Source organism: Nelumbo nucifera, chromosome 7 (assembly GCF_055504915.1).
Source record: "Nelumbo nucifera cultivar China Antique chromosome 7, China Antique-T2T, whole genome shotgun sequence".
Lineage (NCBI taxonomy): Eukaryota > Viridiplantae > Streptophyta > Magnoliopsida > Proteales > Nelumbonaceae > Nelumbo > Nelumbo nucifera.
In genome coordinates this window covers 28,489,704-28,561,792 of record NC_142655.1, presented here as the reverse complement: position 1 = coordinate 28,561,792, position 72,089 = coordinate 28,489,704, and the positions used below count along the sequence as shown (strand labels likewise).

Below are 72,089 nucleotides of genomic sequence, written 5' to 3'. Positions count from 1 at the left end.
GATTATGTTTTAATGTCTGTTAATTTACCTATATGATAATTGCGTTGGATTAATTAATATAATAAACAAGGGTTATTATCTGAAGCACTCCATTTTTCTGATTTTCTCTTAAACTTACCCTGACTTTTCAGTTCCTCTAAAGACCCTCCTTTTCTCAATATCTCTGAAGCACTCCTCCATTTTGCCTTTTAACATTATTCTCAAGATTACAATGATGCCCCTCTATTCGACTAAGACCGCTACCAAGCCGAGCTGAGCTGAACTTTGGCATGTCTTGGATCAACTCGACTAAAATACTAATAGGCTCAAGTTTGAGCTTGAGTTCAACTTGAAGTATATTTTTCAGCTCGAGCTCAATTTGATTAAATATTCAATGAGCTTGAATTCGACTAGGAAGCTCGAAAATAAATATATTTATATATATTTTATATGTATGCCATTTTTATAATATTCTTTATAATATAATATATATGCTATTTTTATAGTATATAATATATATTTTTATGTATGTATGTGTTAATCAAGCCAAACTTGCAAGCTTTTGAGTTAAACTTTTTATTGGTTGAACTGGAACTTGATTAGAATCAAACTCAACTCGAGCCTAATCGAATTTAATCCCGGACTATTTAATTAGAGCTCGATTCGTTTACAACCCTATATTTAACTCCTCTTTAAACCAAATTTCCAAAAGCTAGGCTCATCATTTACTTAAGTTGAACACTGTTGGTGGACAAATTGAACTATTGGTGGGTTGTGATTTGTGAGACGAGTGAGCATGACTTAAGAGAGAGAAAAAAAAACAAAGGTTATTTTTATCACAAGAAAGTTAATAGGGTAGACTAGTTGGTCAAGGTTAATTATAAAAATGACACTTGTGGATCACTTCTGTTATGTATATTATAAACAAAAATGTCTGATAGGGGGTCTCTAGTGGTAGCAAAAAAAAGTCATGCTAAGTTTAAAAGAATGTTAGAAAAGTGAAGTGGAATTTTAGAAAATAACCCTATAAACAAAGATGGCTATCTTGACCCAAATCAGGCCACTTGTCAACTAGGCTATATTTAGGTTTTGTTTGCTCTATTAGCATTATAAGTTTTAGATTCAATGGGCTATGCTGGGTGGTTGCCACTCAATCTGAACCTGCTGAACCCAAAAAGCTTGGTTTAAAAAGGAAGTTGACTAAACTGATTGTTGCTTTATGAATGGATGTAGGTGGTGTTTGGGATCAATATAGTTTTCTACAAGGCATTTTTTGAGAAAACGGGTTATAGACATTTTTCAACGCCACATCAGCACATCATTGCTAACAACAGTAGAAAAATGGGAAAACATCAAAAAAGGCATCTTCATAGATCACCGCTTTCTTAATTTTCAAGACGTGATCTGAAAAAATGTTTTTCGGAAAAACCAATCAGACAGTAAACATTTTCTCAGACTGATATGGTGCTGTGGCACCATTTTCTGAACGACATCGATCCCAAACACCTACATATAAAATGAACTGAAGTTTGAATTGGCTTGGGTTTGTACATAGCATTTCAAAACCTGGCATAATTAATAATACCGCATCCAATGGGAACTGAATTAATTACTTGACCAGAAGCAATAGGGTAAAACTCAACTTAAATTAGATCTGCATATTTCTATCCTGAGCTACAAGATGCAGAAAGCTATGATCTGTTTGAAAAAACCCAACCAATCCCCTCTCGAGTTTGACCTAATGATTAATTAGTTCAATTTGAATTAGAAATTATATTCACTGATCGATCGGTATATATGCAAAGCTAGAGCTAAAAAGTGGACTAACATCAAGATGGAAGATCACTCAATCTCATCAGCTCAATTCAAAGAAAATATGTGCCTCGACTTTTAGGGAGCATTCTTTTTTTGAATTTTGAGTCCAAGGTTCAAAGTATCGGCCCGTATCAACCGATACGTATCATTCTGGGACCCTTTCGATACACCCCTATAGTGGGTGTATTAGGGGTCTGACCGGTTCAGGGGGTGGAGGAGCTCTAAACCGCCCCCTGAACCGGTTGCAAAAAGAAAAAAAAAAGCACCAAAAGTTGTATTGATTCGCCTGATACGCTGATATGGGCATATCGATATTTTGAACCTTGTTTGAGTCAGATTTATGTGGGGATCAGGGAAAGTTTATTTTCTTGGGTATCACTTACCCATCTCCTACATGGGTAAATAACTTTCCCACATGAGGGAAAGTTGCCAACATTTAAATGGGATAAAAACATTTCTTTTAATAATGGATTTTTATGGTTAAAATGACCATTGTCTTATTTACATAGAAAATAAAAGAACATGATGCACTTATATGGGTAAACTCATTTACCCAAATAAGTAACTTACCGAAAAGCGAACAAGACCTTAAGTAGAGGTGGAGCTGGGAATGGTAATGGGATAGGATTTGAAGCACCATGACCAAACCGACTCATCACGACTTCAAATGTAAGTAGAATTTCACAAAATTCCACTACAAATTTTTTTTTTGGGAGATATTTTGGAATGTCCACTATTGTATTCCGATAAAAAAAGGTGTCCATATAAGCATGCAAAAGTTGTACTAGTTAGGGTGAAAATCATGACTTATATATCACATTTTCTATAAATAATTTCAATCAACATTTTACTACAAATGAAAAAACGACCTATTTGTCTAATTAATCATAATTGACATAATTTTTTTTTTCATTTTTAAATGTTGAATATTTCTTTATTGAATGTTAAGATAGGTTTACCAAAACAATAATAATAATAATTCTCAATGGTAATTTATGACAAGAGAAATTATATTGTTTATATTTGAACATTGTATCATACAAATATTTCAAAAATATAGACAACCTCATTTCTTAATGAAATATATAATAGGTAACATTTTATGGTTAAATTTCAGTTGAGCTGTCTTCTATAATTAACAACTAAAAAAACCCTAAAATGTCTGATGCTGGTAACTCTTCAATTGAGCTGTCGGATGCTGGTTAGTATGGTAAAACCCTAAATGGGGTTTGCTTACAGAAACGAACCGGATTTCTCGACTGGTCCAAGAAGAACATCACAATTCACAATGAATTGAAATTATTATAATAATAATAATATGGTAATAGACAGGTCCTGCGGTAGATAGGGGGAGGTCATGTCATGACATGCTCCTGCTCCTAATATATGTCCATGGAGAGAGAGAGAGAGAGAGATTGCACTGGGCAGACTTGTATGGTAGTAGCAGAGAGCGCAGTAAGCAAAGACAGAGAGTAAGCTTTCTCCGCGACTCCTCCGGCTCAGCGCAAGGGGGGTCGTAGTTTCTTTCTTCCGTCCCCGCTGAGATACACAACACAACACACAGACCCACTCTCACTCGCCCCAACCACCCACCTTTAATTTGCTTCCCCAGCTTCTCCTTTCTTTCTTCTATATATTCTCTGTACTCTTCTTTGTACTCTTCCTCTTTCTCCCTCCCTTTTGCTCTCTTTTCTCCTGTTAAAATATTCTTAATTCTTACAGTTTTCTCTGCACCTTCTCGTATTCTCATCTCTTCATCACCATCTTTCTGTGCTTGTTACCTGCCGAACTTCAGTTCCTCATATTCTTTCGCTAGTAGATATTTCCTCCTCTCGTTTTCTGCTTTTGCTTTGTGCTTTCCGGTGAATCAGAACGAATTCCGGGCCAAAAGGCAGGAGAAATTTGCGTGACACTGAAAACTCCGAAAACCCAGCTCAAGAGTTAGCGACAAGAAAAAAGGAAAAATAAAAATAGAAAACGAGAGAGAGAGAGAGAGAGAGAAGACTTTGTTGAAGTGAAGGGACTGAATAGAGGGAGAGCTAGCCCTGAAAAGGAGAGTTGAAACTGGGGAAAAAGAGGAGCGAAAATCTAATCTGAGTCATCTGGTTTCGAACTTCGAAGAGTGAGGGAGAGAAGAAAGACTGGGAGGGGCTTGAGATTGGATATAAAAGAGAGAAAAAAAGGGCGTTTGACTGAAGAAACCGAGGCGATGAAGACTTTGAGTAGAGAGAGAAAGGACTAAACAGCGTCACAGATCTCATTTTCAACTTTTTAAGTGCTTTATTTTATTGAAATCCTCTGTTCTTCTCGTAGTTTATTCGTCCAGAGATCCCCAACTTCAACTTCACAGTGAATGAAGAAAACTTTATCAAATTCAAGCAAGATCTGCTTCGGAGAGAAGTGAAGAGCAACTAAATTCTTCTAGCTCTTACTTCACCTTCACGTGAACCCTTCCGAATACTAGGGGTACTACTCCCTCGAAACCCTAAAGGTCTTTCTCTTTCTCTATTGATTCTGCTGAAACCCAGAAATCTCGTCGTCGGTTGTTGTCTCCCGCCGGCGAGAAGGAGAAAGAAAGATCTTCTGATATCTCGAGAAGATCCGAATATCTGATATTTGATCCTCTTTTATCATTCGAATCTTTTGGTTTTGTTAACTCATGCATATTCTTTACCTTTCTTGTTTTGTTTTACAGCTGCGTCCTCCAGGCTTCCAACTTAGTACTCAGCGAAGCCGATCAATTTGAAAGAAGATTTTTTTTTTTCATTATTCAATCTCGATCCGGATCTCTGTAACCAAGCGGGCGGCCTTAAATTCCATTATTAAATCATAACATATATTCAAAAGGGAAAGAAGATCGAAGCTTATCCCTAACAGCTCTACGTAATCTTCTTTTGCTTTTGTTCCCTTATTTATAAAGATTTTTTTCCCAGCTTTGTTTGTTTGACGTGATTCAGTTTTCTAAATTAAAAAACTTGATTTTTTATTTCTGCAATTTCTTCTTCTCTAAAAGAACATTGACATTTAGTTATGTATATCTGATGCAGGAATTGCACCATTTCTCTGTACAAGTAGAAGAGCCTTGGTTGTGCTGCTTCACCGCCATTGTTGCCCGTCTACAGATTGTAACTCTCTCTCTCTCTCTCTCTCTCTCTCTCTCTCTCTCTCTCTCTCTCTCTTTCTCTCATAGTTAAACTTTCAATTTTTATAAAAAAGATACCCCAAAAGGGGGAGATGTTTCAGATTTGCAACCATGAAGAAGATGACAAAACGGGTTTTAATTTACAGAAAATGGCAGTCTTTTCTGCAGAAATTTCAACTTTTGTCACTTCCCGTCCTTAAACGAGGGTTTGTTCCTGTTTTCATGGTACTGCTAAAATTTGTAACCTTTTCTTTCTTTAAATTTCCACCTTGAAACAAAATAAGAAGGACAACACATCAAAAGATGTTAAATTCTGCCATTTTTTTCTGCTTTCATTCTCAGTGTTCATTTTAGTCTTTTGCTTTTGCATTTCAGTTAACAGTTGCACCTGCAACGCAAACCAGGAAAAGGAAGGAAGAGAAGAGCAACAAAGAAGGGAAGAAATTATTACACCCAAAAGAAAATATTTATAGAGCAGTTCAGTTATGGCATCGTCGTCAAGCTCTCCCTGTGCCGCGTGTAAATTTCTCCGGCGTAAGTGTCACCCAGAGTGTGTTTTCGCGCCGTACTTCCCGCCGGACCAGCCACAGAAGTTCGCAAACGTCCACAAGGTATTCGGTGCAAGCAATGTAACGAAGCTGCTCAACGAACTCCACCCTCACCAGCGCGAGGATGCCGTGAATTCCCTGGCTTACGAGGCGGACATGCGCCTCCGAGATCCCGTCTATGGCTGTGTGGGCGTAATTTCCCTCCTCCAGCACCAACTCCGGCAACTGCAGATGGACCTCAGTTGTGCCAAGTCCGAGCTCTCCAAGTACCAGAACGTCGGCATCACAAGCCATGGACTTATCGCGGCAGCAGCTGCCGCTGCTGCTGCCAGCACCCACAACCACCCCCAGATTGGGATTGGTCTTCTGGGTGGCAGCCGCGATCACCACCAATTCTTCACTAGGGATCAACAGCAAATGATCAGGGCTTTTGATGCTAACAGTGCCTACGACGCAAGCCTCGTCGCCATGAATGTTTCGGCCAGCCTTGGGCAGTTGGGTCAGTTCCAGCAGACAAGAGCTGCTGGTGGCGACGATCTTCGGAGCGTTGGACCTTCGTAGGTTACATCTTAATCGATCATATACTTGCCCAACTTCATCAAACAGGTAGGTTATCCTCCTGTTTTTCTGTTCAGAATCTTCCTCTGCTGCTTGAAAATCTTCTCCGTTTCTTTAGCTTTTGCTGTTTAATTAGGACTACTAGATTAGTTAAAGTATTGTTTAGATATCTTACACTGAAACAATTTGTAATAGTTATTAGTTAAAATTAACTCCGGCTAACTGTTAATCACACAAGAGCTTTTGCTTCTTTTAGAGGTGAAAAATTCTAGTATAAAATTAAAAATTAATAGATAGTAGTAAAATATTCATATTGGCCGGTACCCTCTTTTTAGCATCAATATAAGCTTTCTTGATATTTTGATTTACTAACCACGTTGCTTGTTGTCAACTTGTCATGCAGGTTTCGAAGGGAGAGAGAGAGAGAGAGAGAGAGAGAGGTTGTTCAGAGTCCATGAAAGAAGTTACTAGCCATTGATGTGCTAGTTTTTTATATACATATTTATGTTCTCTCCTTAATTTCTATTGTTCTTGCCTTCTTTTTTCCTACTGTGAACTACAGTAATAGTAACAAAGATTAGCTAGTAGGTCTCTGCCATTCAAAGAAGTTTTAATTTTCTTAATTTCTTTCCTTCTTGATTTTTCTTCTCCTTAATGGATTATTATCAACTTGAGGCTTAATTAGCTCGGCCTTAATTAGGATCCCAAATCGTCCGGATCCTTCAATCAATACATTTGGCTTGATAAAATTTTGGTCGACCATGTGTTTATGATATCGAGACACTTTGTACGTAGGTCCATCGAAGGACTGAATGTATGCAAAATGCCCTTGTTGCCCATATTAACATATATAGTTTGGTCACAAGGCTCAGTTTGGAAGGAGTACAAATACAAATTAGAAGGTTTTGCACTCTACATATTTGTATTTGTACTCCTTCCAAACTGAGCCTAAAGTCCAAATCCACCTCCTTGATTAACAATGTGCACTAAGATATTCTTCCTAATCTGCAAATCAATTGCTATCTAAGTATCATTCCCTATTGGTAAGAGAATCTACTCCCTGCCCTCTCCCTCAAAGGGAAAGAAGACTTTTTTTTTTATTATTAGCAAAGGAGAAAGGTAGATCTTTGTTTTTGGTAACTCATATAAAAAAGGATAGATCAATAGTGATATGAGGAAACCCTATTTTTAACAAATGCTACAGATCAGTTGTGAAAATCACAAAGACCCCATATTTGTAAAAAATAAGGATTTACTACTTTTAAGGGAATTTTGGTCCTAAAGAGTAGGCTTTTACTATTAACTAGGGCCATGCCCCATTTATGAAAAGAGGAAATGTCACCAGATCAATTTGGGCAATTAATGCACTGATCAAATGAAATAAACAATATGTTTTTTCTTTCTTTTAATTTTTATGGTCTAATAAGCTTCTAAAATATTCCTAGAAACATGTGAAAATCGTAAGCTTGAATATGATCTTGATGATGCCAGTTTTATATATCCATTGGTGCATGATTCCACAATCAAAGTGCCAAAAAAAAAAAAGAAGAAAAGAAAAGAAAAAAACTTAATTGGTAAAATAACTAATATTAATAATTTCCCAAAAAAATCTGTTTGAAAAGACAAAAACACCCTTGACATGGATAAATATTCTTATATCCCAACAAGTGTTCAATGAATAGGTCGAAGACAGATATTGTTTATGTATCCACATTCTGCCATTTTCCTCCCAGTTTCTCTCTAGATTGTATTAATTAAACTAATTAAGTTAGAAAAAGACACAATAGAGGAATTTTTTTTCTTACATAACTTCAGCTGATCATGGAAAGACGAAACCTACAGCAGATGAAGAAACTGTCCACCTTTTGATCTTTTGTAGTAAGACTTTTAATTTCCTGTATCATTTAACAAATTAAAGGGAAAATAACGAAAGATGTATTGATCTCATGGATAATAAGAAGTAAAGTGGATAAACACCAAGCTAATGATGGTAATTAAATTGCTGATTGAATAATGGAAAAGTTGCATCATGAATGCATCATAGATTCAATAGAATAACACAACTGATTCCTAAATCAATCTCATTTTTGAATCATAACGAATGGCGCCATGGATGCCAAAATCTCTCTCTCTCTCAACAATAATTCATCAGGAGAAAGATTTTGCAGTTATTCAATCTGGATAAAAAAATCTCTCACTAAAAACTAAAACAAGGACACATTCTTCTGAACTTGTATATTTATACAGTTATCAATCTGCAAAACTTAGTTTTCCTCCTATTAATTCCTACCCTTAACACCCCCTCTCTCCAAAACACATTCCATCACTTGATAGATCTCTGTGGCTTTCAAACTTTGTAGCATTTCCAGAAGGAGAAAACCCAACAAGACAAAAAAAGCAATAGTCTAGTGATGAGATGATGGGTGAAAATTAAAGGCAGGTAAACCCCCCCGAATCGTTATTCCCGCCATCCCATCCACCCCAACAAAAGGTGAAAGGCCGTTGCAGAGAAGAAACGTCACAGAGAGAGAGAGAGAGAGAGAGCATTAAACACCCTAGAATGCACAATCAGGGTCCAACGCCGATAGCAGAAGCACAGAAAAGATGGAGAGAAGAAATAAATACTTCTCTCATTTCTCATTCCAACGTAGTCAAAACCATGGCATGGCAATGATGACGTACTTGAGCAATGATGGCTCCATCCTTAAATGCATGCCATTGTCTTACTAACAAATGGGGCCAGATGTGGGTCATCCATCCATGGCTCATTCCAGAATGTACAAGGATGCACCATCTCACCGCTAGCTTCACAGTCTCTGAGATGATGATCATGTTGTTTTAATTCTTCTTACACCCTGTGGGGACTGGGGATGCAATAAGCAACTCACCAAGCAAGGCTCTTACTCTCTCTCATAAGGCAGCTATACGACAACTCTCATCTTACCGACAAAATGCAATTTCTTTTTCTCTTTTTTTCATCATCATTTCACTATAAAATTTCCATTTCCAGTCTCTTACTTACTGTTAATCTTTGAAAGCTTCTGTCATGTGGATATATAACTTGGGTTAGTCAAAGATTTAGTGCAGTTTCATCACTTTACATGTCAACAGAAATGAATGGATTAGCACTACACAACAACAGGATTTTCTATTGGCAAACTTCAAATCAACCCCATGTTCATTTGGAAACACAGAGGGAAAGGTTTATAATTATACCCATTTGATCTTGTATATATTATGGTTTGATATATATGCACCCATCACCTAAAATCATCAGCATCTAGGGTTTGATCAATATATGAACGGTCCAGATTCGTCAGGTCATCCATCCAACCCAGGTGGGAGGATTGGATTGTGATGTCACCTCCATCAACTATCAAGACTTGGAATAGCTGTTTTTTCCCCATATACGTAAACCCTAGCTGAGGGTTAGCCGGCCGGAGGGTGTACCGTTGTGGGTGCAGGGTGCCATGAAATGAAAGGGACGGTTGTAAAGGTAGGGGGATATCCCGACACAAGCACGCCTTACGGGGCAAATTTGTGAAGCAAAAGTAGCATTTATTTCGGGTGTCTCTGACCCCACAAGCCCTAAACAAACAAAATTAAAAGATGTGTGTATAATTCTTGAGTGGATATATTCAATGCTTGCATTTATTGGATAGTGCCAACACTATGAGACCTCTCCCTCTCTCTCTCTCTCTCTCTCTCTAACAAATTCATCAACAAGTAAAAAATAAAATCCCCACCTTCTTCACTCTTGACCTTTCTTCTATTCCTGTTTAATTTGAAGCTTTTACAGAGAAACAAGAACATCTCTTGCTTTTTCTTCTATACCCCCTTAAATACATGCCCTTTGTCTCCCTCTATGAATAACTCCACCAACCCTCCATTCAGTTTTCAATTCGGTTGACACCCAGCTCACATCTCAAACTGGGTTAATTGGGAAATGCGCTTATAAAGTGAAGAAAGTTGGGATTCACTGTTGCTCTTCAGCCAATTTGACTGTATCGATCATTGCTTCTGCAATTCTAACAAAAAATATATATGTAAGCTTGGAAGTCCACGATTCATCAACTTAGACCTCTCAAGGGGGTTGCAGTCATGAGTCTCTACCTCTTGAGTATCCTATAAAATTAGGTCAAGTAGGAGGAGTTTTAGGTATAATTATGATCATCTCTTGGGCAAGTTGGTACGAGCTGGGGTTACCTCCATTTGTGGTGTCTTGGGATCTGAGTCCCACCAGTGGTGTTGTTGGTTTTCTACTTCCCAGTAGCTGGATTGACTTGTCACGAAACAAAATGGATGGGGCGGGGGGATTCCAAAACCTGTTGGACTCATAAATGTACACCAGTCCTTAGTTTTGTACACCACTCTTTGGATCCTTGTAGCAAATTTATGTCAATTTGGTGAGCTCTAACGAGTGATAACTTACATTATTCTTATATGCAATGCACGCTTAGACAATAAACCTTTCAGTACCCACCTTGAATTTGGCCATAAATCAAATGATTTAGGCCATGTTTTGAAGTGCTTTAAAAAGTGTTTACTTGAAATAAGTGTTTATTTGGATTAGGATCATATCATTAAATATTTAATATTTATTGATGCTTGAGAAATAAGTTCGAAATAAGTATTTATTTTAAAAATAAGGATTTATTTTTTAAATCCAAATTGCTAATTTTTTTTTACAAAACAAATTGTTATTGTCTTTAAGTGCTTATACAATAAGTATTTATTCAAAATTTTCTTTCAAGATTATCCCTATTAGAATATTAAAATACCACTTATAAAATTATCCTAGTTGAATTTTATAAAAGTACTTTTGTAAAATTATTTTTACAAAAGTGACTTTATTAAGGTGCTTTCATAAAAGTACTTTCGCAAAAGTGCTTTCATAGAAATACTTTAACAAAAGTATTTTTGTTAAAGTAATTTAACAAAAGTATTTTCATAAGGGTATATTTGAAATTTTGAAAGAAAATGAATGACAAAATAGTCACAAACGCTTATTAGAGAAAAAAGACTACCAAATGCCCAATATAAAATAAGTATTTATTTTTTAAAATAAACACTTGAAAAAGTTGGGTGCCAAATACAAATAAGTGCTTATTCAAATAAGCACTTGTTTTTTATCACTTATTTTTAACATAAGCACTTCCAAACATGGCCTTAGGTTGTTAGTAGTTACGTTGTTGTTTTCAGGCCTATCACCCATTCAAGATAGGCCTGTCAATGATACCCAAAAATCCGAGGCCCGATCTGACTATCTTGGATTCAGATGATGTATATATGTAATTGGATTGGATTCGGATGTTATAATCAACATCCGATTAATAATCGGATTTTATTCAGATTTGACCCAATCTGATCCAATTAAAATCCAAATCTGATATAATATTTATTAATTTCAATATATAAGTTTAATATAATTATATTTAAAATTCTAAAAATATATTCTATATATTATATTATATGTGAATTATGTATATAATAAATTTAGTATGTTATATTTATATTAATTTATTATATATAAAGGTTAAAAATAAATAAATTTTAAATTTTCTAGTATTATAGAAATTTTATAGCGGAATATGATTAAATCTGAATCCGATCCGAATCTATTGGGATTCAGATTCGAATCCTAATCTTTTTAAATCCGATCGAATTTCAAATCAAATTCAGATATATACTATCATTAATCGGATCAAATGCAGATTTTGCTACATCCAATTCGATTACAACCCTAATTCATCAAGAAATTATTTTTTTTTCTTTGTTTTTTTTTTTTCTTCTAGGTTGAAGAATTCAAGAGAATGAGCAACAAGTTGAAGTTGGGATATGCATATATTATAGCAATCACATGTATATATGTACTTGCTGTCTACTTGTTAGATTGACTTTTTTAGAAAGAGGAAATCTAGATTTTGTGTATTAAGTTCATTCTTAAGCAAATTGGTGATGAGGTTTCTAAATAAGGATCAGTTCCATACTCCCTTATATCCATAAGTAGTTTTAATTTGGTCATGTCAAGATCAAGACTGTGGAATAATTAATGAATCCTTCGTTTTGTTTTACCAAAACTAAGCCATCTACAATATCTAGCAATATGAGTGGTCTGAGCACATCTCATTCTAAGGCAATTTCGTGATGTAAAAGCTCAGTGTTTTTTTTTGTCGGCCACATGTTAGGAGACCATGATGGGACCCATAGGTCTTGTTTCAACCAAAATATTGGCATATTGGATGCTAAACCTACTAGCTGAGTCAGTACAGAATTTGTGTACCCTAGAACCAAATGAAACCTTTGTAGAAATTGATCTTCAAATCCTTTCCCACAGCTTAGATTCCTATACATGCTTGAACATGGTTTTTAAAATCGGACTAGACTGAACGGTTGGGCCGGAAAAATTAGTAATTGGTTAGGTAATTGGTTTCATTTTTCCCCAAAACTATGATTTCTCAAAAAATTATTGACTTTGGTCAGCAAACCACTGATCCAGACAGTTAATCGTTTGAATCATTCGAACAGTTTTGACTGTTTTTTATTTTTTAAAATTTTTTATTCTTTTATCAGAACAGGTCGACCGTTTTCCATTCGACCTGACAACCAAACCCCTGACCGGTTCAGTCTTCGGGTTGGTTTTACAAACCATGTGCTTGAATGGAAGTTTTGGTTCATGCATCTTCAATTGTTTTGTTGTACATAGTACATGCGTCTGTGTGTATGTGAATGTGCATTTGTCCTAGACAAATATGTGTATCTCTCAATAACACATATATGAACAAAATAACACTATTTATAAAATTGGACCGAGCTGGTTGGTTGAACCGTGACATGAGCATCTGGCTGATTCAGTCTGACCTTGATTTTAGAAAACATGTTAGTTTCTGAATTTTTTAAAACCACTCAACTCAATAAGACTAAAATTTTACTTGACTTGCATTTTTCTTTTTACAAACCAAGAATAAAACTTAATTAACCTATAGATTATGTTATTTACTCGGTGAAAGACTTGTCCAAAAACAACAATCGCTGATAAGATTTTCAGGTTTATGAACAACAACTCTAAGTTGCTTCTGTCCTAAACAAATAAAACAAATTTCCCCTTGTTCAAAATCAAAAGAAACAAACAACACAAAGAACTTAAACAAAGAGTCAAGTTACATTTGTCCTATTAGTTACATCTGTCCTAAACAAGTCAAACAAATTTTCCCTCGTTCAAGACCAAGACAAACAAAACAAATTGATAGAACTTAATGAAGGTTGATCATCCAATGATCATATTGTCCCAAAAACCGCAGCAACTACAATTCGTAGAATCCTAATGCTGAAATTGCACAAATGAAAAAACTAGTTTTTCTCATTGGACCGATTAGATTATTGAACCATGAAAGATCAAATATTTTGGATCAAGATTGAGTGTATTATCTGATTTGATGTCCACAAGTGTTAAAATCGAAATGGTGTTCACACTCAAGATTGAATCTTCCCAGTATCACTATAATAAGTTGAAGACGATGCACTCCGACTTTTCTTATGTTCTTGAGTGATGTTTTTGACCCAAAAAAGATCCGAAATAGTTATAGAAACAAAGGACAATAGGTCTAGTTGAATGGGGTTCAAACCCTAGCAAAAAATTCTCACAATGGTAGGATCGAATTCAGCTAGTAAGGGACAATTTGTATGATTTGATCCCTTCTAATTCCTCTCTATTTATAGACTTTGGAGGAATGCAAGGGCCTTCTCTTAATCTATTTATAACTTCTAACTTATTTAGGATAAGATTAGAGAGAGTCAAACTTCCTTAGATCAACCATTAGGTTGAAATCCATCTAATTAGTTAAACAGCCGAATCCTAGTTTTACTAAATTTATCTATCACATAGTTTGACCGGGACTCTTATGTAAGACTCTTAATTATCCATTAATACTCTATTAATTTTGGAAAATGTTTATCCAATTAGGAGATTACAACTTGTATGAACCCACAACTTAATGGGAGAGTTGACATGTTACATGCTTTATATACAAGATAGTTAGGTCGACCACTTAAGTTTTAATTAGTTTCATAGGCTAATTCGACCATAATTATTATGGGATTTAGTGATCAGGCCCATTAACTGTTTATATACTTAAAATCACGTAGAGCCTTATCATCTTAAAGGCCAAAATTTATTAATTCAACCCATTATGTGATAATTAAGTCAATATAATCTAATTAATTACTTGCAATCAATCTCTTTGCTATAAACATTGACACCACATTAAGGGAAAGACTTTTACCCTCTTTATCTTTATTTATATGGTGTCCAGCTTCTAACACCATTAAATCCTTCATTGAGGATTCAGAGAATATCGCTATAGTGGATTCAAGACTCCAAAGAGAAAGTTGTATGATATACCTTCCTTAAATGTCTTAACATACCCAAATATTTGACCCTAGAAGGATCTCACGGGTTGGCATATAAAAAACAGACAAGTCTAATGTCTAATACTCAATTTGATATAAATATCAAACCTAGGGATTAAAAGCAACACCTAATTGTTCCACCTGTTAGAAAGTCTAGGAACATACTAGGTTTGGTCCAATTCAACCCGAGTAGTTGAGAGCCATTGTTCCACTACCTTCGATAGTGTGAGAATGACAACCTTGTTATGATAGACTTCCCAAGTGTATCCACTAGTTGTGAAGTTTTAGGTCCATATGATAACAATCATGTGGTCTTATACATAATACTTATATGAACTAAAGGTATTAAGTAGAACAACCCAATCGCACATGAAATAAATATTCTTTTATTCATAACAAAAATATGTACATTATAGTAGTTAGAGCTAAGGCCATACACACTGTCCAATCTGGCATAAGTTGTAGTCTTATGCTATATATCGACATGTTTCTCAAACACTTTTTGTATAAGTGGATTTGTTAATAGGTCTACCACATTCTCCATTGATGCTACTTTTTGAATCTCTCTAATAGCCCTCACATGTTATTTTTATTCATAACAAAATTATGTACAATACAGTAGTTAGAGCTTAGGGCATGTACACTGTTTAACAACTCCCAATTGCATGCAGATCTAATTTACTAGTGAGATCAAAACAAGATTGTAATTAGGGTTGTCAATGGACCAAATTCGGATTGGACCCTGCCCGGACCACAACCAATTGGACAGATTTGAATGGTCCGAAGTATTACATCGGACTGGACTGGTCCAAAATTTGATTGTCTAGTAAATTAGTGGACCGAAATGGACATAGTTCAAATACCCAATGGTCTGTTCAATTGTCCACTTAATCTTTTTCCCTCTCGCTCTCTTCAACAGCATAGCAAAGGGTTTATCACCGACAATGATTATGCATTCTCTCTCTCTGGTAGTTTTTTTATATATTTTTCTAATTTTTTATGTTATTCTGATATTTAATTCAATTTGGATTGGATTGGACCCAATCTAGTCCATTTGCATTTTATTTGGACCGGATTGGACTTGATTTGTTTGGATTTGGTCCAATCCATTTATAAATGGACCATTATTGGATTGGACTGGACTGGACCAAATCCAATCCAATTGACAGCCCTAATTGTAATGTTGGTTTTACAAATTTGAGTTCTTTTGCAATTGAACACAACTAATTTGTTTTACAGATTCATAATTTTGCAAATCTTGATTGCACTCCATAAGTTTGATTTATTTTTGCGAGTTCCTGATTTATGAATTTTAAAACAAATTTGACACCTGATAAAATATGGTTTGGTTTTGAGCTCATCATTTGTTACTGCCTTGGCAGAAAATATTTTCTAAGGATTTTAACAGAATCAAACCCTAAGAGTTTTAGATGGGTTAAACCCCAAGGTTTTTGAAAGGGAACAACCCCTAGTGGTTTTAACATCAACAAGAGGTAATCTGATAAGCAACTATATACTTCTTATGTGTTAAACTATCAAAAGCTGATACTTTGTAAAAAGCAATTTGATGCCATTTAAGCAAAAAGTATAATGCAATTCCATTTTTGTTGGTGTGTGAAGTCACTATATCTAGAATTCAAAATCGTTATATAAAGTGATTAATAGTTATAAGCATGTGATCTAGATGCAAAAGGTGTGACACTAGTGGCTTTGACACGAATATGTAAGTCTGTGAAGCATAAACATGTAGGGCAAAGGCCCAAAGTCATGTAAAGTGTGAATTTGACCTCACAAAGCTAGCAAAAGATGCATGTATACATGGAGTATATTAACTTATGCGCGTGAAACATGTAGGGGTGTCAATTAATCCAATCCAATGTGATTCCATTATAAATGGATCAGGTCTAATCCAATCCAATGAATATTTTAGACTAATTTGGGTTGGTCCAATTCAATGTCTGGACTGCCCAATCCATTCAAATTCATTTTGATTTAGATTAATTTCAAATCAAACTCGGTCCATTGATACATATATTCTTATGATCTTATCTTATATCAATGGACAAGATATTGGCTTAACCCACTAATCCAATATAAATTTGTTACGGACGGACCAATCCAATATGTCTTGTTGATCCACCCAATCCGTTCAAATTGATTTTGGACTGGATGGGGTCCAATCCAAAACCGGTCCATTGACACCCTTACACGCATGTATGAGTCTCTAGGTAAAAATCAGCAAATTAGTGTTAACTTGCAAAATTAGCATTAAAATGCAAATCATCAGAACATGTTACACATAAGTCATTAGTCGTGAGTATATGAACTTATGATTGTGAATCATGTAAGTATAATTATATGAGCTTATGAGTATATGAATTTATAAATCAAGAGTCATGTGTTACATAAGATGTTAGATACCAAGTAAGCAAGTTATTACAAGTTAAATAAAGAACAAAGAACAATTCTAAACAATGCAAAGAAATTGTATTTCTTGTATATATCGTCGACCAAGGAGTTTAGGGAAAGAGAGAAAAGAATAAGCAGTTGTCTATGTACGATATTTCTTAAATGGTTTACTTTCTATTTCAGTTATTTCCGAACTTGAGTGAGAACCTACATTAGTAACTTGCACTCTTGTAGAGTTATCATCTGTATCTCTTTCCTTTTTATTGGAAACTTGCTTTATTATAGAGTTACCATCTTTATATTAGAGCTTTGCTTTGTTACACTAAACAGCCTATAGCTTTCCTTAACGTTACAAATGTTACACTTGTGAACAATCACACTCTAGAAATAAAACATCATGAACATCACAATCATTGAACATTAAGCATTGTGTTTAGATGGAACTTACTTTTGAGAATATATCAGCATGCTTTGTTTGAGCATATATTAGCATTGAGTTGCTTTGAACTTTGCTTTTGATTACTTGTTTTCTGATATTTTGCTTGTATGATAGCCATAATTACCATTGACCCGACCCAAAGCCCCCCGAAGTTATACTGGTCCTTTTTGTATGATAGATAGGGTTATCATCAAGCCGAAGCTCATTAAAGTTATTAGTCAACCAGGATTACCATCAAGGCGAACCCCTCAAAATTATTGGTCTTTTGTAGAGTTCAAATCAGTTCCGCACAAGATTACCCCCACAACGTCCCACAGCACATCCCTGCCGTGTATTAGGAACATCTCCTGGTGATATTGTAGAAAACGAATTTGATCCCCCTTTTTGTATGCTCCTCGATGTGTAACAGAGATTAAAGCTACGTCAACAGAGTTCACAATAATTGTTTGTGTGATTATTATCAAGCCAAAGCCCCCCCTTGTGTTACCAGTTCTTTGATTGATATAAGGAAGTGGCAATGTGTAAATACTCATGGGCAATAACCATCACATTCTAAAAAGAAATATAGCATACATAGAAACTCATTAATCGTAAATTCTATGTTAGATCCAAAAACTTGTTGACATAGAAGACAAACCAGAAAGAAGAGATCAAGTGAAAACCTAATCGAATCTCGTTGCTCTGCACTAGTTATTCACCCCTAAAGGTCGAAGTAGAACTAGAGATTCTAGATGTAAGCTAGTAGATTTGGCACTTGTGGTCTGATTCAAAAGATCTGAAGAGAATGGCCATGGGAGAAATGTCAGTGATTGCCAAGAAAGAAAAAGAGAAAGAGGGAGAAAGAGGAAAGGAGGAAGAGAAAATATGGGTTCCCCCTTCATAATGGGTCTCATGGATATGTTGTTAAGGAATCCTCATATGGGTATGGGGCCCTTATTCATAATGATTTGGACCTCCCACTTTCTAGAATTTTCTTATATTTTATCTTTTCCATTTTGCCCTTTAATTGTTATTGTAGAAAGCTCTAGCACTCAAATTGATGCAAATAGCTCTAATTAAGTGAATATTAGGCTTAGACCAGTCCCGTTTGACTCTGGCTCATGTCAGGTCAACCGGATTAATGTATTTATATAAGTCCATTGACTTGGGTTCATTGAGGCAAAACTCTTGAACAAGGTAGGTAACATGGACCAACTTGTACTATTGCAGTGAGTGCATAGCAAATGCCAAATGCCCTTTGTGTCTCGTAATCTTTTAATTATAGGGTGTCAATGGACCGGTTTTGGATTGGACCCCGTCCAGTCCAAAATCAATTTGGAGGATTGGAAGGACTAACAAGATATATTGGATTGAAAAAATTTGGTCTAAAATATTTATTAGATTGGATTGGGCTTGGTCCATCCGTAATACATTCATATTGGATTGGGTTGGATTAAGGCGGACTGGGTTTAGGTTGGAAACAATCTAAATCAAAATGAATTTGAACAGATTGGACGGTCTAGACATTGAATTAGACTGATCCAAATTAGTCCAAAACATTCATTGGATTGGACTGGATCGGATTGGACCAAATCCAATCCAATTGACACCCCTACCTCCCTTCACATTTCAAAGAAATAGGCAAAGACCAATAATTTTTAGAGATTTTCAGATGGCCTAAATGAGGTTTAAATAGCTTTCCCTAGCTAAATCTATGGTGCATTCCATAGAAATTGTCTCAACATAATTCAAATATAAATGAATCAATGATAAAGCAATACATCACAACAACATCTTTGACATTATTAAAGTAAATAGACCATGTGATACCTTTAACATGATTGATTGAAATTTTGATTCAACTTTTTCAAAGTGCATTGTAGTTAGGGGTGTTCACGGTTCGGTTAATCGAACCATGGTCCCCTTTTGTAAACCGAACCGGTGGTATCAGTTTTTTCATTTCGTCAAACCGAAACTGAACCGGTACCACCAGTTAACCGATACGCCAGTTTCGGTTTTTGATCGATTCCGTTTTTCGGTTTTTTAATTTTTTATATTTATAATATATATTATATAAATATATGTATAATATTATATTATAAATAATAAATGATATATAATATATTATAAATATTTTAATAATATATAATATATTTGTAAATAGATCATTATAAATATAATATAAGTATATATTTATATATAATGAATATATATTTATATAAAATACATAGAAAATATGTGACATATATTAAAAATATATATAAAATATACGTATAAATATATACAGGTCGGTTCGGTTAACCGTCGGTTTTTTTATAGGGTTAACCGAAAACTAAACTGATCCTTTGGTTTTTCAAAAATTCCAAACCGAAACTGAATCGACCGGTTCGATTAATCGCATTTTGTGATTCGGTTTTCTCAATTCGGTTCAGTTTTTCGATTTTTCGATTTTTCATGAACACCCCTAATTGTAGTTGGATCTTTTACCTATTATTTTGGAGTTCCCTCTAATGTGACCCTAGGTTGCATACCAAATGGATATCTTCGACAACACAATCGGTTTTGCATTTGATGAAAACAAAAACAACTGCCACATCAACAAAAACAATATAAATTTGCTGATGTGGCAGTTGTTTTATTTTCTAAAACAAAACCAACATCAACTAGTTTTGCTTAGTATAGTACTGTTATTGGTTTTTGGATTTGGGAGGTCGTTAAGGGTGCAACTAGGGTCAACTCAGGCCCAATATCTCTAGCTCTGGCCTAATCGAACCTGAGGTTAAACCTGAATTTACCAACCCAAGCTTAACCCAACAGGGTTTGGGCTTGGTTGGGCCTGAGCAGTTTGGTCGAGAATGTTTTGCGTATCCACCTTTTGTTGGACTTTATAGACCAATTTAAGAGCAAAATTGATTGAAAATATGCACAAAACTATTAATATAAATTCGTATATGAATGTGTGTGAGTTTATCTTAATCATATATGTGTTATAAATAACTAAACATACTTTAGGGTGTACATGATAGTACAAATATGCAACACAATTACATGTGTACATACCATAAATACACAATATACAGCTATGTATGTGTATACATTGTTGGGTGGGCTCAGGTTTAGTTTGGACTACTAGAGGCCTCAACCTAAGCCCAACCTGAGTTTAATTAGGTCAAGTGAGTTTTCTAGCCCAAGCCAAGCCTGGGCCCAAAGACTCAAGTTCAGTCCGTGCAAAAACTCTTGTGTTGGGCTTGAGTTGGGCCTCTACCCAACTTGTAGCCCTAGAGGTTGTAGAAGGTTTTGCTCTCTTTTTTGTTATTTTCTTAGGGGTGCAACTTAGGTGGGCTAGGCTGAGCTAAGGTAAACCTAGGGCCAAGGTTAATCTTGATCTACCCAACCTAAGCCCAGCCCAAACTAAAATTTGACAAACTCTGGTTGGCTTCAGGTTTAGGGTGGGCTCGGGTTGATTACATGGGCTTATTGGGTTGAATGTGTTAAAAATGACCCTAGACCTACCTACACCTTTTATAGGAATATTATATGTATATGTGTGTGTTGGAATAACCTTGGACCTCTCGGTCTACCTAGGGCTTGGCTTGGGCATAGCTTGAAAACTGACAAACTTGGGGGTTTGGGCCTAGGCCTTTCCAGTCCTAAAATCTAAGCCCAACTTGCTTAAAATTTCAAGTTGGTTTGATATTGAGCCTGCCTTACCCCTGCTTTCCTTTTGGGTCATTTACTTAAATACTTTACATATTTACTAAAACCTACCCTATAGTTTATATATTAGTAGAGGGAAAATCTATGATGCAGAAAAAGATATGATATGGAAAGAGTTTTGACCAATCAAAACCCACCCATGAATTTTGATAAACAATACTTTATTTGCTACTATATTTGTAATTTCAGTTTATTGGTCAGTAGCTGTTTGTATTTTCATTTGGAAATGGTCATTTGACCTCTTAAAAGGATATTGTGAAAGGGCATAGACCCAAGGCATTTAATTGACAAAAAAAAATCCTCCTATCTGCTCTCAAATCAACCTTTTAGAAGCAAAGCCCAAGGGCATAATCAACATTTTGCTTCTTTTTTTATTAATTTGGTCAGATGGACATTAGGGTCAAAAATGTCATTTCCTATTCCCACCTAAGAAAAAACAGTGATAATTAAATTGATTGCTAACCGTAGAAACCTGATGGGGACATGCCACATCAGCTATTAACAGGATCAAAATATCCATATAATATGCCCCATACCAGGTGCATCATATCCATATCCAGGGTCATGGAGATTCATGAATACATCAATACAAAAGAGGGTTTGGAGTTTTTCAAAGTTTGAGATGATGGAAGACATCCCTCTCAGGCTGTTAATTAAAATTAAAAAATTAAAAAAAAAAAAAGATTTCTGATCTGTACCGATACATCAAAATGCAAGCTGTCGGTATCCACTGAATCAATATATTGATCCTTGATTATCTGGGTCCGTTTGATTCGTAGTTGGAATCAGAATTAGAATTGGAATCGAAATCCATTGGAATCAGAATTGGAATGGTCTATTCTCTGCCTGTTTGGTTCAAATAAAAATCAAAATAAGTTAGACTGGATTCTCATTCTCAAGAGAGGGGAAGAGAATGGCCATTCTTTCAAATGGGGGAACCGGAACTGACCCTAAGCTTAGGAAAAAGACTAGTGTAACATAAGATGTCGAGGTTGCATTGAATAATCATGCAAAATTTTAGATTTCTAAGGGTTGGCATGGGTGTAAATGGTTCTTTCTGTTAAGAAACAGAAACAATGACCACACAACACTCAACAGCAAGGTTCTAAATATTGATATGCCCGATACGTCGATAGGGGCGTATCGGGCAATATCGGTACTTTTTTTAACTTTTTTTCCAATTCTGTTCAAAGGGCTGGTTTAAGGTTCATCCACCCCCTGAATTGGTCAAAATCCCAATACACCCTCTGTAGGGGCGTATCGGGGTGCTCTCAATATGATACGTATAGGCCAATATACGGACAGAAGTGCTACATTTTAAAAATTTTGAGCCAATCACAAACAAACGAGGCAGATGGTCGACGTGGGTCTGTCTCAATTCTTCTCTGGGCAAAAGGGGATGAGCACAGAATGGCACTACTGGAGTTTCCTTAGCATGAACAAACTCCTTCACCACTAAGTAATAAAACAGTGGTACAATTTCGTTTAATTTCAACTGGGGGAGAAAAGCAATCCCAATCTGATAGTTTTGACGTAAAGGGGGACAAAAAAGATTATTCTTTGGGGCCATCTGATGAGTAAACAAGGTAGAGAACTGATTATAAAAGCTTCTTAGACGATGCTGTCTCGCTTGCCCGAACAAGTCACTAAGGAGGAAAGCTTGGTTGATTCTCCTGCTCGGTATGTTTCTTGTCTCATTGTTTCTCTTCCTCTTTTCTCTCAGTTGAATTCCCTCTAGCTTTCTACTCTTGTATGTTATTGGGTTTTTTATTTTTTTTTCTTCTTTTTGTGATTGAGTGATGTTTTGACTCAAATTTAAGTGATGCCCATCTTATGTTGCCATGAGGCTCCTGGTTATATTTGTTAATTCTAATTGATAGCTCTTGGTTATGTTAATTTGTTAATTTATTATTGGATAAATCCCTTAAACCTCCCCTCAGTTTTCTGAAAAGGTCTTGATAAAGTTCAGATCTATGTATGCTTCAGTTTCATAATGAAAGAAGAAAAGAGAGAGAGAAAGAGAAGAAGAGAAGAGGTAGAAGAAAGGCTGGTTGGAATTAGAGAACTTGCCTCTCTCTAGACGGCCAGATTTATTTATAGTTTTCTAATTAAGCACAATGACTATTGTGCCCACACTTAAGTGTGGGACACATCACTTAACTTAGAATATAATAGTAATTACATCCAGTGTATAACATAAAGTAAAAAGACTAGATTACCCTTCTATAACAGACTCTAACAGGCCTAAACCTCTCCCAACTTTTGGGGATTAAGGGACTTACATACCCTTACATTATTTTAAGTGGACAGAGACATTAATGTCTATTATGTTATGTCCATACTAATTCCTCTTATCAAGTTTGTAGATTTTTTTTTTTAATTTCAACTTTACCCTTAAGTAGCTAATCTATATCTATATTACTATTAAAAGTAAGAATGGAGTCTAGATTCTGGAATTTTTATTGACTAAAACATCCCTACTTTTGAATTTGGTCCCTCTCTAACCATAAAGGAAGAAACATAATTTGAACTACTACTTTTCACTTCATCTAAATCCTTTTCATTAGATCCTATATTTAAGGTGTTAGCGTTCATTCATTCTCTCATTATATCCTTTGATTGAGATATTTTTGTTTCTCACCAATAAATTCTATGAATTAAATCTATACCCAATAATTTTAATACAAAATTTATGTGTTTAAACCAACACGAAAATGAAATTGTACTTCCACTTGGGTGGGTGGTAGGAAAGTAGTTCAACAATTTGGGTCAAATAGATCAACCCATGGTGTCATAGTTAAATAATAAAATTTTAAAAATACATAAAAACTTAAAAAATACAAAATTTTTGTAAGAAAAAATTAAGACACATTTCTAATATTATTTATTTACCATCTTAAACAAAAATAAATATGATAAATAAGAAGTATTTTTATTAATGATGGGAATAAAATACATAAAATTTAAAACCAACCAAGAAACAAAACCATTTTCCTATTCAAGTGGCAGATTAATGATTCAACCTTTAAGGTTAAATGGGTCAACCCACAATATCATAATTAAATAATAAAAAAATTGAAAAGATATAAACATAATAAAATATTAAAATTGGGATAATAAAACTTTCGACAGCCCCACTGAATCCAATTAATCACTAATTAACCATGGATATAGGATATAGGATGTAGCTCTAGGTACACTAACACCAGTTGACAGAGCTAGTTACACTCTGATCTGATACCAGTTTATGAAGCTGAAGAACAATTAAAGAACCAAAAATAAGATTTTGGTAAAAGCCTGTTTTTTATTGATTAAGCCTTTGGAATCAATTTATAACTAACTTTGTCTCTCCTGTCCCTTCTCTTCCTTTGTGCAGGAACTTTCTCACTGGTTATTCCAACACCATTCTCATTGTAACATCAAAAAACATGCTTAATTCAAAGATGGGGAAGATTGATATAAAGTCTAAAGTATAGCTTATTTCTTTGAAAATATCAACCTCTATAAACAGATAATTGGGATCATCACCCCATTTCTTACTAAATAAAATTCAACAGCACCCTTCAAGCACTACAACGCTTAGATTGACATGGAAGAAGCAAACAGATGGGAGAAACTGAATGTGGATTGCTTGGTCAATATTTTTGAGAGGGTGGATATGGATGATCTGTTATTGTCACTGCCCTTTGTGTGCAAGTCTTGGTATCAGGCTTCTCTACATCCCAGTTGTTGGAAAGTCGTACACTTTCATAAACTTATAAATCAGCAGCATTCTGAGTCTGGGTAAGCCCTCCTTGACTGACAGGTTGGTCTCAACTTATGGAATTCAAAACTTCTCATCAATGGGTGTTGTGAAGCTACTGATAAAACGTAGTCAAGGATCTGCTATTCAAGTCATACTCCATCCTGAATTTACAAGGGAGGAGCTGCTTTATATCTCAGATGAGTAAGTGTACCACAAATGATATCAACTTCTGGACACAGAACCGTTTTGGGGATCGGTTCCCGAGTCAAATGGTCTGATCATTTGGTTTGAAAGCTCGGTTTGGAAGAGTACAAATACAAATTTGTAAAATACAAAACGTTGTATTTTGTATGTATTTGCACTGTAAATATTTGTATTTGTATTCCTTTCAAAAAAATAAAAAATGATCAAAAACTGTTGTCTGGGTCGACTGGTCGATGGTTTTGACCACTTGGGTCGGTGGGTCACCGACCAAATCAACTGTTGTTTTTGATTAAAAAGTAATTTTAAGGTGAAACAGAATCGATTACCTGACCGATTGTCCGATCTTCACTGATTTATCTATTCTTTGTTTGCACTGAAAATTCTTGTAGGTGCCCATCTCTGAAGATTCTCTCTCTTGATCCGTATTATCTTCCCTTAGATGAATTTGGTTGGAAATTCTCAATCCAACTTGCAGCCTTACATATTAGGGAAGCCCAGATCTGTTGCTTGCACCGCAGTGTATACGCGGCAACTACATAACCAATCACAAATGAATACACCAGTCTTCTGTACACATCTATGAAACACTGGTGTGTTTACTCATGATTGGATACGCCTAGCCACATACACAGCAGTTCGTGAAGCAGGTCATGAGTGATATTAGGCATAGCAAAAGTAATTGAAATAAGGCTATGTTTGGTTTGACGAAAAAAGTAGGGAAAGGTAGGAAAATCTATACAAGGTTTGTAAAAGTTTTCTTACCTTTTCCTTCCTTTCCTTACTTTTTTCTTCAAATCAAACACAGCCTAAATGACTGTCTTGTCTTTCAGTGAATAAAATAATTAAATATTCAAAGGTATAATAATCCAGATTCCAAGTATCAAAAGGTTACCTAAAAGTCTATCAAGAATACATTCTAGGTATCATTGGATATGATAAAAAATTAAGACACTTGGGGGATAGGGCAAGGAAAACTCAGATAAGTCCCAATCCATAAACTCCATTTTAGTGTCAAACAACCATAAATATGGTATGCAGTATGCACACATAAGAAACACGTCTTAATAGCTTATGTGAATAAATACTACCAAAAAAAACAAAAAGAATAGTTTATGTGAAATGTGAATTAATCATGGTTTTCAAAAGACTGGACCGGATGGTTGGACTGGAAAAATCGGGAACCGGTGATTGATTCCCGTTTTTCCCAAAAACCGGATTTCCCCCCAAAACCATTGATTTTGGTCAGTGAACCTGTTAATCAGGCGGTTAATCGTTCGAACTGTTTGAATGGTTTCGACCATTTTTTTATTTTTTGAATTTTTTTGTTAGAACGGGCCAAGCGTTCGGTTCGAACGATTAGACTGTTCGACCCGATAACCGGACCCCTGACCAATTCGGTTTTGAATTTCTAGTGCATCATATACATTTCCATAGAAATGGGCACAAAGACAATGATATCATGCAAACTAGTATTTTGAGGTTACATGGCAAGGATAAGTTGCTTGGGATAGACTTTGAAGCTTTAAAATTAATACAATCTTATCTAATAATATCTAATAAAAATAAAATTATTAATAAAAATTAAATCCAGCTGAAACCTATTTAAAATAATCAAAATTAATTAAAAAAAATACTTTTTCAATTCATTTTTATTAACTTAAAATCCATTTAAATGGACCTTTATACAATAAACCTACTAAAACTACAAAAGCTTTTATGTTAAGGCCAATGACCTAGTTGTCAAGAATGGTCACTTGTATCCTTCAAATAAAAGGCACGGGACTAAACCATAGGCTGGCTCTTTGCTGCGTAAGAAGTTGGTTACCCTGCGACATAACCCAAAAAAATAATGTTTGGGTTGGTATTGATGGTGCGCAATCCGGCCACTCCTAACTAGCAGTCGATTGGCTCCTGCCTGGTGACGGACGGTACCTGAGAAGAAGACGGTGAAGGATTTCCGGGGGACTTGCCCGGTGGGAATACTTCGATGCTTAAGTTAGAACGCTGGAGAAAGCAGTAAAGAGTGCAAAAAAGGCTAAGAGTGCAGCTCGCGCTAGATCACTGAGTGTTCGAGATTAGCTCAAGATAAAGATCAGATATGTTCAAGATACCTTTCCCCTTCGACCATGGGGCTCTTAAATATGAGCCTTCTTGTCAAATCGGATGAGTGACACGTCAAATCTTAAATATGTTCAAGATACCAATTGTTGCAGAGTACCACCTAATCGGATGAGTGACACGTCTCGGAAGGACAGACACGCCACCATCTGTCGAGAGTCGTGGGTGCAGTCTGTCGGGCTGGCAGGGACTGCGCCGTCAGTCAGGAGACGTGGTGCAATCTGACAGGTACGGTCTAGTCAGATAGAAGCTTCCTGAAAACATCGCGTTGCTTAGTAACGAGCTACCTTGTAGCGAGCTATCCTCTTGCGAGCTACCTTGTAGCGAACTCCTAGGGGTACTTCGAGGTGATTCCTCTTGAGGTTTCCTTTGGGGCGGTTTCTCTGCCCGAGTATCAGAGCGAGTTGGGATAGCTGTGGCATAGTGAGCTGTCCTACGAGCTCGTTACTTAGTCGCGGTCAGGCCGTTGTGTTGAGTTGTTACTTGTGCTGAGTCATGTCCACGTGTCACCGTCTCAAGGGGTCGAGTCAAATCACCCTCCATCAATTGCCCCCCACTCCTCAGGCTAAGGGTGCTACCTTAGCGTGAGGAGTTCATGAAGTGTGACGAGTGGATTTGACCCGAAGTTCAAACTTGATTGACTGATCGCATTAAATACGCGCGCAGAAGTCAGGGGGTCTCTGGACCTTTTGAATGCCAAAAGATGTGCCAAAGCAGCTCTCAGTTTCGGAAGACGTGCAGCCGTCATTACCTTTAATCATGGGAGATGTGCAGCTAGTCACGTTTCAGTTTCAGGAGGCGTGCGGTCAACTTGACTGTGAACCGTCAGATCCGTTTTAATCTGAGCCGTCGATTTGAGGGCACAGTGGCTATAAATAGGAGGGCCCCAGGCCTCATTTCTTTTACGCTAACTTGCCTTGCCTTCGGATTCTGAGGTCGCATCCTCATCTAGTTGCCCGAGCTCTTCTTCTGTTCACACCGTCTTTTCGGTTCATCTCTTCCCTGGTGAGTCTTATCATTTTGTCAGTATATCTGGGTATCCGTACCACGTCTTTTCCCGGGGACATGACCAGGGTGACGCCCCCTCGAGCTCAAGGGAAGCTTGGGGGCAGGCTCCGGAAGCTCGGGATGCTTCTGGCGAAACTGCTTCTACCTCTCAGGGTAGGGAGCCAGATAGTTTTGGTCCTTCCTCCATGTCAATGGAGAGACTTAGGACCTTGGTTCTCCAATTTAACCTCCCTAGAGACCTTGTCTATAGTCTACCTTCCGGTGACTATCCCTGGGAGCACGGTCCTGATGAGATAGTGATCTTCCAGGAGCAGCTCATCGCTAGCCTCCGTCTTCCTCTGCATCCTTTGATAGTGGAGGTTTTGAATCACTTCAACGTCACTGTTGACCATCTTCACCTCAACTCCATCCGAAATGTAGTTGGGACTATCTCTTTATTTTATGAGTATTGCCTTCCCCTTAACCTTGACATCCTCTCCACTATTCTTTGCATTAAGAATGCTTCCCGCAGAGCGCCTCCAGAAAGGCGTTCCTACTATTTTTCTCCCCGTCGCGGCTTCAAGCTCTTATACGAGCTACCGAACAGGATCCCGACCTGGAAGCGGGACTATTTTGTAGTTCGCAACCCCGAGGGGTGGCCCTTCCCAACTCACTGGAGGGCCGCCATCCAGGATTCGGGGGTCGACTTGGATCCCAAAGTTCGGGAAACGCTGCAGTCCTGGGCAGCAATTGGCTTTCATTGGTCGGACTACTTGACCGAGGACAAGCTCGTGCAGGCCGGCCTAAGCCCCGGTAGGTTGCCTTTTAGGTCGTGTAGTGTCTTGCAAAATATTTTTTATTTTGACTAATGCCTTTGTGATTTTTGGCAGCTATCATGTCTGGTGTTGACACGCACCGCCTTCTATTCAGAACCAGAAGCGCAAGGCGAAGAGGTCGCGTCCTGACCGAGCTTCCACTTTTGGGGGCGCTGAGTTCAAGGTTGCTGATCCAACCTTCGTTTCTCCACCGCCTGAGGCCCCCCCGGTCTCGTTCGAGGGAGTTGCCACGGAAGATGGCCTTGAAGAAGGAAAGCTCCCGGCACAAGGGCAGTTCCCTTTGTCTGGGCCATCCCACTCCCTCGCTTTCCTGCAACCCCCTACCGGGAACTGGAAGAGTGTCACCGACTTCACCGTGGCTTCGCGAAGGGGTCGGAAGGCAGTATCCCATGAGGAGGTTGCCCGCTGGGGAGAGATGGACCCCAAGCAGCTTGCCAGGCTACCCTCCGCTCACTGTATGGTGGTAAGTGGCTACTTTTTTCCTTCTTTTTTTTTGTTGAACTTTTCCCGGGCCATTAAGCCCGGTTTTTTGTTTATATAAATTAGTAATGAAATGTTTTATCTTTTTCTGCTAAGTATGGTGTGCTCTTTACTTTTTGCCGAAGCGATTTTATCACTCGAGTTGTTAAAGCTACATACCCGAAGTAGGATTTTTTCGGTGGTTGTTACCCCGAGCTGTTTCTTGGTGCTTGAGGTATTTTTATAGTATACCCCGAAATAGTTACCATGTATGCCCGAACTGTATGTTCACAAGTCGTTCCTTGTTGGGTTCAACCAGTATACCGAGACGAGCTACGCTTCATAGGGTTCACACCCGAGTTGCCTACGCCTCTGGTACTAATACTTTGCCTTTGTCAATGAAGCAGTTAGGTCTTTCACAGTGCTGAGGTCTTAGTTAGCTCGGCGTTTTAACCCTTAGGTTGAGGGAGTGAATTATAATCCACTCTTGGAGTTCGCCCATGCCATGGAGGCGACTGGGTCTTATCGCGCCGAGGTCTACGTTAGCTCGGCATTTTGGCACTTAGGCTTTGAGAGTGACTCGTGGTCTACTCAGTTGTTCATAGGTAGTATTGCCTTAAGTTGACAATACTCCATGCTCGAGGTACTTGTTTCCCTTCTAGGGTTTCGAGCTCGTATGTTCCTTCCCCGAGCACCCGTTTTACTCAATAGGGTCCTTCCCAATTTTGCCCGAGCTTGCCAACATCGGGCTCAGGTACCATAACTTTACGAAGGACCAGGTCGCCAACGCAGAGGTTCCGCTTCTTGACCCTGGCGTTATAGTACCGAGCTACTCTTTGCTGGTAGGTTGCGGTCCTGATATATGCGAGGTATGTTACTTCGTCAAGCAAGTCGAGGTTGGTACGTATCTCGTCTTCATTTGCCTTATCGTCATACGCTTCCAGTTGTAGCGAGGGAACCTCGATCTCGGCTGGGATGATTGCCTCAGTGTCGTAGGTGAGGTTGAAGGGGGTTTCTCCCGTGGTGGTCTTTACTGTGGTTCGATAAGCCCATAGAACACTGGGTAGCTTGTCTGCCCATAGTCCTTTAGCTCGGTCTAACCGTGCCTTCAGTCCGCGGAGGATAGCTCTATTTGTGACTTACGCTTGACCATTTGCTTGAGGGTGTGCGACTAAAGTGAAGTTCTGTCGAATTCCCATGTCTTGGCACCAGTTCTGGAATTTAATGTCTTCGAACTACTTACCGTTATTAGAAATCAGTACTCGAGGTAACCCAAAACGGCACACTATATTTTTCCAAAGGAAGTTCTGTACGTTTCGAGGTGTGATTGTTACGAGAGGTTCAGCTTCTACCCACTTTGTGAAATAATCAACTGCTACCACTAAGAACTTCTTCTGGCCTGTCGCTAGTGGAAACGGTCCGAGTATATCGATGCCCCATTGTGCGAAAGGCCACAGGCTGGTGAGATACTTGAGGTCGGCAACGGGCTGATGGTGGATATTGGCATGCTTCTGGCACTTGTCACACTTTCTGACGAGCTCAATGGCATCTGTTTTCATTGTTGGCTAGTACTACCCTTGTCGTAGCGCTTTTTGGGCGAGGGCCCTGCCTCGCAAGTGTCCACCGCACAAGCCCTCATGAGTGTTGCGGAGCACGAGCTCGGCTTCGGAAGGTCGCAAGCAGCATAGGTAGGGGAGCGTATAGGATTTTCGGTACAGTCGTTCGTCTATCATGACGTATTTGGCCGCCTGACGCTCTACCCTTCTGGCGGCATTGCGATCTGCAGGGAGGGTCTCGTGTAGCAAGAAGCTCGCAAGCGGATCAATCCAGCTCGGCTCTACTTGAACGACAGGAGCAACCTCCTCTACCCCCCCGAGAATGCTAGGCCGAGGCAGGTTCTCTATGTACATGGTTCTCATGGTATTATCACTGGTGTTGGCTAACCGGGACAGGCGTTGGCCTCAACGTTCTCCGACCTCGAGATTTGCCTAATGAAGTGTGATTGGAAGTTGAGCAGAGCTTTTCTTACTTTGGCTAAGTAGGCAATCATAGTTGGTTCGCGAGCTTCGTATTCACCTGTGACTTGATTGACCACGAGCTGGGAATCGCTGCAGATGACGATATGCTTGGCTTTCACTTCTTTGGCTAGAGCGAGTCCGGCTATTAGCGCTTCGTACTCTGCTTCATTGTTGGACGCCGCGAACTCGAAGCGTAGTGCGTACTCCAGTTTTGTGCCACTTGGGTCGTACAGAACGATTCTAGCTCCGCTGCCCTATTGGTTTGAGGAGCCATCTACGTAAAGGATCCAGGGCTCCTCATCCCAGTTCGCGCCTGGCCTAACTAGGAGAGATGCCACACTGGTTGCTACCTCACGGTGCTCGAACTCAACCGGCCCAGGAGCTTCGGGCTCGCCCGAACTGGGGGCCTCGTGCTCAACCGGCCTGGGGACTTCGGAGCTGAAAGTGCATTCTGCGACAAAATCTACTAAGGCTTGGGCCTTGATAGCAGTTCGCAGCTTGTATTGGAGGTTGTACTCGCTGAGCTCAACGGCCCACTTCGTCAGTTGACTAGAGACCTCAGGCTTGAGTAGAACTTGCCTTAGAGGTTTGCTGGTGAAGACAACAACAGTACGAGCTTGGAAGTACGGACGAAGCTTTTGGGTTGCAATAACTAGTGCGTAGGCCAGCTTTTCTATCTCCGGATATCTCGTCTCTGCTCCCTGCAATACCTTACTAATATAGTAGATAGGTCATTGGACCCGATCTACTTTTATTCGTACCGAGCTGACCGCTTCGTCACTTGCCGAGAGGTACAGCTCTAAAACATCGCCCTCCTCGGGTCGGGTTAAGACTGGCATGCTAGCGAGGTACATTTTTAGCTCGTCGAATGTGAGCTAGCAATCTTGGGTCCATTCAAATCCTTTGCTTTTAATCGCTTTAAAGAAAGGTAGGCAACGGTCTGCCGACTTGGACATGAAGCGGCTCAGAGCAACTATTTGGCCATTCAGCCTTTGAACCTCCTTCAATTTTCGGGGTGGTCCTATGTCTAGGATGGCCTTAATTTTATCCAGGTTAGCCTCAATGCCGCGCCGGTTAACGATGTATCCCAGAAACTTACCTGAGGTGACACCAAACACACACTTATTCGGGTTCAATTTCATGTTAAATCTACATAGGATTTCAAAAACTGAATGCAAGTCTTGTATTAAATCATCCGAAAATTGGGTTTTGACGACCATGTCGTCTACATAGCATTCTATTTTTCTGCCAATCAATGGCTCAAACAATTTATTCACAAGTCGCTGAAAGGTTGCCCCGGCATTTTTCAACCCAAAGGGCATGACCTTGTAACAGTACAGGTCGAGCTCGGTTGTAAAGGCGGTCTTTTCCTCATCAGCTGGGTCCATCTTGATTTGATTGTAAACCGAATAGGCGTCTAGGAAACTCAACAACTCATGCCCTGAGGTTGCGTCCACTAGACGGTCGATCCTAGGGAGTGGGAAGCAATCCTTTGGGCAAGTTCGATTCAGGTCGGTGTAGTCGACGCACATGCGCCATTTACCGTTAGCCTTTTTCACCAGAACGGGGTTGGCCACCCAGCTCGGGTAATGGACTTCCCTAATAAAATCGGCTGCAAGGAGCTTCCCGACCTCCTCGTCGACTGCCCTCCATCGCTCTGGGGCTAGGTTGCGTTTCTTCTGTCTAACGGGCCTAACTACAAGATCGGTATTAAGCTTGTGAGTTATAATGCTATGGTCTATGTCGGGCATTTTCGTCGCGGACCATGCAAAAACATCTAAATTTTCAAGTAAGAGGCGTACCAGTTTAGATCGCAAAGGCTCTTTAATGGAAGCGCTGATCTGAAGTGTCCGGGTTGGGTTCTCCGTCGATGCCGGGATAGAGACGATCTCTTCTGTGGGCGCATCTCGCTCCTCGCACTGCTCCGTAGGTCGCTCCAGCTCGAGGTTGTCAGCCACCTTAGCTTTCCCTTTGAGGGCGGCAACATAGCATTTGTGAGACTCAAGCTGGTCACCTCGTGCTATCCCGATTTCGAAGTCTGTGGGGAACTTTTGGCCAACTAGTAAGTGGAGACCACAACTCGTAAGGCATGGGTGATCGGCTGACCTACTATGGTATTGTACGGGGAGGGGGTCGCGACCACTAAAATGTCGTGGTTGAGCCTCACTATGCTAAGCCAAGTGCCAACTTCCACAGGTACTATAATCCTTCCTAGGGACCTGACTTCCTCTCCGCTGAAGCCTACCTGGAGAGTGTTCGCGGGTTTCAAGTCACTCTCTTGGAGCTGAAGCTGGTCAAAAGCTGCTTTGAAGAGGATATCTACCGAACTGCCTGAGTCGACGAGGACGCGCCTGACTTCAAAGTCGTTGATCTTCACCTTTATGACGAGCGCGTCATCATGGGGGTAGTGGACCCCGCGCGCATCATATTCTGTGAAGAAGATCGGGTCTTCCATCCTTGGCCGCTTCGGGGGGTTCTATTCTTCCCTGGCGGCCTTGCGAGCTGATGTCCGAGCTACAGCTGAGGTGCAGCCCGCCACAATCGAACCTCCAACAATCATGTGGATGGTCCCCCGAACTGGTCTCTCTTCTGGGGGCTGCCTCTGAGGTTGCTCTACCTGCTTGCTAGATTCATGAGCATCTCTACTCTGCTCCCCCTGCTGACCTGCTTTATTACTACTATTATTTTGTACAAAATTTTTCAAGTACCCACGACGGATGAGCTCTTCTATCTCGTCGCGGAGGTTTTTACAATTCTCGGTGTTGTGACCGTGGTCTTTATGAAAACTACAAGGAAGGGAACTGATGTTGGTACTGGTACTGAGAGACCTGATGCAGCACTTGTTGCTGGTAGAGTCGAAACTGCTGGAACTATTGGATTTGAGCTTGCATGGCTCGTATGCACTGTACTAGGTCTTCCAACTGGTTTTGGTTGGTCACTGGAGGAACAATCAAAGGTTTAGCGAAGGTCACCCCTACCGTGGAAGGGAGTGGAGCATTCACAGGTGCCACCGTGAGAGGCACATTCAAGCTGGGGATTCCATCCACAGAGAGGGGAACGGTGAACTGTCCAATACAGACAGTGGGAAGCTGGGGTTGCTCCCCAGAAGCGTTCTGGTCGACACCACGTCCGACGTTGCTGGAAGAGGCCATGAATGCTAAGTCCTCAAAGGAAAGTTGTAGAAACTTAGAGGAAGGCTTTTTTTAAGCGTTTCCCGTAGACGGCACCAAATGATGGTGCGCAATCTGGGCACTCCTAGCTGGCAGTCGACTGGCTCCTGGCTGGCGACGAACGGTACCTGAGAAGAAGACGGTGAAGGATTCCCGGGGGACTTGCCCGGTGGGAATACTCTGATGCTTAAGTTAGAACATTGGAGAAAGCAATAAAGAGTGTAAAAACAGCTAAGAGTGCAGGTCGCGCTAGATCACTGAGTGTTTGAGATTAGCTCGAGATAAAGATCAGATATGTTAAAGATACTTTTCCCCTTCAACCATGGGGCTCTTAATATGAGTGTTCTTGTCAAATCGGGCGTAACCGCCACTGGACCTCTATTGCAGTCGTTATCTGCTAGGGCTGCGCAGGCAACCGTTGCAGATTACCACCCAATCGGATGAGCAACACGTCTCGGAAGGACAGACACACCACCATTTGTCGAGAGTCGTAGGTGCAGTCTGTCGGGCTGGTAGGGACTTCGCCGTCAGTCAGGAGACGTGGTGCAGTTTGACGGGTACGGTCTAGTCAGATAGAAGCTTCCTGAAAACATCGCGTCGCTTAGTAGCGAGCTATCCTCTTGCGAGCTACCTTGTAGCGAGCTCCTAGGGGTACTTCGAGGTGATTCCTCTTGAGGTTGCTTTTGGGGCAGTTTCTCTGCCTGAGTATCGGAGCGAGCTGGTTATCCTAGCTCGCGAGCTGGATAGACTTGTCTTGGAGTATTCCCTTTTAGTACGTCGGGGGTCCTCGAGATCACGCTGTAGCGAGCTCACCCTGTGGCGAGCTGTGACGTAGCGAACTACCTTGCGAGCTCGTTACTTAGTCGCGGGCAAGCCGTTGTGCTGAGTTGTTACTTGTGCTGAGTCATGTCCATGTGTCACCGTCTCAAGGGGTCGGGTCAAATCACCCTCTATTAGGTATCAATAAGTTAACCCTAATTGAAAATTGAAATCTACAATGCTCCTTCCACTTCAATTGTGCTTCACAAAGCTTCATGCACGGTATGTATCCTAACTCGTATTTGCATCAGGGATTTAAATATCGCATTGTATTGGCCGATATGCACCGATACGCGCTGCATCCATTCAGAACTCTCTATAAAAAATTGCAAAAGAGTGATTCAAACCCAAGTCGATTCACACACAATAGAATTTGTGGGGTTTCCAAACAAGTAAGCCGCACTACATTTTGTAATATAAAGTAAAATAAAATAAATTTTATTAACTTTTTCTATTCACATGCAATTTAAACAAAACACACGTATTTATATTTAACAACGCTAACTAAAAATTAAAAAAAAATAATATTTAAAAATAGTATTTTATAAACTAATAGAATAAATAATGTATCAAATCCACATTTATATAAAAAAGATTAACTTTTATATCAAGAAATTTATACAAATAGAATATTAATAATAGAATAATTATTTTAATACTTAAAATTTATAAATTTGCACATGATATAAATCTTAAAATTTTTATATACTTTTATTAGTTATTAACTAATATTTTAATTTACATTAATAAGTAATAACAACATATTTATTATTTCCAATAAAAATAAAAATATTATATACAAAATTTTAAAGAATATAATATTAAATTGAATCTATCAAATCCACTAATCTACATTTATTTCAAAAAATGATTTTTTTTATTTCATAAAATTTATATAAATAAAAATATTAATAATGGAATAATACCCTTAGTAATTAAAAACTATGAATTTGTATATGATATGCATCTTAGAAATTTTAACAAATTTGATATACTTTATGTTAAGATTATATTTTTATAAATTATTAATTGATATTTTAATTTGCACTTGAAAATTTAATATTTAGTTGACTTTTTCTTAATGTTAAAAAATTAAAATAGTAAAATAAAAAATAATTGATATAATAATTAAAATATAATAGGTGCATAACTTTAGTGTCTTGGACTCTTGATTGATGCACTATAAATAAAATTATGCATCCTAATTCATTAATCATAACATATTTCTTCATATATATATCCTTAATATTTACATTTTTATGTATTTATATACTATGTTGTGATCATTTTGATCTTAAATTTAGTGTGATTAATATATTTATGAAATTCATATATATTTCCCTAACATATCCATGTGTTTCCATCTTTTTCGTCCATATCTATACATTTTCAAAACGTATCCGTATCTGTATCCATATTCGAGTTGTCCGATACAATACCCGATACCGATACTTTAATCCTTGATTTGCATACAATACATAGGGCTGAAAAGTACCTATAAAATGTGACTTCACAAATTGCCACTAAAGTTGTGTTTGGTTTGAAAGAAGGTAGGAGGAGGAAGGGAAAGGTAGGGGAAACCTGGTAGGCTGGTTCAACCCCCACAAATTTTCTTTCTTTTACACCCAACAAAGTAGAGGTGCTCTGAAACCGAACAGGTACTACCGATTTATGGAAAACCCGTAACCAAAACCGAACTGAAGCCCATCAGCTAACTAATTGACCAGTTTGGTTAACCAGCGATTCAATTCGTCAATTTTTCAGTTTTTTTATATTTACAATATATATTATAACAAATGTATAAATATATAGTAAAAAGTGGAAATATATATAAAATATTATGTTTTAAACAATAGATAATATATTATATATTATAAATATATATTTATATATAATGCATATTTATTGATTTATAATATATATAATATATAGAAATATATCTATACCGGTCGATTCAACTAACCACTAATTTTCTATATTGATTAACCAAAACCGAACCGACCAATTCAGTTAACCAGATTTTTTATTCGGTTTCGGTCGGTTTTTCAGTTTTTCTTGCTCACCCCTACAACAAAATCAATTTCATAGGGCATGATCTAAATAAGTACTCCACAATGCATAACTACATGACTTTTTATATAAACTATCTCATCGTTCTATTCACAAGACAACATCAGTGGCTCTGATCCCACCCAAATTTGATGACTTCGAGACTTTGACGCCCAAAATTGAATTTCATTGGGTATTTCCGAATAAGTACTCAAAAAAAAAAAGCATTTCTAGATCTTTTTTCTACATAAACCATCCCGTTGCGCTACATTATCTCATTCATGATTCATCCGAAGATTGTATCACATAATCGAGACCAGGATTTTAACCATTCTCCTGTTCTACCATAGGAGGGATGAGAACTAAGCTAAACATTTTTTTTGGCAGCTAAGCTAAACATAAGAACATATTTTGAGATTCTGACCTGTTAGAGGAGCTTAGCTTGTAAATTCTGGAAAGATTAGTTGCCACACAGCAATAAACAGTAGAAAATTTGCTCTAGGACAAATCAAGGAAGAATTCTTCGACGGCGTCTGACTGTCTCCCTTTTCACATACATCTTCTCCATTTCATTTAATGGACGGCTGGACCCATCTGGTAAGCTGACAAATTTCCAGCCACCACCATTTCCCCGCTTTTCTCGTGGACCTAGTTTCTCAACCGTGAAGTTCCAGCCTTCAGAGGAGCGTCTCCTGCTATACTTGTGGCTTTTTACTTCACCAGCCATCTGTAAGAATCAACATCACATGAGAAAACAGTTTTTTGAAAGGCAACATAAGAAAATGGTTTCACAATAGCCCGTGTTTACTTCTCGTGTCTATTAACATGTTCAGGAAGTAAACGAAGAAGAATGCATATATTACACACCTCAATCCCTTGCAAACATGTCTAGACAAACTTACAGAAAAGGGTGCAGAACTAAGAGACCAGTATGGCAAGCACCTTATTTCCAGCAGTTGTACTACTTGCACAGAATTGATGAAGTGGAATCTTTCTTTTTTTTCTAATTGACAACTGGAATCTTTTTGCTTTATTATTAATGAAATATTATTCATTACCATTTATAAAGGTATGCACCAAGGGCGTTTCACCTGTTGAATATTCTTTGATACAATCTTTTCAAATAGACCATTAGATAGAAAAAGGGACCATAGACCAGATGATGGTAACCTTGTTTCCCACCAAAACCACAAACCAAGAGAAAACCAACACATTTGAATGGGAAAATGGGGGGAACTGGCTGCAACCTCTTCTAGAGAAAGGAATATGATCCAGAAGAATTAGACATCACCTCAAAAAGACTATTAAGCTCAATTTTGATGAAAGTAGCTACGGTATCTGGGTCCTTCTGGAGTGAGAGGTGTTTCTAGGGATGAAGAAGGCCAAGTGAAGGCATTGTTCTCAGGCCCAATTAGAGCAGGGGACTATACAAGGGTGGAATTCATGGCTGCTCTTCAAGGAATACAATTGGTAAAGAAAATGAATATCAAAAAGCTACTCATTGCAGGGGATTTGAAAGTGGTAATTAGAGTGGCTAGCAAGAGATATGCAAATAAAAAACCAAATGGTAAAAAGGTTGGCTAATGGACTGTCTATGCATTTGGCCATGAAGAGGTTACTGGGGAACAATTGTTTTGGGCTCAATAGTAAATTAAACATTGTATTCAGGTAGGGTAAAGCTCTTACCCTCCCCCAAGGGATGTTTGTAAAATACCTGTTTCTTTTCTTCATTTAAAGAAGTCTGAAATAATAAGCAGATTCCCAAAGGATGGTGACAAGGCAAAAGAGAAATAGAAAAATGTATTTTTATAAGGGGATCGTTTGGAGGTGTGATTAGAGAAGCAGCAGATCAGAAAATATGTATTTTTAGAGCCAGAAAGCTCAAAACAATAGCAGAGAAGGGAGAATATGGGAATAAAAAGTGAGAATGCAAAAACACCAAGGCTTTAGTATCAGCACCAAAGTTGGACTCTAGAGTCAGCATCTTCTTGTGTTAGAATCACTCCAATTCTAGAAGCAAAAACCCAAAAAGAGAGGGCCTAACATATATTTATAGGCAAAGAGGGGGAACTTGGATCACCCTTTTTCTTTGATGGGTAAAAAGAAAATTTCATTTTAAAAGAAAAAAGAAAAATACATTCTGAGTGTGTTGAGGCAACACCCAGAAATAGAAAAATGACAGCAATAACAGAAACAAAAAACTAACCATCACCAGTTGAACAGATCTTTGAAATCCCCCCATCTCCCAAAGATCATCCCCACATCTTCCTTCCTCACTTGAGCAGCTTCTGGGAGCACAAACAAACTTGGATCACCCTTTTCTAGGACAAATCCTAATTGGCTAAGGAGTAAGACTTTTACTTAATACAAATCCAAATTGACTTAGAACTAGGAATAAGCCAAATACTGCTTACTTTATGGCTATGCTCTCTAACATATGAACATAATTTTGACTTGCTAAAACAACTACTAATCCAATTAGGAAACTATTATGAAACTAACTCCTAGTGCAATTAGAGAAATGCAATTAGGTACCAAACCCTAACACAATTAGAAAAACTACTCCTCATCATCCAAGCCTTATTCCAACTATGTGGATCGGCTACATGAATCCTGTTTCGTCATTACATTCTGTTTAGAGTCATATCCATTGTTAAATTATTGACACCTAAAATCATTTTTTACTACTTCTACCCCTGCCCTTTCCGGCCCCTTCAACTTGCAATAAATCACTTCTTACAGGTGCTGTTAATGGTCTTCTATGCATATGACCAAATCATCAATTAGAAAAGCTACCAATGATTTAAATAATAAAAGAAACTTCTGGAAATTACAGAAATACCCCTACAATCCAAAATACAAAAAAAAACAGAAAATCCTACATTTGACTCATTGTTATCTGCATCATAACAAAGAATCTAATCAAGTGATTTCAGTTTTTTTCAATATAATTTATGTATATAAAGATCCAGTGCATATTACAAATATCATCCTGTTGATGAAATTCCGAAAACTCAACCAAATAATACAAGCTTTTTAAAATTCACCAAGTATTTAGAGATTTATGCAAGCAAAACAATGTAATATACAACATACATTTCTTTCTTGTAAGAACTTTAAAATTTTAACCGGATAATACTGGTACTGTAGATTATTATTTGCTTTTAAGTTGAGCTACGGTTATGGACATCTAGAACTCACCTTCTTTTTGTTGAAGTTCATTCTTTGGACAAATTCTTCATATAGCATCTCATCTTCCTTCATTGATATTTCATAATGAACCTCATCAGGATCTCTGGTAGTACCATCCCAGCCCTCAGGCATAACCTTAAAATCAGGCTTGTAAGGAAGGGAAGCCAAATGGAATTCCCTGTCATGAGAATTGAATAATCTGCAGGAGCGAAAAGTTAACCAATTCAATTACCCTCCCCAAGAAACACATGTATATAATAACAATAACAGCAATAATTAATAGTAAGAGATGGACAAATATATAAAAGAACAATATTAAGGATAAATTAGTTAAATGACCCTTGGGGATTTTGATAATGGATGGAACCTCCTCAGAAGTTTCTGAAATAACACTTTACCCTTGGCTTTTTAATAGTCAGAAACATGTCCCTCCAATTTTTTTGATGAGCAACAGTAATGTCAATATTTATTTTTGTTCCTCCCATCTGTCAATATTTTGTCCCCTTAGGTGGTGGAAAAACCAAGGGAATAGGAAGAGTTACAGTCTATCCCCCCCCAGCCTTTTTTTTTTTGTCTTGATTGTAAATCCTCTCAAATCACTTCTTAGAAGTCAAATTTATCCCTTCAGCCTCTAGGACATTTTACATCAATAAAAAATGTCTTTTATAAAACTCCAACCCAGAAACAGAACCACTTTCCATCTAGGTGGTGGGGTCAACAGTTCAACCATCCAAGTCAAATGGGTCAAACTGTGATGCCATAAACAAAATAAAATATAAAACTGTTAAAATATACTGAAAATATATAAAACTACAGAAAATATGTAAAAAACGGGAAAGTTTCTAATATTACATATTCATCAATCACCATATTGAACAAAATAAGTGATAAATGAATTATTGGCTAAAAAATACAAAAAGGGAAATAGAGAAAGAGAATAAATACATAACCCATGACCTGTTGGCTGGGTAAAATGGTTCGTCACCTGAACCAGCCGAATCACCAGGTCATTAACCAAGTCAATGGATTTTTGCAACTGATTGCACAGGTTAAAAATTAGCTCGGACTCATTGAAAACACTGCTCTTATGTTCTTCTCAGACCTTTTTCCCCCTCCTTCACAAAGCTAAAAGGTTATTTGCTCTATTCATGGATCATGAACCTCAGCTGCTCAGCAATCTAACCCCTTGCTGAAGAATGGTTTCACATAACTTTTTAAGACCCTCAACCAGCCTGTAACATTATCTATAGAAAATTAGACACTAGTCTAACATCTAAACAACCAGGATTGATGCAGGGGGTCTGATGTAGTAGAAAGAGAAAAGTCCTGCCAAGATGAACAAGCTGGCTAAAGATGAAGAATTAAGCAATTGAAGACATACAAGTCTAGATGTATCCAGTCAGCCATCCAACATACCTAGAGAGCCATGTCCTATAAACAAATGTCTGACATGACAAAAGTCTATAGGAAGAAGTGTCCCATTTTTTTGTGATAGTAAAGAAAAAATTGATTAAAAAAAAAGGATTGAGCAACCTGGTGATAAAAAAATCACCCAAAACATAGAAAAGATAAATCCTTCCACTTGCACTATGCGTAAAACAAAATTGTTAACTGATTACCCCAGCAAATATCACTGGTTAAAGAATTGTCACGATATATTTTATATTTCTGAACCATAAAGAATCCCACATATGATAGGATTAAATGAACTCAACAAGATATGCATGGTACTTGGCAACCCTGGGCCCTCTGGTAGTCCATTACTTAATTTTTTTTATGATTATAACTTAATTTGTTAATTGTTATAGGGGAGATCTACTGCATCTTGTGGCCAATCCACCTTTCTATATAATTGGAAAGTGTTTCTCTGAATGCAATCAGATGGGGAGATTGTAGTCAATTAAGGCCAACAGTAGCTAACTAATGTGGGGAATGAAACAGCTCATGCATGGCCAATTTTAGATGGATCCCAAGGGACCAAAACTCTAGTGCTCCACCATGTAAGGTAAGGTGTAAAAAGGGAAAGCATGTAAATGGGGCTTCAATGCCTTAAATCTCATGTATAGCACATTTATTTGTATAGAATGGATAAGCTGGTATTTTCTGTATAATGCCCGTCATGTATACCAGTGTTATCAAAGTGTCAACTAGTTGACTGACTACTCAGTTGAGATTTGAGAGCCAAACCAAGTGCACCACTAGCTAGTTGTTCAATACTCATGATGCAGGCACCTAGGATGACTAAACATCAACTAGGTGTCTGGGTCAACCACAAAATCATTTTAGAGCTTTATTGGTCTGTGTATCTAGTTATTTCAAATAACATAGAATATGACTACATTATGTTATATTCATGCTTTTGCTTTAAATATTTGAGATGGAAGCATATAAAATAGAAAAAGGCATAAAATAAAAGCAGTATTAGAGTTCTATAATGTTTTCTTCCAAACAGTACTGTGTTGGTTCAGAGTTGCCACAAACAAAGGGCACATTGAATGATCAAAGTTGCTTACCTTCTTTGGAAGCTTTTCTTTGTTGCAAAACAAAGATTAAGCTAAATTTTCAATTATGTTGTATTCAGAATATATCTTTTTTTATCACCTAGTCAGCAACTACAAGATTCCATCAATGTAGCTAAAGGGCACATTGAATGATCAAAGGCATAAATGTAGCTTATATTAACCTATTTACAAGATTCCATCAATATCTTGTATTCAGAATATATCTTTTTTTATCACCTAGTCAGCAACTACACACCAACTAGTCATCATATCAGTTAGAAAAGCTTAATTGGCTAGTCATTGCACTGCATTGATAACACTGTTTGACTTTTTCCTGTCTAGCACTCATCAAATAGATGGGGTCCAATTATGTACAAAAGGAGAAGTTTTCTAGTAACTTAATACCTTATGATACTAGAGCCATAAGGTCTGCACAACCATACATATCTATTCTGCTGCAATTAGAAGTCATTATTTAATGGAATGCAGCACTAACCAACCTGCTCAAATGAACAACACCAACTGCTATAGCTTTTATATTGAAAGGCCGATACAAAGGCAATCTCAAAATTTCAGTATTGCATCTCTGTATTACTGGTCCAAATGGACTCTGAGCTGCAATTCCACACCCTCATACATGCAACAAAGAGTTCCAAGCTGAAACCTCAGCTGTATCCATTGCCAACTGAATTCCCAAATTAGAACATTGAACTTTTTTTCCTTTGAGAAACTGGATTAGAACTTAAACTTTGACACAGTTTCTTACAAGCATCACCAACTGCATGAAGCAAACTGTTCCCTGCTTCAAGGAAAAGAAACCAGGACGAAAGAGAAAGGGTGAGGAAAACAAAAATAACTTTGAACTCAATCATTTTTCTTTGTTTCTTGTCTGGATTCCATTAATTAGTTTGGATTTGTCAATACTTGGCTTATTCTTCACTTCACACTTCTTTCCAAATCAAGGTTGTGTTAGCTTCTTTCTTAATGCAAATAACTCATGCCAGCACCTTCCCTCTACACCTTCTCCAAATAGGATTGGGAGGTGTTGAAGAGGGGTCGGGAAATAAATTTTTTCCACTTGTTTGAGACGGAGACAGGAAGTATGAGGCCATTTTCTATTCTAAGCAATATCTGTATTTGAGAAAAATAGATACATACATCAATATACCCTGGTCTACAGTTCATAGCAATGGAGCATCCACAGAATAAATATAAACACATACAGAATTGCAGAAGTTGATTATGTAGCTATCTGGTATGAAATGCAAATCAAAAGAACAAGCGCACATGCTTGAATCCCCACTAAACCAATCGATAAACCAAAAAACAAAAAACAAAAAAAAAGTGTTGGGAGATAATGTCAATGAAGCGGAAAAGTTAAGGGTTTTTGTTAAACATACTCTGGACAAGTATCAAGCAATAGCTCAACAGAATCATCCAATGGGTGGCCTAGCTTCTTCTCCTCTTCTTCCTCGAGTTCCTTAAGCCACAGGATAGCATGGACCCTCTGCCGCATAATCCGATAATCCTTGGCCAATCTCTCGATTGTATAGACTTCGGGGTTCTCTTTATGCAGACGATACATCTCAGCCTTCTCGGAGTCCTTGAGATATGAGCCCCTAGCTCCAGGCTCTCTCACCTGCTTCAGCAAGACACTGATCTCCTTCATCCTCTCTCCCCAACTGTCGACGTATTCCTTGCTCCTCCTGTTCTCCTTCTCCAACTCCGCCACCTCATCACTGAAATCCGACTCTGAAACCGTCGGAGAAAGGGACGGCGCCGCATCACCGGATCCGGGAGATACCTGACGACCCACTACCTCACCATCGAAGTGCTCTTTGGTCAATCCGGTCGACCACGACGAAACAGAGTCCCAACCGATATCAGAGGAGGACCCGTCAGGTTCTTTTTTCCCAGAAGAAGAAGATGAACCTCCGTAGGTCTCCCAACCTTTCTCCCAAGCATCCTCATTTCCACCTCCGCTCCCAGATTTCGTGGAGAAACCTCTTGAGCTCGATCCTCTTAGTGATGCAATTGCTCTTGCATTAATTGTCGAAATCGAGAGGCGAGAGAAGACGCGATGCAGATTTTGCATCTTGTTTTGCTTTCTCTGGTTCAATCTGATCTTCTTTGTCTTCTGAAACTGGAATTTCCGACGTAATTGTAGCAACTAGCAAGGCTGGAGATCGAGGAAGTCGAACTCCACAGTTTGCTGCAATTTAGGGTTTTGGTAGGGGTTGCAACTTGGGCTGTCTGGGCCGGATTTAGGTACAACCTAGGCCCAACTCTGGAAGGTAAAATTCCAAACAAAGCCCAGATCGACCAATAGGTAAAGCCCATACTTGCAAGACCAGGTCCAGCCCAATTGGCCTGGGTCGGATTTTGTCACTTTATTGCTGAAACATAATCTGATTCTAGTTTTCAGTTAGGAATGGTTACGGGAGAGACGGGGGCTGTGTTTTGCATATGCCATTAGACCTAGGAATTGGGTTGGATGGGTCGGGTTCGGGTTGGGTCAATGTACTTCGGGTTGATTTTGGGTCGGGTTGAATTTCGGGTTGGGTTGTCAAATGCTAGGCCCTAATCCTAAATGTTCGGGTTAGGATTGACCCATGGGTCAATTCGGGTCATCCCAAAAAAAATAATTGAAATTAAAAAAAAATAAAGAAATTTTATATGAAAAATGTCAAAATTAAAAGAATTAACCTTAAAATTCTAAATATAAAATAAAAAATTGAACATTTAACAATTTAAAGAGTAAAGTAGTAAACAATAAAAAGTAAAGACTAAATAGAAAAAATTAAAGAGTATAAACTTCTAACAATGCATAAATAATCCCAATTAGACTTGACAATTGGGTCAGCAGGTTGACCCATGATCCAACCCAACCCAACCCAGTTTTTTCGGGTTCGGTCAAGTCGGGTCATTTTCACATTCGGGTAGCTAAATATGAGACCCTAACCCTGTTTTTTCGGGTTGGATTGGGTCGGGTTCGCAGGCTGGGTCAACTTTTTGCCAGGTTTATATGCCATCTAGGGGTGGATTCGAGCCGAGTAGTATGAGGCTTGAGCTCAGTTCGCCAAGATTGTATAAGGCTCGAGCTTGAGCTCGGTTCAAGCTAGAATATTGAGCTCGGCTTGAGTCAACAACTCATAAGCTCGAGGAAAAATATTTTATAAAAATAAAAAAGTATATATAAAATTTATTTTTTATTTAATATTTAAAAAATTAAGAATTATAATATTTTTACTAGATATATTATTTTCTATAATTTTATTTTATTATATATGTGTGTATATGTGTAAAGAACTTTGGATTTTCCTAAAACCTGCCCTCAATTCGACCCAACAATCAAAAAAAAACCCACAGGGCAGGTTGGAGCCACATTAGGGATGGGGAAAATATCATTCCTTTCCAAAAACAAAATAAAGAGAAATACTTGGAGGAACTAAAGAATGGTGTTTGGTTATTTTGTTAGGAAATGAGAATTGTATGCCCTACATAAATAACTTAAACATTCATTTTCATCCATTTCATGTGTAAGTGTGCATACAAACAGAGCCTAAAGAGGGGAAAACAATGAAAGAACATTGAATTGAACTTATAGGAATGTTTTTCGTGGAGAAAACAAAACCCTTCTAATTTTCTTTTGGTTCCACTTTTTCACGAAGTTGTTTACTTTGACACAAGGCCTGATTTGTTTGCAATGCAAATTCGCATTGATGAAAAAGTATTGGAGTACAAATGATTTTAGTGCAAACTTTGATTTATTTTTGCTTCAACTATTACTTTATTATTGTTTGCAAGGTTCAAAGTATCAATATGTATCGGCCCGTATCATGCCGGGAGTTTTCCAATATGCCCCTACAAGGGTTGTATCATGTCAGACCATGGTTCAAAGGGTAGTTGAGACTCAAACTAATCCATTTGAACCGGTTTTGAAAACATAAACAAAACATAGAAAAAAAGCATTGACATAGGCGATTGATACTTTGAAACCTTGATTGTTTGCAATGTAAAATAATGTATAAAACAAAGCAAAAGCAAGAGTGTACCAGAATTTGCATGATTTTATTTGCACTAGTGCAAAGTAAAACATACCCTTGTACCAAGAAAAGCAAAAGGGTCTTTGTACTCTTCCAAACTGAGGCATACAAAATAAAAGGACACAAAACTGAACCAGGTGCAAAATTTGCATTCCATTCAGTGCAAATCATAAAATTTACATTTAATTTGTTTGTGTATGGGTGTAGCCGTGTAAATGCATGTGAGCTAATTCCGACCTTATATGAAAGAAAATTGAGGTAAGAGAGCAAATTGTTTGGAAGTGAGGTCAAAAGCAAGTTGTCCAAATTTTGCATCAGTCTTTGGAATGCAATATTTGCACTGCCAATGAATATAAATAAGGGTAAATTACAAAGATCCCCCTGTATTATAGGATCTGTGGCAAAGACCCCCTGTACTATATCGTGAGACAAAGACCCCTTCCATTGAAGTCCACTGTTACAATATTTTTTAATCCTCATACTACCCTTGTAGTAACTATTCAAAGAAAAATACTATTCATCTTCTCTGACCTCGCAGTAAACGAACAACGAAGGTTTTTTTGGGGAGAGAGAGAAAGAGAGAGAGTGCTCATTTGCTGCCTCACAGCCCCCTGATCATACATGCCGTTCAGGAGCACAGAGCCAACTTCCAATCTGCCTTTCCAGCCTTGGCAACAGGAGTCTGCCGCTGAGGTTACTTCAGGCTGTCTAGATGCACCTCCCTCAGATGGGAATGCCTCCCAAGAGTTATTGGCATTTCCATTAGGCCTTCCAGAAAACAGAGCCAGCGTCAACCTGTTTGACTGATCTTCAGCGGAAGCACCATCATCCCTTAAATCATGTTGTTGTTGTGGTTTGGGCTCTTGGCTGTGTCGGTGGGTCGACAGGCCAAGAACCGATCGAGAACGAGAAGCCGCTGTAGCTAATGCATCCTGCCCAAAACCCTTTCGGGCTTCATGTCCCTAAGCAGCGTCACTGGCTTCCTTTCCTCCCGTCCTTGTGATTCATTTAAATCCCCATAAGACCTAGACTGCCGTGGCGGTCCGCCGTAGTTTCCATAACCAGGTTCATCTTTGAATTCTCCATACTTGTACTCATAAGACCGCGGTGGCGGCCTCCACCGCTCGCCTCTGTCCCCAAACCTATCATCCCTGTCGTGGCCACTGCCACCACCTCGCCGTTTCCTCTCATGCATCATACACTCAAGTCGCTGATCAAGATAGAGTGCATAGGTCCAAACAAAGGTCGAGTGATCCCATGAATTTGAATGCGCCTCATCGCGAAAATCAGCATATTCAGAAGACGAGTTCCCCTATGAGTCGCGTAAAGGATCTCCTGTTGAAACACCGGATCTCCCTCGTTTAACAGCCGGTGGACGAGAATCAATGCCTTGAGCGCCACAATCCAATCCCGTGTATTACCTAGCCACCTCGACACGGTAGCGACTAGCGACGCAGGCATTGACGTACCAAGTCAGACGTAGCCACAATCCAATCTCGTCGCCCTCACGATTGCCACCTCCAAGTCCGGAGCGGTATTACTGGCAACCTTCACCAATCCAATGTTGGTCTGGTCCTTAACGGCCGCTCCAATCGCCTTTCTGATGCTTGGTGCCATGCCCACCCACCACCTCCAAGAACTACTTCTGTACTCAAGCTTCTTAAGATCGAAAAAGAAAGTAGTCATAGATCATCAAATGGAAACTAGCCCACTAGTTCCACCTATTTCTTTGAACTCTTTGAATTAGAGTTGATTGACTAACCTCAAAAGCAATGAGAAAGAACGAAGAGACCGACGACGAGCGCACAAGCAAATCAGAACAAGATCAGATCACCGACAACGACTGCGGAGAAGAATGGTTACCACCTTAGTAGATCAGTCAACAGTAATAGCAGCGTTGTTTCGCGAGTGATAGATAACCTAGCAGCGTGTGTGGCATTAGTGGTGCTCCGAAGCGGAAATGGAGCCAACACATCTCATTGGAAGAACGTTTCCACGCCCCCCCCCCCCCCCCCCGATGCTTTCAGTTGTGGAAGATGTTCTGTCCCGGTTAAACGATTTGATAATCAGATTCCTTCAGATTTCTCTCTCTCTTCCAAAAAACCCTCTCTTATTCGTGTATAATAAGGGTAGTATAGGGAATAAAAAATATTGTAAGTCAGATTTCAACGGAAGGCTAATGAAAGGGGGTCTTTGTCTCACGATTTAGTACGGGGTATTTGTCGTAAAACAAAGTACAGGGGTCTTTGTCACATACCCCATTGTATAGGGGGGGTCTTTGTAATTTACCCTATAAATAATCTATACTATTTTAAAAAGCAGAATGGCCTCAAAAATATTTCTGATTTTTTTAAGGACAAAATTTACCCCTATATATTTAAATTTATTGATAAAAAATGAGGGGAAATAGGATAGTAGTTCTTGATATTAAATGAGTTGAAAAGAGGTAATTTAAAGATATTCAATGCATTCAATTATCTTTCAATAAATCCAACATTAAGTTATTGACTCGCATTCATGTTCATTGAATCACATATTTAAGTCATTTTTGTTTCCCCTCATCATTAATTTCTATTAATTAAATCCATACTTAATAAATTAATAATTCTAATAACATAAAATCTTATACTTTTAAAATCTACCTAGCAAAAAATAGTGTTTTCATCTAGGTAGTGATAAGAAATTAAATCATTTTGGGTCAAATGGGTTAATCCATGTTGCCATGATTAAATAATAAAATTAAAAAATAGATTGAAAAAAATAAAAATTAAAAAATTTGGGAACATTTTTAAATAATAATTAGTATGATAAATAACAAAGATTTTTATTAACGATGGAAATGGAATGTAAAATTTAAAACCGATTGGAAATAAAAACATTATCCTATTCTCTCATTAAATCCTATATGTAAGATATATTTTTTTCATCATTAAATTCTTGTAATTAAATCCACAATATTAATTTTAATAGTATAAAAATAAATATTTTGAAAAGTAATTTGAAAACAAAACCACTTTCTTCCCTCCTGGTGGTGGGTAAGCAATTCGACCATTTGGGGTCAAATAGATTAATAAATAATGTCATAGTTAAATAATAAAAAATTAAAATAAATAACTATGAAATGTAATAAATATTTTTATTAATGATGAAAATGTAATGCTAAATTCAAAATCTACCTACACATGAAATGATGTCATAGTCAAATAATAATTTTTTTAATAATAGAAAATACAAAGAATCACAAAAAGAAAAAAAAAAGATAGAGAAAATTTTGGGCACATGTCTAATGTTATATATTTATAAAAAATAAAATATTGGGCACATCTCTAATATTGTAAATTCATTATATTGAACAAAAATAAGTTTTATACATAAGAAATAATTTTATCAATGATGGAAATGTAATACAAAATTTAGTGTCAACCTAGAAATCAAACAATTTTTATTTTTAGATGGTGGGTTAGTGGTTTGAGTCAAAAGATACCATAGACAAACAAAAGTTGTGTGATAAGTAAAAAAATATTTTATATAATGTAAATAAAATATATAAATTAAAGGGAAAATTATAGACAAAATCGGTTATACATTTAAAATTAGGTTGTAGGTTGGTCCAAAAACTAACAAAACTCTAACAACTGTCTCTATATTTCAATTTATAAAAACCCCCCGCCATGTCATCAGAGGCTTATGTGGTTGTTTCCAACGTGGGACTCTTAGTCCATATTGAACACAACAAAAAACATATACCAAAAATAGGTTTTCAATTTCTCTCCCACTCCCTTTATCTCTCGATCTCCCTCCCTTTTCTCTCACTCTCACAATCATCTCTTGATCTCCCTCTCCCTCTGTCTCTTCCACTCTCTTAGCTTCGATCTATAGCCAAATCAAAACCTCCCTCTCTTTCTATATTGTTCTCCCTCAATCTTTATCATTTTTCTCCCTCACTCCCCCTCTCGGTCAATATCTCCTTCTCCCTCAATCTCTATCGTTCTCCAATTGGTATAAATTTCATAGCCAAGATCTTCTTGTAAACTTTTATCAAGTTAGTGTAATATTTTTTTTAACCATACCAAGTTGGTTTCATGTTATTTTATACGATTTTATTAATATTATAAAATGAGAGAGGGAGTAGGAGAGAAACTGAGGGAGAATGAGAGATTGATCTAGAAAGAGAATAAGAGAGGTTGAGGGAGAACGATAGGTAAAGAGAGAGAATGGGATAAATTTATATAGAGGATGTAAATACAAAAACCAAAAACATTTTTATTTATTTTCAAATCACATAGTCGTTGAGCATATAAAGATGACTATGAGTGAGAGAGTGTGAGGGATATTGAGAGAGAGAGAGCGACTAAAAACTTTTTTTTAATCTTCCAATCACCCAACATTAAAGGGTAATTTCAGTATAAGTTTTTTGTTGTGTCCAACATGGTTTAAGAGTCCCATGTTGGCAACAACCATATAAGCCTCCGATGACATGTCGAGGGTTTTTATAATTTGAAATGTAGAGTCGGTTGTCAGAGCTTTATTGGTTTATGGACCATCTTGTAGCCTAATTTTAAATGTATAGTCGACTCCGACTATAATTTTCCCTAATTTAAAACTAATCCAAAAGCAAAACTATTTTCTTATCTAGATGGTGGGTTAGTGATCCAACTTTTCAAAGAAACCCATGATGTCATAATTGAATAATAAATATTTAAGTTTATTTTTAATCATATTGTTACTTTTGTTAATTTTCAATTTCTATCTTAACTATGATATATCTAAAATTCAAGTAATTAACATAAAGAAAATTTTATCACATACAACGCATGTGCTTAATTACTAGTAAGACAAAAGGTACAAATTTTTTATTCAATAAGATTGCAAATCATAATTACAAACAAATAAATGCAAAATTGAACTAGGTGCAAAACGAGAGCCCATCCTAGTAGTAAACAATCAAGGAGTTGCTCCAACTTGTGAAATGAGAGCCCTAGAAGACCAAGGGTTGTATTTGGTACCATTTTTATTTCAACCTCGACCGTTTGGGGTGGATTAATACAAATGGGTGAGAAACATGTGTTGTCACATCAAGTATGAGAATTACTTCAGAATGCACACATATGATTGGTCATTTGCATTTCCTTGGAAACATTAATTTTGCATGGATCAACCCAAAATGTTTTAAGTAGAAACAACAATGGTACCAAGTACAATTTGGTGAAAACTATGTTGCCACATCAAATATGAGAATTAATTGAGAATGCACATATGGGATTGTTTCAGGTATTAACAACAATGGTACCAAGAACAAACCTAAGTCATCAATGTCAACTTGGATGTAGTAATCAAGAAATCAAAAGAGGCCTCTATTTGGATGCATTTATAAGGGATGAGAGTAGAGGTGTAAATTGGGTCGTGCCGCCCATGGCTCGATACGATTTTGAGTTAGCCTCGGCCTGATGGTCCATGGGTCGTGCCGCAGCCCAACACGATTGTATGAGCTGATGGGCCATGCTGGGCTTGGGGTTTTAGGTCAGCGGGTCAGGCTGACACGGCTTGCACTATCATGTCACGTTGCTCTTGGCCCGCGAGATGGCATGGCCGATATATATAATATTTATACATTTTATATATTTATATATAATATATAATAAGTAATATATTATATAAATTATAATTATATAATAATATATAGTATATAATATATTAATAAAATAAACAATTTTTTCAATTTTTTAAATAAATAACTTTAGCCAGGTCCACAAACCAGCTCGGCACGGCACGGGCCCACACAGGCTCATGCCATGGGTCATGCCGGGCCGACTCCCCAAAATATCCCAAGGGAGGGAGGCACGGCTCGGGACAGCCCGTTTTACACCTTTAGATGAGAGCAATAGATGTTAGCAAGGTACATCATCAAAACACCAATTCTCATTACTGAGGCTTAGTTTAGAAGGAGTACAAATACAAATATGTATAGTACAAATACAAGGTTTTGCACTCTACATATTTGCATTTGTACTCCTTCCAAATTGAGCCTGAGGCACTAACAGCTAAAAGTATAATTTTGGCTCAGCAAATGAAAATAATAACGTGATCTTTGAGAAGGTGCAAGCTAGCTTGCTGGTAAGGTCCTTGGCTCATTGTAGTAGAGACTTGGGATCAAATCCTACCTTCAATTAGAATTGGGGGTGGGGTCTTGAGGTTCAAGGGACGGGTTACAACCCATTGTGTTTCGTTTCATCTAAAAAAGTATAAATTGATCGAATTTGGATATTCAATTTTACATGGAGAATCATAAATGGAAGTTAGTTGATGTATGGTTAATCAATAGACATTCTCCAAGGGTTCAACTATGACATCAAAAAGACATTTACTCCATCATGGTGCCATCTAATTTGCTAGTAATTAAGGTACTTGGCTTGACATAATGCAGACTTGGGATCAATCCAACCTTCACCTCTGACAATGTTTTAAAAGGCTTATAAGCCTTGTGGCATGAGGTGTACGCCTTGAGGCAAGGCACATAGATTTTGCCTCAAGGCATAACCCTCACGACTTTGATGTGAGGTTCAAGCCTTCGTCAAGCATAAGCCTAAAGGCTCAAGGTTTGAGGCATAAAAGGTGTAAACTTCAAGTATTAAAGATTATTCAATGATTTAATGTAAATTAATATATTTTATGCATTTTTTAAATTTAAAATATATGGAAGAAGATTTCAATATTTATGGGCCAAATAAAAAGAGTAAAAATGAAAAACCAATAGGGATAATCAAGTTCTATTAGTTTCTCTTGTTATTTTATGAGAATTCTATGCAAAAGAGGGCCAATCAAGTTCTTAGTTTCTCTTGGAGGAATCAAGTGGGATTTGTTTTTATTATTATTCTAAAGGGAAAATTCCCAATTAGTACCTTGTACTTTGGACCTAGTGTCACTTTAGTCCCCTGAACTTTAAAACATGACAATTCAGTACCCGAACTTTCAAAACATGTCAATTTAGTACCTACCGCTAACTAGCCGTTAAGTGGCATTTGAAAATACATAAATGCCCTTTGAGTGCCATCTAATTTTCTTTATCAACAATCCAAACATTGACAATAAATGAACAGTCCAAAATCCTTGCTTCTTTTATTCAAGAAAGTTGAGGTCACCAAAATGCCCACCTAGACATGACCCCAAATTTCTTGAGTAGAAGAGAAAAGAATTTGAGACTGTTCATTTTTGTCAACGTTTAGATGGTTAATTAAAAAAATTAGATGACATTCAAAGGGCATTTGTATCTTTTCAAATTCCACTTAATAGATGGTTAATGGCTGGCCATGGCAGGTAATGGGTTGGCACATTTTGAAAGTTTGGATACTGAATTGCCAGGTATCACTGCATGTAGATTTCAAGGAATTATTTGCTTTTCATGGTAATTTTGGGTTTTGGAACTAGTTTACGTCCAAGACAAGTTCCATTTTAGGGCATATATTAGGTTGTTTTTTAATAAAGAGTTAAAAGGGGGTTCAAAGAGTTTTAAGATAAAACAAAAAGATTTTTAGTTCAACCATTTTTGATATTATCAAGCAGCTTCAAAGTTTTTGATTGCACACAAGTTGGTTTTGAAAATAAACATTTGTAGAGAATTATAAGATAAAAGTGATTTTTCAGTTCCTTCTTTCCTTTGATTTCCAATTTTAAATTTCTAGAAGTTCTGGATTTGATTGGAGGTCTGCATTTATGTCCCCTAAGTGCTATTTTGTTTCTTTGTGTTACATAAGGCAAGGTAGATTTTAATATTTCATTAGGATTCCATTTTTTTTTAATTTTCTCTTTTGGTTTGAGAGATGAATTTTCACTTCAGATTTGAATGGCAATCTTGAATTTGCAACAATAAGGTTTTGTACTCCTAAATAATTAGAAGTGTTGGATTTGTGTACAATCTATTTGCCAATTTCTTATTATTTAAATTTCCAATTATTTTCAATCAAAAGAAAATTACTTAACATATTTTGCTAGGTAGAAACTATGATGGAGATTTACATAAATGCCTAAATAGATTTCTTTGATTGCAATTAAATCCTTCAACTAAAATAAATAAATCATATAATGGCAACTTTATTATGGTTTATGTTTAAACTCTTCTAAAGAGATTTTTATGGTTTAAGGTGGAAGTTTGTTGGTAGTTGGGTTATTCAATAAGAAGTGTTGTTTTTTAAGGGATTAAAGCTCTTAATGGTCATCTAGAGGCTAATCCATGAAGATATATGGATTATTTTGGACAATACTTTTACTTTTATTAAATAGTTTAATTAGAATTTTGTACTTTGGCTACTCATGAAGTAGCTAATAAGTATGTTGAGTTAGGATAATTTTGTTAGTTTTAGTATGTAATCCTTTTCTCTTTTAATGTCAACTTTAATAATTTTGTACTTGTTTGGATAAAAATGTATGGATATTCAATATCATAATGAAATATAGGAAATGTTAACTATGCATTACGCTGGTTATTTGTTGTTTCAATGAATTCCATTTAATTAATGATAACATAAAGTGGTTATTATTGTAATCACTTCACTATGCTAAAAATGAGATCAATAGTAATGACATATATTAGTCATTATTTTTAAACTTATTAATGATGGTATTTTTAGTTATTATGATGTGTTCAATGGTAACAGAATATTCCATGGTTAATAGTTTTGAATTCATTAGCGACGACATTTATGGTCACTAATGTATGCTTAATAGTGACGAAATAAGTCATTGTTAATAATTTTAAATTAATAATAATAATGAGATTTTTCGTTGCCGTTGCAATATTTTTACCGACGAGTTGTACCCTTATTGTTGATAAGTTTTAAGGACCGAAATTTTTAATTCGTCACTATACTTTTAGCGGCAAGGCCTTTAGTGACGGGTGGCATTGGTATATACTCCCGTCATTAAAGTTGTTCAACGATGGATTTTAGACTTTTAACTACAACTTTTTCGGTTGTTAAAAATATATTTTCTTGTAACAAGTGGTGTTCAATGTTGAGAACACTAATAGAGGTTTGATTAGGACCTAGAAATCCAATTAAGATTTGGTAGATACCTACAAGATCTACTAGTTCAGGTTAGGCAGGAACCTACAAGTTTTGCCTAGTTAGGGTAACACTCGCAACACCATCCAATTTATTATAGGCATTACTAGTGCCCAAGACGTCTAGTTGTTTAGTGGAAACTCTTAGGAGGTTGCTTGAGGAGCGGACATAGGTTGGGGTTGGCTAAATTAACCTATACCTTATACGAGATCTCTTGTTTAATTAGTTATTTATTTATATACTTAACTTTGAGAAATTTTAATTATGTTGAATTAAGGAATTTTCTTAGTTTAAACATGTTTAAATTTATTTGAATTATCAGAAAATTAATATTTTATGTTTTTACTTTTTGTTAGTTTTCTGTTTATTAATTTATTATATATTACCAATAAATTTATAATTAATAAAGAGTAATTTATTATTACTAAATAATAATAAAAACCATTACAAACCGTGGTAAACAGTAAATTAATAGTGATAAATAGTAATTTATTTACTTTTTTATTAAACAAATCAAAACATAATAACCAAAAAATTAGCGTTAAATGAAATAAATAACCAGTAATATTTTATTAACAGTAATAATAGAATATTAAATTTCATTAATTAATAATTAGTATCTAATTTTTATTCCCATGCACCGCACGGGGTTCTACTAGTTATATATAGTGGGATACCCATGGGGCAGAGAATGCTCTCCTTGTTTCCTCCTCATCCTGGTCGTTGTGGAAAAATCATCCCCGTCCTTGCTCCATTAATTAAAGAAATGAAAAAAATTTACCATCAAGATTTTTTTTTTTTTAAATTTGTGTTTCCTTTAGAGTCAATAACTCCATTTGTCAACATTCTTTGTATTATATTATATCTTTGAGTGGGAATTCTCTTCTTGAATGTATCCCATTTTCTCTTGTTGGCTAAAAAATGGTCTCTTAAAGCAACCAAGGTTCAATGTATCGAGATTCAATTTAAACTCTTCTTTTTACCTTTTGGGCATGACATTTTGTTGGTCTTTATGTCACATCATATATTAATATTTAATTATAATATGTATTTATGTATATACATAAATACATATTTAGATTTTAGATTTAAAAAAAAAGCTCCACTCTATGGGTTGGAAAATGATTCAAGTCTTATATTTAGATTTTAAAATATTATTTTCTGACTAGTATGGTCTCTTTTTCTCCCTACATTTTCCTTCAAATCAAACATAGGAAAATATAGGGAAAGGAAAGGAAAAATAGAGAGACCTTTACAAATCTTGTACTTATTTTCCTGTTTTTTCCTTGCTTTCCCTACCTTTTCCTTCAAACCAAACATAGCCTTAATGGCAACTCTTTCAATGTTTTTTCTTTAATTTTTATTTTACATTATGGGTCTTTCGTTTCTTCTCCTTTTGAAATAATTTTTTATTGGTTTTTGTAAAATATTTTGAAAATTTATTTTATTTTATGAGAAAAATATATTCTCATAATTTACATTAGTCTTCATCATGGCCTCATGGGCTCTCTTTTGTCATTGTAATTTGTAGCCCTGCATACTCTTTTGTCATTTTAATTCTGCATTTACAAAAATGCCCCTATTAGCTCGGACTTGGTGCGTGGGCACTCGTAAGTCTAAGTCCTAACTACTACCTAATGCAATGTGCCGGAATTAAATCTGTGTGCGTGTCGTCCGCACGAACGACTCATTTTCCTTACTGCGCGTTGCGCTGTATTCGCCCTCACAGACGGTGCGGTGCGGTGCGTTAAAGCGGGGGCGAGCGAGTCAACTTCGAGTGACCAAAACCTTTTTTTGACGTGGACTTAAAGTAGGTGTTTTACACGTGTTCCATTGAACTGAGGAGGATATCGCCAACCGCTTTCTCACGCGCCACAGAGATGAGGATGACGTGTTTCGGACTGGTTTTGATCTTTGAACTTTGGGGAGAGAGAGAGAGAGATGACCGAAAAGAGGAAGAGAAGAAAGACCAGACATTGAACGCAAAGGAACCCTAAAAATTTTCCCGAATAGACGGGGATCAAAACCATAGCTTGATCTTGATAGATTCCGATCTGATATCATCTGATGTCTCTCAACGATTTCAATTCAGACACGGAAACAATTATTAGATTCTTCTTGCAAGAGACTGTGAAATTCGATGTTGGACTTGGACCTCGTTGTCAGAGAGGTTTCTTAATGTGGAATTGACCTTGATTCGCAGTTTATAACACGTAAAGGCACGATTCTTGCGAACTGGAACAGAAACCCTAAAAATTCAGCTCGGATCTTGTTTCCTGGAACATATCTACAGACGTCGAGAACGAAACACGCATCGGACCAAGGTTAGGTGATTATTGTTGTTGAAATTGCAAGTAAATCCCAAGATCCAACAGATCTGCACCTCAATCATGCTTTATCATTGTTTGAATGTTGAACCCTTTTGAACTAACGTTATTTGAGCCGGAAAACTGAGAATTTGGGGTTTCTATGGCCTATGCTACGGCTGACTTCCACTGATTTGTGTAGATTACTGCAAGCTGATCTATTAAGGTTCTTTAAGGAGACGAATTTGGTGTCTCTGTTAAGGACTTAAAAAAGAAAGAGTACGGGGGTCGACTGAATAAGTTAGGAAATTTTCTGTGACGGTGATGCTTGTTTTGAATCTGAAACACAAGGACTTGTCGGCTTCTACCTTTTGTGGAAGGATTAGGGTTATATTGTTTGAGATTTAAACTGGGTCGATGATTTTAACTTGCTTAACTCGAAACTGAGGTGGTTCTTTTGGAATTGTTCTTCTAGGTCGGACGAACGGGGCAAAGCACCCTTGCTTACCAGTTACGGACTTACACTTCGGCTCTGTAACATACTTCTAAAACATGCATGCTAGACACCGGAGTCCCGGTGGTGGGGGTAGGTCTAATTCAATGGGAATGGGGCTAGCTGCCTCTCGAATCTCGCCTGAAGGTTCAATAAGAGGCCATGGAATGTACAACCCAGAATTCAGGAACTACAATCGCGGTTTTGGACGTGGCCCTCCTAAGTCTTATCCACCACCACAACCACCTCGCAAGGGTGACGCTTTCATGGAAGCTGGTCGGCTTGCAGCAGAATATTTAGTTTCTAAGGGGTTGCTACCTCCAAATGTACTTCCAGGAAAGTGGCAGAATGGCAGTTTGAAGAACCAGGTGGCTGACTTTCCTGAATATCGACAGCAGGACAGGGAAAACATGCAATTACCTCCTGAGGGCCGAATGTCAGCACTAGCCCGTCTTGGGAATGCTGTCCCTGAAGGTGGTTCTGGCAGGAGAAGGTTCCCTGATGAATTCCATCCAACAGGAATGAGAAGTCATATGAGAGGAAGAAGAAGGATGGGTTCTTTTAGGGGTAGTTTTGGCTCTGATTGGAGTAGAGAAAATGGAAGAAGTGGTTCATTTTCAGAGAGAACTAAATCTTTTCCTGATATGGAGGGTGAGGATGCTCTTAATTCTGGATATCATGAAGAGCGGTGGGCTGGCTCAGATGTTGGTAGTGGGGTACCAAAGGTTGGCTCCAATGAATTGCTGCCCAAAAGTGATTCTGCTGGTGATGCAGAACCTGAACTGGAAAACTATGAGTTTCCTGATGATACTTGTTCGAAGGTAAGTTCTTCAAGCAGTAGGAGAGAGCTCCCTCTTGATACAGAAGGCGAATGTTCCAAGGGATCTGATGATTCTAGAATATTGGGTGCAGAGAGAGGAGAGGTGAAGAATGATACTAGTAATGATGAACAGGAGAAACAACACAGTGCAGAGGAAACTACTTCGCAGCACTGCTCGCTAGATGGTGGTTCAACAAGCAAGAATGGCAATGATTTGCTAAAACTATGCAACTTTGCTAAAGTGCCCACCAAGATTCGCTCTTCATTGGCATGTAAGGCCTTAAAGGTGGAACCAAATCCCACAACTGAGGAGGGTGTAGTATCTGATATTGTGAATTCAAAAAGTCCCCAAATTGTCATAGAAGAAGATTCAGTTGAAGGCGCATCAAATGATGCATTGACAAATCAAGCTCACAGTTCAACATGCATAAAATCTGACATTCCAAGGGTCACAAGTGTGCAGTCTATGGAGGATACTGGAAACCTGAATCCTGCATTTTCTGTAGATAGGAGTAAATGCATGAAGTCTCAATCTTTCCATGAGGGATCTTCTTTTATGCATCAAGAAGAACCAGGCCAGGATGTTGGTAACCTGAATCCTGCATTTTCTGTAGATAGGAGTAAATGCATGAGGTCTCAATCTTTCCACGAGGGATCTTCTTTTACACATCCAGAAGAACCAGGCCAGGGCCCACCTGGGTTCGGAAGGTGCAGCTCTATGGGTAACAAGAGAGGTCAGAAAAGAAGTCTACAACATGATGGTATGAGAGAAGGAGCCAAGAAACCTAGAGAATGGTCTTCATCAATTGTTACACAGGCCAATGACTACTTCCATCTCCATGACTCCAGAGAAAAGCAATCAAGTACACCTGAAGAGATTTCATCCGATGATGATGTGGTAGAGGTGGTCAATCAAGAGAGGCTGGTTAATGCTGTGCAACATGATGATGTTAAAGAAGGAGGCAAGAAACCTAAAGAATGGCCTCCAGCCATTGTTACGCAGGCCAATGAGTATCTCCATCTTCATAACTTGCGAGCAAAACCATCAAGTACGCCTGAGGAGAGTCCTTCAGCTGATGACAATGTGGTAGAGGTGGTCAATCAAGAGAGGCCGGTTGATGCTGTACAACATGATGATATGATGGAAACTGCCAATAAACCTAGAGAATGGTCTTCATCCTTTTTTATGCAAGCAAATGAGTACTTCCATCTTCATAACTTGAGAACAAAGCAATTAGATGAACCAGAGGTGAGACCTTCACCTGATGATGATGTTGTAGAGGTGGTTAATCAAGAGAAGCTGGTTAATACTGATCTTTTTCCAAAAAGTGGAGCTGGAATGGGGATTGAGTTTAGAGAAGAGAAGCAGCTTTTTCCGAGTTCATTTAAGATTTGTGACCTTAACCTCATGGAGACCTCTGATATGACAGAGAATCATGATGATGATCCAGTTCTTGGTTTTCCCTCTACCTTAGAAGGCAAAAAGGAGGTATCAGTGGATGTTGATTTGTCAATAAGCAATAACTGCAACAGATCTGATGGCTACGGCCGATGTCCAGTTAATGCCAAAGAAGTTGCAATAGATGATGTAGCAAATGAAGCTGTGAAAGAAGAAAATGCCCATAACATTTCACAGAGGGGGTAAGGTTTTCTTACAACATTCACTAATTAGCATGTTGTTTCAGAATTTGTAGATGATGATTGCATAGTAATTTGTGGCTGGATTTTCATGTCTATGTTGTTTCTTTTTTCAGTTTATTAATATGTTACTTCATATATTTATGGATGATAATTGCACAAGACTTATTAAAAAAAGCTGCATAAGACTCTTATAACATATATTGCATTCCTATGTTTTAGATTGGATTTTGACCCCTCCAAGAACTCTACTGGTGTGTGGTGCATTTGGTCTCATAGTTGTTGGTTCTCTCCTAAATCTTGAATTATTCTATGATACAGGATTGCAACTCTATATCCCAACATGGAAAACTTTCCAAACCATACAGAGAATACTGGTGATCTTCCTGATGTACAGGACGGTTATGGTCTCATGATCTCTGAGTTGCTTGGAACTGATATCCCAAATTGCTCATCAGTACCGGCAGATATTAGTGGGCTTCATACTGAAATCGGTCTTCATAATGGAGAGGTATCATTGTGAAACATATATATACAGTTGGTGATTTGATACTTCTAGTGTTGGTTATTTAATCATTGCATGTGCATTCCATTGATATGCTTTTCCCCCTGTAGTATTCATGATCTTTTCAACTAACATATTATTCATTGTTATTTGTCATTTATTTCAGGGGATTCTTGGCGAAGTTGATCCGATTTATCTATCTCTGGGAGAAATACCAATAAGTATGCCAGATATTTAGTTGAATGGTATTATTGTTTTCTTTTTAATCTACTGGTTTCATGGTTAACCTAACTAGGAAAATATATAACAAATTTGACTTTATGGGTCATGATTTTCGTTTTTTGGGTTCACTTTTTTTTTTTAATCTTTTCCCTATCAGTAATAGATTGAAGTATGAATATGGTGTGCATGAAGAGAATCACAGACACCTCAAAATCCTGAGAATTCTGGATTGTAGAATCTAGAAACCTGAGAACCAAGGTATCATTGGAGATCCTCAATAACTTAAACAAGATGCTCTGCTCACATCCATGTGTGTTTGATGGGAGAGCTGGAGGCAATTGAAATGTTGCAATGGAGCTGAGTTTAATAAATATGTGAAGAAATTGTGGGTAAAAGAAGACTCTAATAAAAGTAAGTTTAAGTGTTAATGCTTCAGCTTAGTGCTTGCAGTTTGAGCCTGTAGCTCTGCTTCACAAGCAAAAAGTTGTTTTTCACCTTACCCGGTAGAAAATGGAAGAGAAAATATTTATTCTTTTCCTGGTTGAATAGGTATTTATTTCACTAAATTTATCATAGAGGGCTTTATATAATTGACTGCTTGTGTGGATCAGATCATTCAGGGTATTTAGTATAAAATATCATCCAATTGAGAGGAAATGACTCAGGAAAGTAGTGCCACTTGTTAGTTAATTGGATGATGTCATGGGGAAAGGACATGAGGTTCCATTAAAAAAGTAAGGACACTAGGTTCCAGGATCCAGGTGGTACTATACTGTTTTGGTGTTGAACCAAGTCAATTCATGTAAGTATAGTTTTGAACCAATATCTTCTCCAAGTCTTTATGTAGTCAAAAGATGGTTGAAAGTAATATCACAAAATTTGATAGATGGTTGAGTTAGTTTTTGTCACTGCATCATGCCTGCCACTAAATAGTTTCTTCATTGTTAACATGTATATATTTTTTACTCTATTTTTTTATCATTGTAAAATCTTGATTTGCTTATTCTGAAATGTTTCAGATTTTTGTCTTTTGTAGGTTTTCTAGGGGTCTGGGAGCAGCCTACACAAGATTACGATAAGCCCTTTTGAGTGGTTGTTTATCAAGCTCTTTGACAACCTTTATTGTGGACAATGGTTATCAAGTCACTGCTTAAATCTAGCTCAGGAAAACCTAGATGATGTGGTATACTTAATTGTAGTTATAGATATCTGTATTGGAACTATGCATTAAATGCCACTCTGTTTCAGCTTCATATATGATTATCCGATTTTCTTTCTAATGATTGGAAATTAATATTGTTCTAAGGTTTTTTGCCTCTCATGTAGATGTTGATAGAGAGAATGTGCTGTGTTTGTTTAGTTTTCCTTCTTTTTATGAAAAGCTTTGAATGGTAGTGGATATAAAATTGACTAAATTGCATAAAGCCTTCTGATACACAATGCTGCAATCTTGATATGATACTGTGCACATGCATGATAAAATAAAAAAGTACAAGGGCATGTGTGGAATGAAAAGCTTCTTTGAAAGAAAACAAGTTTGCTATGCGTATACACTTTTTCGGAATTCCTACTTAGGTGACACCCTGCTTGACCATGATAAGCTGTTACAGATTTACAGGGTTTGAATATTTTATACCACCAGGTGTTATACAGTTGACAATCTGTACAATTTAATTGTTAATCAAGCAATCTCAAAGAGAGATTTGGTCAAATGACATTTTTTCCACATTTACTCTGACATTTCTGCATTTCTTTCTTTGAATAAAGGGATGAATTTTTGGTGGATATTTGTAAACATTCTTTTGAGAGTTAATCAAAGTTCAATTGTTCTTAACAGTTTTAATGGTTTGGTGCTGACTCTAAGCTTGAAGGTGCTGATTCCTAAGGAAACCTAATGGTTTTGACTTCATTAAGACCTAATCCTTAATTTACTACAGGTATTTCATTCATTTGTTGGATGCTGATCAATTGAATCTGTATGTTATTTTTCAGGATTGCTTTTCTTATTGCTTTTACTTTATTTATATTGTTGAGTCATCTCCTCCACTTCTTCATTTCTCTTCTTGTTATTGTTTCCTTTTCTTTTGCTATTTTTTTATTACTGAATTTAGTCATTGGTGAGAACTGCCTACCGCAGGTGTCCCTTTGAGGGTGACACAGCCTCCTAGACGAGAAGAAGAAGATAAAAGGGAAATTGATTCATGCATGAGTAATTTCCATAAAACAGGTCATTTATAAAGAGGAGGCCTGGAACTCCTACCAGACTCTGACTATTCGGTTATTCATGGATGCTGGTGATCGAGAGAACATTCCCACTCCTAACGGTGTCTGACAGGTTGGTTTGCTGACGTGGCCTCCTGGTATAAACCCAAGCTATGATGGGCCGATCCCTTACTTGAGGCAGCGGGTTAGACTGAACTCCTCCATTTGGGCCCATACTGGGCTGGGCTTTAACAGCTCCTCCCCCCTTAGAATGGACCTTGCTCTCAAGGTTCAGTTGTGAGAATCGTTCTTGGAGTACTGAAACCAGCTCCCAGGTGGCATCGGTATAGGGTAGTCCCTCCCATTTGACGAGGGCCTCCTCAACTACCTTCCGTCCATCCTTGATCCAATGGAAATCCAGTAACTCTTGAGGGTGCAGCTGCAGTTCTCCTTCTTCCGAAACAGGAGGCATAGTGGGCGAGGTGATTGTGGCAGGTCCAAGATGTTTCTTTAGTTGAGAGACATGGAACACTGGGTGGACCCTAGTACCTTCGGTGAGCTGAAGCTTGTAAGCAACCATCCCTATCTTCTCCAAGACTGGAAAGGGCCCGTAGAAGCGCGGCGATAGCTTATGCCATAGCCGACGGGCAATTGTAGCCTGTCTATAGGGTTGAAGTTTTAGGTAAACAAGATCCCCTACTGCGAACTTGACAAATCTATGGTGCTTGTCATACTGATTCTTCATAAGTTGCTATGCACGATTTAAGTGATCCTTAAGGTGCTTCAGAAGCTCATCTCTAGAGGTAAGGTAATCATCAACCGCACCTACTGCCGTTGTTTCCTTTTCCTAGGGAAGAAGGGATGGGGGATCCCTCCCATATAGAGCTCTGAACGGAGACATTCTGGCTGCTGCGTGGTAGGTTGTTTTGTACCACAGTTCGGCCCAAGGTAGCCATTTTGTTTTGGGCAATCTTTGGTGAAGCTTTGAAGGTCTCCAGGCATCTGTTTACGACTTTTGTCTGTCCGTCGCTTTAGGGATGATAGCTAGTCGAGTGGCTGAGGTGGCTCCCCTGTAGTTTGAAATATTCTTGCCAAAACTTGCTTAAGAACATGGGGCCCTGGTCTGAAACAATCCCTCTGGGGGTCCCGTGTAGTTTTGCCACGTCTCTGATAAAAACTTCAGCTACCATTGCTGCATTGTATGGATGGGGAAGGGGGGGGGGGAGAAATGACCATGCTTCGTTAATCTATCAACAACCACCATGATCACGGACTTACCAGAGGAGAAGGAAGGCTGGAGATAAAATCCATGGAGACTTCTTCCCAAACCTGTTCAGGAAGGGGTAGAGGTTGCAAGAGGCCACCGGGGGATTGAGCTTCATACTTCTGTCGTTGGCATTCTGGACATTAGCGAATGTACTCTGTGATGGTCTTCTTCATTGCTGGCCAATAGTAGTGGGTGGAGAGACGTTTCCAGGTGTGGACTATGCCTGAGTGACCTCCTTTGGTTGAATCGTGGAAGAGACGGAGTAGCTCCGGGATGTATTGGGAGTCTGGGGCTACCACCATTCGTCCCTTGTAAAACAAATCCCTTCCTCTTAGGTCGTAACCCGGGACAAGAGAAGGGTCTGTCTCCCACTTCTTAACTTTATTAAGGCTTGGGTTGGTCTGGGCTTCTGACTTGATTAGGTCCAACAAGGGATAGACAGGCTTAGAGAGGCCCATTAGGTTCACCTCTTGTAATCTAGACAGGGCATCAGACACTTGGTTTGATGGGCCAGCCTTGTACTGTACTGTATAGTCATAGCCAAGTAGTTTATACATCCATTTTTGCTGCTCTGGTGTTTGGACCTTTTGCTCCAACAAATACTTGAGGCTGCGGTGGTCAGTCCGTATGATGAACCGCCTACCCAACAGGTTTCCCCTCCAGTTTTGGACGGAAAGGACCAAAGCCATTAGTTCCTTTTCATAAGTAGACCAGGCCTAGGCCGATTCTGATAGGGCTTTGTTGAAATAAGAGATGGGTCTTCTCCCTTGCATCAAGACTGCTCCTATTCCTGTCCCTGAGGCATCACATTCAATCACAAAATCCTAAGTGAAATCTGGTAATGATAGAACGGGTGGAGAGGAGACTGCCATTTTGAGTTGGTTGAATGCTAACTGGGCCGCCTGATCCCAGTGGGAGGCATCATTCTTGAGGAGTTGGGTCAGAGGTTCAACTATTGCTCCATAGCCCTTGATAAATTTGTGGTAGTAACCAGTTTGCTCGATAAAACCCCTAGACTCTTCACGGTTTTTGGTTCAGGCCAAGCAATCGTGCAGGCGGTCTTTTCTGGGTTGGCCATCACGGCTCCAACCTCCACTATGTGGCCTAGATAATGGACTTGGGTTTCACCAAAAGTGCACTTGGTTGCCCTTGCATAGAGCTGGTGGGCCTGTAGTAAGTTGAGGGTGGTCTAGAGGTGCTGCAAATGGGCCTTCCAGTTTGGGCTATACACAAGGATGTCATTGAAGAATACCAGGATAAATTTTCTAAGGTATGGCCAAAAAATGTGATTCGTGAGGGCTTGGAAGGTGGAAGGGGCATTAGTCAGCTCGAAGGGCATGACCAAAAACTCATAGTGCCCTTCATGTGTGTGGAAGGCCGTCTTTGGCACATCATTGGGGTGGACCCTAATCTGGTGGTACCTAGTCCTCAAGTCTAGTTTAGAAAATACCGAAGCTGACCTTAACTCGTCCAACAATTCATTAATGAATGGTATGGGAAAACGGTCCTTAACTGTAATGTGGTTTAGGGTCCTATAGTCCACACAAAACCTTCAACTTCCGTCCTTCTTTTTCATGAGCAAGACCGAGGATGAGTAGGGGCTAGTGCTTGGTTTGATTATCTTCTTTTCCAACATCTCTCCCACAATCTTCTCAATCTCTTGTTTCTAGTAGTGGGGGTAACAGTAAGGGCGAACATTCGTCGGTGGTGCTTCGGGTAGGACAGGGATGTGGTGGTCTTGCTCCCGAACTGGGGGAAGCCCTTGAGGCTCTTGGAAGACCTCTGCGTACTAGCTCAATAACTCCTGGATCTGGATCCGAAATTCTTTGGGTAGTTTTGGGTCGTCGTTATTGGTCAACACAGGCCCAGGAAGTTGCACTCCCATGTTCATGAAGATAGGCTGATCCTACTGCTTACATGTTTTTAGTAGGGCTTTGAGGGTTTCTGGGCCGATTGGGCCTGGTATGCGTCCTGCTATTTTTACCCATTTATCTCCTTTCTTAAATTCCATTGTTAGTTTGGCTCAATCACACAAGACTGGTCCTAACTGTCGAATCCAGGTCACCCCTAGGACAATATCAGTGCCATTGAAAGGGAGTGGAAAGAGATTTACTAGGTGTGTGTGGTCTTGAATACGAATAGGAATTTTCTTGCATATCCCTTGGCAAGCCAATTTGTTTCCGTTCGCTACATTGACCTTGAAAGAAGGCCCATTGTTGATAACTAACCCCATTCGCCGAGTGAGGTCCAAGTTCATGAAATTTAAAGAGCTGCCACTGTTGATCAAGATAGTGAGGGTCCAACCATCACTTTCCCTTTTGCCCTCATGGTTTGTGAAGATCCAAGCCCAGTTAGGGCCTGCAAGGAGATCTCTGGGGTGTTAAGGTTCATTAATTTGTCCATCTCATCATCAGGGTCTATGGTTTTTGTGGTCTCTTCAATACCCTCCTCTGGTTCCTTTAATTGCAGCAGAAAAACTTGTTGGGCCTTACATTTATGGCTGGGCCCAAACTTTTCCTCGCCATTATAACATAGGCCTTTCTCTCTACAAGCCTGCATTTCGACCAAGTTAGCTGTCTCTAGGAATGGGGCCCTGGATCAATGCCTATGGGCTTCTTTGTTGGAGGGGCTCCACCCACAATGGGAGTCTTGAGAAGGGGCCCTATGGGCCGGTTCCCCTCTTGAGCTTATTTGTTTTTTCTTCAAAGAGTCGAGCTGACCCGACAACTGCTAGGATGGTCTGAGGTTGTATGGCTCTCACCTCCACTCGAATTTCTTCCCTCAACCCCCAATGAAACTACCTAGAAGAGTAGTGTTCGGCCATCCCCTAACCCGTGAGGCCAGTTTTACAAACTTGAATTGGTATTTTCCGACTATGCTTTTTTGTCGAATCTTAGCTGGGGTCTCATTGTGGTCCTCAAATCCTGTTGGGCCAAATCGGACGCATAGTGCATCGGTGAATTCTCTCCAGCTTGCTTGGGGGTATGATAAGTGGAACCACTGGAACCACATCATAGCCTCTCCCTCAAGGTGGGTAGAGGCTATTGCAATCCTTTGGTTACCGTGGATGCCATAGTGATCAAAATAGCGTTCGGCCTTGTAGATCCAAGGTATAGGTTCATCACATGCGAACAACGGAAAGTTCAGTCTGGCTGTCCTTCCAATGGGAAACTCCATCTGATGATCCCCTCCATGTTTGGAACCTTCCCGCATCAGCTCCTTTCTAGAAGTTGATGCAAGTTTTTCATAGTGGGTGACCATCGTTGCCAGGGTTTCCCTCATCTCTCTCATTTCTCCTGCAAGCCACTGCAGGTCTGAATCCGTCTTCTCGACTCTCTCCTCCATGGCCAACAATTGCGTGCTGGGCATGGTGGAGTCCGGAACCTGGGACCTGTGGCTCTAATACCAAATGGTAGGAGCCGCCTACCGCAGATGTCCCTTCGAGGGTGACACAGCCTCCTAGACAAGAAGAAGAAGATAAAAGGAAAATTGATCCATGCATGAGTAATTTCCATAAACCAGGTCCTTAATAAAGAGGAGACCTGGAACTCCTAATAGACTCTGACTATTCGGTTATTCATGGATGTTGGCGATCAAGAGAATAATATTCCCACTCCTAATGGCATCTGACAGGTTGGTTTGCTGACATGGCCTCCTGGTATAAACCCAAGCTATGATGGGCTGATCCATTACTTGAGGTGGTGGGTTAGACTGAACTCCTCCATTTGGGCCCATACTGGGCTGGGCTCTAACAGTCATCTTCATTGTTTCAAATCCTTGGGTCCTTCCTTAAAAGCTTTTTTTTTTTTTAATTTTTAATTTTTTTTGATAAGTAACAGAATGAATTTCGTTAAAGAAAGAAGATTAAAAGTGACCCATAGGGTAGTAAAACCAGAGGCGGCAAAAGGCTGACCAAACTCAGTAATAGAGTACATGTGACGAGAGTTACAAATTGATCCCACGACCCGGAGATCCCCAATCTAAAGATTGCCTTGTAGTTCCTGCTTTGGCAAGTCTATTAGCCAACTCACTAGCACTCCTTGGTATCCACCTGAATGAGCAGTTCAAAATTGTACCCAAGGATTTGGCTTCTGTGACTGAGAAACAGAAAATCCATGGCACCAAATCTTCTGATTGCAGCCAAGATATAACCACTTTGCAGTTTCCTTCCACAATGAGGCTTTCCACCAGTTCATTTGACTTGACTTTAATCCTTGCCTTACCGTTGTCAACTCTGCCCTTGGGGAGTTTCCTAATCCAGCAGGACCAGTTAGTTTTATTTGGCCTTCACCATCCCTAAATACCCCAGCAATGCCAGAAATACCAGGATTACCAAGTCTGCAACCATCGGAACTTAATTTTAAGCTTCCTTAGGTGGCTTCCAGCTTTCAGTTCTGGGCTGATTACTAGTTACCCTTTCTGCATGCCCTTCCCATTGGTGCAGCACATCTTAAAGTAGTTTCACAAGGAGTGGTTTCTTTCTCCTTAACATTTCTTAGAATCTTTAGGCTGCATTTGAGTTGTGGTAGAAAAGGAATTGGGGGAGGGATTGCATATTTCTGGATTTCAGTTTGGCTCCATTAGGTTGCAGACTTGCAGTGCAAATCCAGACAGTGGAGGATTTTTAATCACTTTTTTTATACTATCAGCAATGGAAATACAGAGGTTTATTAATAAAAAGTGTTAAATGTGAATTGCTAGAATTGCTTTTCTTGCCCCTAGTGTGTGGAAAAAAGAACATTCAAGAGTTTTCTACTGCACATTCACATGTACAAAAAGATTTATGGAAAAAGGTTGCATTTATATAGCATTTTCTCTTTTTCCAATTAGGAATGACCTAATTAAACCCATTTTTGCTTTCTCAAGCTCACTGGGTTGGGGGGTGTTCTCTTTTCAAATTAACTGGTTTTGGGGGAGGCAGAATAAATGTCTCTTGTCTTGGTTGCAAATTCACCTTTTTGAGAATATATATTGCGTTGTTCTTGGACTAGTTGACCTATATTGCGTTGTTCTTGTTTCAGGAAGTATCTTTAGCATCCTTAGTTGTATTATTTCTATTCCTTATTTAACTGTGCATAAGTCTTGCTTGTCAATATCTAGGTCTAAAACTGTCTTGTTGTTGCTGGTTGAGAATGTGTACTTGATAGCTGTAGGTGGAACATCTATTAGGAACCTACATCTTATGGCTTTATCCTATTTCTTTAGGGGGAGGTGTTTTAAGTACTTTATGACACATTGGTTAGTTTATAATTATCTATATGTAGGTGCCTTTCTTGTTTAGTTATAATGATGGCATGGTTTCTTTTTAAAGAATTTTCTTATCTCCATGCTTTGATAGCATATATTGTACATTCTTCCCTTTCTATTTTGTATTCAAATATACCTAGTAGAAAATTTCATTTACTCATTCTGCTACCCTAACTCCCTTCTGGTATTAGAAAAGTTCTCCAATGCTAACATGTTCCATGATCCCATGTTCCTTGTAGCTTCACTACTTTTTCCAATTCATTACTGGAAAGAAAAACAGCACATGGATTGGCATGTGCTTCATTTTGTGCATGTCAGAATAGATCTGAAATCATTGCTTGATATAACCAGCTTCACATGAAGTTGGCAACTGCTTCTTCAGGATGCTTTTAGATGATTCTAATTATTACTTGTTGAGAGCAATTCAAATGAAGTTGGCTCATCTATTTGCACTGATCCATGTCAACGCCTGATCTAGGCAGTCAACATGTGTTTTTTGGGTGAATAGGTTTATGTGTAAGGTCTAGAGTCTTAGCTGGGTGGCAATTTGTTTGACAAGGTGACGTTCCAAGATTTGGAGAGAAGCAAAAAGAAGATAATTGTTGGGTTATGGGATGGATCATCAGTTGCCTACAGACTGTAGAGAGCTGGAAGAAGTTAGGGAGGAGGTTTGTTATCTGTTGACCAGAGGCTTGGTGAAACCAGCGGTGGTAAAATGGAGGGTTAAAGAAAGATAGAAAGAGAGATGTTGAAGAAGAAATTTCTGGATAAGAACCAATCGAAGAAGTTTCCAGAGGTCTGACTTTCCTCACAAGTGGGGTATCTGTAGGCAAGCGTCATTATAAATATCTGTAGGCAAGCGTCTTTATAAATATATAAATATATAATATATTATAAACATGTATAGCATATTATAAATACTATAAATATATAACATATATAATTTATTTATAATATATTGTATTATAAATAGTTAATTATAAATAATATATATATATATTAATATATATAATGCATATATTTACATATGATATTTAGATAATATGTGATATATATTAACAATATAATATGTTTTTAATACATATTATATTAAAAAGTCTTGAAACGGGTTTGCTCCATTGTGACCTAGGTGACCAGGGTTCAAATCTTGGAAGCAGCCTCTCTGTATGTGCAGGGGTAAGGCTGTGTACATCT

At 38.1% G+C, this 72,089-nt stretch overlaps 3 protein-coding genes and 1 long non-coding RNA gene across 11 annotated transcripts; 3 read left to right on the top strand and 1 right to left on the bottom strand.

Moving 5' to 3' along the window:
* Positions 1 to 3,148: 3,148 nt before the first annotated feature.
* LOC104593356 (protein ASYMMETRIC LEAVES 2-like) lies at positions 3,149 to 6,649 on the top strand. 3 transcript variants are annotated; one of them, XM_088891083.1, is made up of 6 exons: positions 3,149 to 4,260; positions 4,490 to 4,677; positions 4,842 to 4,919; positions 5,083 to 5,161; positions 5,312 to 6,090; positions 6,446 to 6,649. In XM_088891083.1, exon 5 carries the CDS (start codon positions 5,422 to 5,424, stop codon positions 6,043 to 6,045), a length of 624 nt encoding a protein of 207 aa, XP_088747209.1. In that variant the 5' UTR covers positions 3,149 to 4,260; positions 4,490 to 4,677; positions 4,842 to 4,919; positions 5,083 to 5,161; positions 5,312 to 5,421; the 3' UTR covers positions 6,046 to 6,090; positions 6,446 to 6,649. The 3 variants fall into 3 exon arrangements, with proteins under 3 accessions (XP_088747209.1, XP_010251420.1, XP_010251421.1); XM_010253118.3 differs by lacking the exon at positions 5,083 to 5,161 and having other exon boundaries at positions 3,150 to 4,260; XM_010253119.3 differs by lacking the exon at positions 5,083 to 5,161 and having other exon boundaries at positions 3,150 to 4,285.
* Positions 6,650 to 22,534: 15,885 nt separating this feature from the next.
* LOC148790317 (uncharacterized) lies at positions 22,535 to 35,678 on the top strand. Its single transcript, XR_016078339.1, has 3 exons — positions 22,535 to 22,675; positions 24,372 to 24,941; positions 25,334 to 35,678. It is a non-coding gene; the product is annotated as an uncharacterized LOC148790317 (long non-coding RNA).
* A 1,765-nt stretch (positions 35,679 to 37,443) lies between these two features.
* On the bottom strand, positions 37,444 to 45,303 carry LOC104593357 (protein GAMETE CELL DEFECTIVE 1, mitochondrial-like). Its single transcript, XM_010253120.2, has 3 exons — positions 44,494 to 45,303; positions 40,602 to 40,791; positions 37,444 to 38,127 (listed from the first exon to the last, which is right to left on the bottom strand). The coding sequence occupies exons 1-3, from the start codon at positions 45,186 to 45,188 to the stop codon at positions 37,909 to 37,911; spliced, it is 1,104 nt and encodes a 367-aa protein (XP_010251422.1). The 5' UTR covers positions 45,189 to 45,303; the 3' UTR covers positions 37,444 to 37,908.
* A 12,773-nt stretch (positions 45,304 to 58,076) lies between these two features.
* On the top strand, positions 58,077 to 63,484 carry LOC104593358 (uncharacterized protein At4g26450-like). Of its 6 annotated transcripts, none has more exons than XM_010253122.3 (5): positions 58,077 to 58,519; positions 58,977 to 61,455; positions 61,774 to 61,963; positions 62,124 to 62,178; positions 63,216 to 63,484. In XM_010253122.3, exons 2-5 carry the CDS (start codon positions 59,054 to 59,056, stop codon positions 63,266 to 63,268), a joined length of 2,700 nt encoding a protein of 899 aa, XP_010251424.1. In that variant the 5' UTR covers positions 58,077 to 58,519; positions 58,977 to 59,053; the 3' UTR covers positions 63,269 to 63,484. The 6 variants fall into 6 exon arrangements, with proteins under 6 accessions (XP_010251424.1, XP_088747649.1, XP_088747646.1 ...); XM_088891523.1 differs by having other exon boundaries at positions 62,124 to 62,202; XM_088891522.1 differs by having other exon boundaries at positions 58,078 to 58,519; positions 58,704 to 61,455.
* The last annotated feature ends 8,605 nt before the right edge of the window (positions 63,485 to 72,089 follow it).

Excerpts from the sequence above, each read along its gene's own strand:
- LOC104593356 (XM_088891083.1), top strand. The coding sequence starts at position 5,422 with ATGGCATCGTCGTCAAGCTCTCCCTGTGCCGCGTGTAAATTTCTCCGG.
- LOC104593357 (XM_010253120.2), bottom strand. The coding sequence starts at position 45,188 with ATGCAAAATCTGCATCGCGTCTTCTCTCGCCTCTCGATTTCGACAATT. Across the intron at positions 40,792-44,493 it reads TTGCTTGATACTTGTCCAGA|ATTATTCAATTCTCATGACA; the intron begins GTATGTTTAACA and ends TCGCTCCTGCAG. Across the intron at positions 38,128-40,601 it reads TGAACTTCAACAAAAAGAAG|ATGGCTGGTGAAGTAAAAAG; the intron begins GTGAGTTCTAGA and ends TGATTCTTACAG.
- LOC104593358 (XM_010253122.3), top strand. The coding sequence starts at position 59,054 with ATGCATGCTAGACACCGGAGTCCCGGTGGTGGGGGTAGGTCTAATTCA. Across the intron at positions 61,456-61,773 it reads CATAACATTTCACAGAGGGG|GATTGCAACTCTATATCCCA; the intron begins GTAAGGTTTTCT and ends TCTATGATACAG. Across the intron at positions 61,964-62,123 it reads TCGGTCTTCATAATGGAGAG|GGGATTCTTGGCGAAGTTGA; the intron begins GTATCATTGTGA and ends CATTTATTTCAG.